The sequence below is a fragment of the Hibiscus syriacus genome, unplaced genomic scaffold (genome assembly GCF_006381635.1).
Source record: "Hibiscus syriacus cultivar Baekdansim isolate YM2019G1 unplaced genomic scaffold, ASM638163v2 tig00003721_pilon, whole genome shotgun sequence".
NCBI lineage: Eukaryota > Viridiplantae > Streptophyta > Magnoliopsida > Malvales > Malvaceae > Hibiscus > Hibiscus syriacus.
In genome coordinates, this window is record NW_024061981.1 from 287,861 (window position 1) to 359,949 (window position 72,089).

The 72,089-nt window shown below is 34.3% G+C and overlaps 1 protein-coding gene and 1 pseudogene across 5 annotated transcripts; both read right to left on the bottom strand.

Annotated features, from left to right (window-relative positions):
- Positions 1 to 2,281: 2,281 nt before the first annotated feature.
- LOC120181646 lies at positions 2,282 to 4,488 on the bottom strand (annotated as a pseudogene).
- A 5,872-nt stretch (positions 4,489 to 10,360) lies between these two features.
- LOC120181656 (protein TRANSPARENT TESTA 9-like) lies at positions 10,361 to 41,074 on the bottom strand. 5 transcript variants are annotated; one of them, XR_005521774.1, is made up of 22 exons: positions 40,881 to 41,074; positions 40,556 to 40,607; positions 34,518 to 34,594; positions 34,292 to 34,425; positions 33,534 to 33,630; positions 33,350 to 33,407; positions 32,379 to 32,487; positions 32,166 to 32,286; positions 31,883 to 32,072; positions 30,883 to 31,229; positions 29,930 to 30,018; positions 29,733 to 29,788; positions 29,104 to 29,163; positions 28,809 to 28,949; positions 28,443 to 28,548; positions 28,220 to 28,294; positions 19,159 to 19,208; positions 18,474 to 18,624; positions 18,208 to 18,374; positions 17,223 to 17,517; positions 16,698 to 16,750; positions 10,361 to 10,410 (listed from the first exon to the last, which is right to left on the bottom strand). XR_005521774.1 is itself a non-coding variant. In XM_039186746.1 (21 exons), exons 1-20 carry the CDS (start codon positions 40,931 to 40,933, stop codon positions 17,230 to 17,232), a joined length of 2,421 nt encoding a protein of 806 aa, XP_039042677.1. In that variant the 5' UTR covers positions 40,934 to 41,074; the 3' UTR covers positions 16,608 to 16,750; positions 17,223 to 17,229. The 5 variants fall into 5 exon arrangements, 4 of the variants coding, with proteins under 4 accessions (XP_039042677.1, XP_039042694.1, XP_039042699.1 ...); XM_039186746.1 differs by lacking the exon at positions 10,361 to 10,410 and having other exon boundaries at positions 16,608 to 16,750; XM_039186755.1 differs by lacking the exons at positions 10,361 to 10,410; positions 16,698 to 16,750 and having other exon boundaries at positions 17,109 to 17,517.
- Positions 41,075 to 72,089: the final 31,015 nt, after the last annotated feature.

Sequence of the window (72,089 nt, forward strand, 5' to 3'; positions counted from 1 at the left end):
GATCAACAATCGCACAAATTAGTTTAGGATAAATTAAACGTTTAGTACCTAAACTATCACTTTTGTTCTATTTTAATACTTAAATTTTTTATTTTTTTAAAATCATGCTTAACGTTTGCTTTTTGTTTCATTTTAGTACATCGTTCTTAAAAACTTAATGGAACTGATGTACGCGAGGGTTTTATGAGTAAATTACATCATTCATTGCTCAACTATTTTCCTACTCTTATTTTGGTCATTGAAGTTTAATTTTTTAAATTTAATCTCTTAACTTCCAAATTACACCTATTATAATCAGTCTAAGTTATTTTATTAATATTTTTATGACGTGACATCTTTTAATTATTATTTTATTAATATATGATTAAAATAAAAAATAGGAAGGAACGGGTTGGAGAGGTCGATAAGAGTGAGGTCGTGAGGGTGGGGAGAGCGGTTTGTGATTTAGGATTTGTGGTATAATTTTTGGGATTGGTTATAATTTTAAATTTATTTTTATTTTAATTATATAGTGATAAAATAATAATAAAAAAAATTGATGTTACGAAAAATATTAATAAAATAAATTAAGGTGATTAAAACAATATTAATTTGAAAGTTGAGCAGTTAAATTGAATTTTTTTAAATTTTAGTGACCAAATCAGGAGTAAAAATATAGTTGAGTGATGACTTATGTAATTTACCTATAAAAGTGTCATGTACAACAATCTTGTTTATTTTTTAACTGCGGGTATTAAATTGAAATAAAAAGTAAACAAGCATGATTTTAAAACAAATAAAGTTTAGGTATTAAAATAAAATAAAAATGATAATTTAGATATTAAATGTGTAATTTATCCATTAATTTAACAAGCGTGAGCAGTGCGAAACATAAATTATGTATTGCATATTGATAGTCGCATGAGGCATGCACGAATACATTAAGCTTCAGTCGTCCGAAGTTATATAGGAGGATTATAAAGGTTAAACTATAGAAAAATAAAATAATAATACTAATATAGGGATTGTAAAAAAATCCTAGCTGCTTTCTTTCTCCTCTTCTCTCTTCCCATTTTTTTTCTTTATAATTTGTGTCAATTTTATTGATCAATCTAACTTTTTCTTCTTTAATTTGTTTAACCGGTGGTGGCACCGGTTTTGATACTGATTGTCACCCGTCGGTTATCTTTTTTCTTTATTTTTTCAGTTTTTTAATAAGAATGATTATATTTTTGTGGCATGCTCTCTGCCTTTATGACACGTTTATCTCTGTTTTTTGTGGCATATTTTTCTCTGTCTTTTGGTAGCTTAAGGTTTATGTCGTGTTTTTCGTTTATCTTTCTTCACATTGTTAGATTTTGACATCTCTATGACTGATTGAGTTGACGCTTAGTTTTTGTCTTGTTGATTTTCTCTACTTTGGACCATCGGATTGATTTGGATACGCGTTTTGCGCTCGTGGATAGTTTTCCTACGTCGCTTAACTCTGATTTGTGATTTGTCAGTGGTCTTTCAATAGTTTCATCCCCTTGTGGAATTTGTTTGCCGATGCAATCAGATTTGTTCGTATCTTTATTTTATTCGAGCATTGGTTAGGTTTTTTAACATTTTCCTTTTACGGTCATTGTGTGATTTAGATGGCTAGTTTTTGTGTTAATGGTTATAGGAAATACCCTAATTATAATTTAATCTACATTTACGGTTATACTCGTAAATCTTTATTGTAATTCTGTATATTTTTTATTTTTAATAAAAATAGTGGTTTTCTATATAAAAAAAACTATAGAAAAATATATATTTATGAACTATTTTTGCTAATTTTTATGTATATATATATTGTTGCATTCAAATAATTTAGTGACATTTTAAATTGTATGCGAACAGTAAATATATTTTTATTCTAAATTAATTTTTTTCTTTAATTGAATTGCAAATGTTTAATTTAAATATCAATCGATTCAGAATAAATACTATAGAGACATTGTGGAATAGTTGTTTCTATATAGTTTGTTTTATTCATAAATTTACATTATCAAAATTCGAACTCTTAATATTATCTAAAAGATTTAATATATTTTTTTATCAAATCAAGTAATTGTGGGTCGTTTTAAATTGAAATTTAATTTATGTTTTAGAGTCTATTTGGGATAATAGAGCAAAAAGATGATTAATGAGCATATATTTACAGAAACATAAAAATTATATTTTCTATTAGTCCAGTCCTAGGAATGTCTGAGAATCTAAATACAATTTGAAGAAAGAGAATTTTCATGGAAAAAGGAAAAGTTAAGCAGTTGAAGGATTACAGTTCCTGAATTTTGAAAACGATCCTCCTATCCACATATTCAAGAAGCCCAATATCCTGGATTGATTGCTCTTCGAGACTATCATCGTCAATGGACATATTCAAATCCAATGACACGCAAGGACTCGTAGTCTCCTCCGATGCACCCACTTTTTCTTCCTGGGAAATACAATCGGATTTCAGCTTTGCAGGAGGAGAGCATGCTCTTGATCTTGAGCTGAAGCTTTCGCAGCTCAAAATGACGATAGCATCGCTAAGGACAGCTTCTTCTCCATTTGCTCTGCTTATTCTTCCTTTTTGAATCGTTCTTCGGAAACCCATTTGAGAGAAGTAATCTGATTGCTCAACATCTTCAATGAAGAACACTCGATGTGGGTTACACGAAACCGCTTCAGCAAATCTCTCAATGTAATTGCAGCTCTGTTCGTCTCTTGATCTCTTGCTTCGACAATCTTTCGTTGAATCCGCTTTCGTAGATGCTATCTTCTTATCTTGAACATCGACACCTAGGAAAAACAACCAAGTTTCTTCTTTAGACTCACCATCAATCAACTTCCCTTTTCTTCCTATCGTCCCGGACCTGCATTTCAAGATTGTGGTTACGATCTCCGGAACTATATCCTTCTGCCATGGCACCTTGTTTTCCAATGCAGTGCAAAGGGTGGTCAAGTTCTCAGCATTCAGCTCCTTGAACTTGTGAACATATTCCATCTCCATTACATCAGTGGAACAAGCGGAGTTAGGGCTCGAGGATAGGTGTGGTCCGAGGTCCTTATAATTATGTTCTGGTATATATAATCTCAAAGCACTGGTGGGTTCAACAGTCTGTATAGGTTCAACCACAGGCCAGTCATGGTGTTGGGGTTCAGCCGAAGTCCACCAGCTTGACCCGTTCTCAACTTTCTTGCTTGTGGCCCGACTTTGTAGCTCGCTGAAGAAGAAAAGAGAGGGATAACCAAGAAGTATAAAGATTAAATCCGTAATAACCAGTATGTAGTTATGCAAGGATTATTAGTTTACCTATCAGTGATGAGACTGAAGCGTAAGCTGCCTGCAGGAATCGTTAGAGGAAGCAAACCCCAAACAGTTTCCAGTGATGGATGGCCAGATTTGCATCTCATGTACGTTTGGAAAGTGGAAGACCCCATGAGCGTAAACCTCCCTCTCTCTCCAATGTTAGACACCAATAATTTCCCAATCTCCATTATCATATGCTCCACTGGACAGTAATATCCCCTACTTTGCTCACTCGAACTTGCTCTATACTCGATAGCCCATTTGAGATCACCCAGGTTCAAAACAATCCCCTTGCCTAAACAATTCCCAATATGCTTCTTTAACTCTTCAAGTGTTTGCTCAACCTCTACTCTATTTAGATATCCAAAAGATGAGAAAGAAAGGTTTACAAACTTAATCTCTGCTTTATCAGCTTTGTGTATCAGAGCTTTAACTACACCTTCTATGCTGGAAATACACTCTCCCACGACCACAAAACTTCTTCTCTTTTAGTTCATCAAATTCTCCATCACGAACATGACATCTTCATTTCCAATTATCGGATCTGATTCTCTTGGTTTCCCAGTTTTGTTACTTGCAACTTGAGAAGCAGTATGAGGTTGAGAGAGGGCTAAATCAGCGTTGCTACTTTCCTTAGATTTATTATTGTTTACTGAAGGAGCGTTTTGAGAACAAATTTCTAAGGAAACAGCTTGCTCCACGTTGCTTTTGACTTGTGTACTAGTGAAACCAGCTTCTCTCATGACCCTACTCACGCTAGGATCATCTAGAATCGATATTATAAGCTGCTCCAGCTCTATCTTAACAGCTAAAAGCGGTTGTTGCTGGTTCTCAATGGATCCACGCCTCTGGTGTGCCTGAGCTCGCTTGAAGGCGGCAACCAAGGCATTGGAGATGGAAGGGTATTGCGAATGAGTTCCCAACATCGGACCGGAAGACGAAGCCGGAAGGCGATTGAGGCCAACGTTGAAACAAAGCTCCAAGGCTCGACACTGGAGGGGATGCGCGTGGGATTGAATACAAGCCGTACGGAGAAGACTAGTAGAAGCAGAAAGCATGGTGTTAGCTACATGGAGGGGAGTGACCTGGGCATGGCCACGCCGCCTAGCAAGAGTAACAGCTTGCTTTTCCACGTTAGCAGCCTCGTTGGTTAGAGCTTGTTGCACTGTTCAACATCCGGCTCGCATGTTGTCTCTCCCGAAACCTATTTTTCCACGAAAGTATCAAGTGAAAGGACGGTTGAAACAAAATGATTAGATGAAGGAAAGTTTGAGAAGTTGAAGCTTCATGGAACAAAAAGGGAAGAGGATGGGAATCATGAGACTGGGTTATGGTATTTAAGGTAGGAAGTAGATTTTAGTTGTGTAAGCAGCAGCTAGTGTAGTAGATTTGAGAGATTTGGTGGTGGAGATGAGTGCCTATGCTTTTCTTGTAGGTGAGGTTAAATTTTGTGGTCCAAAGTCGATTTTGTAGTGCAAAGTGGAATGCACGTGCTGACAAGCAGGAAAGATGCAGCAGTATCAAAGGCAACTCAGCTTTGCTCTCTCTCTCTTTTCTATCTTAATTTTGATTAAATATATGGTATTACTAAGCTTGGTGGGTCTCTCTCTCTATGCAAAATTTATATATATATATATATACAGTTAAAAAAAATTAAAATATATTAAAAATTTAAAATATAAAACTATATTATCGATAAAATTATAAAGACATTACTTAAACTAAATGAGAACTTAAAATTTTAGATGATACAATCATATCATCTAACTCCTTTTATTTAATCCTTAATTAATATCTAAAATGGATGAACAATGAACTTTAGATTTTTTAACAAACACGTTTGATCGGTTGGTCAAATTATTTATTTTCATCCCTTTATGTTTTCTTTAATAGTGATAGGGACGGAACTACATGGGACGGGAAAGATAATTCCCCTCTCAATATTGAAGGTTTAATTGATTTTAGGTCACTAATATTTTGAATCATTACAATTAAGTAATTGTTCCCCTCAAATTTATTGGTTTAATTATATTTTAGGACTCTTTTAGTTTTAAAATAAAATTTGACTTCTAATTTTTTGTTTAATTACTCTTTAAAATCATTCAATTTTAACATTAGTAAAATTAAATAATAATTTCTTTATTTTTTATAGTTTGTTTAGTTTTTGGATATCTTATTTATTTCAAAGTTAAACAATTTAATAATGATTTCATCCTTGGATAATGGATTCTAGACTGGTAAAAACCAATGTTTTTAAAACCGGACCGGATATTGAACCGGTGAAGGTACTGGTTCATTGGTTCACTGGTTCACTGGTTCAATCGGGTTCAAACGTGGTTGAACCGGATTTTATATAAAATAATATTTTTTTTAAATTTTACATAATATTCAAAGCAATATTAATATATATGTAACACTTTTTTTAAGTTTACAATATTAAAAGGTATAAAAATATCACAAGTCATAACATATATAAATTAAAAACCATAAAATCAAGTGAAACAAAATGATTCAAATCAACTACAACAATATGTAAGGTAAAACATTATAATAATAAATATAATTATATAAGTATAATCAAAAAAATAAAATTGAGGCTTAAAAAATTATAACAAATGATGTCATTTGGTTTTTTTTTTTAAAAAACAATTATACATGGTTAAAAAACAAAGAAGAGCATCCCAAAAGTTTAAAGAGTAAAAATATGAGAACAAAACAATCCCACATGACTAAGAAACATAGAAGAGCATCCCAACTTACTTCTATAAATAATAGAGGTAGTTTGACATTCAAAAATCATGGAACCTTTTGGTGAGCACAGAGTGAACTATTCCTTTGCTTCAATTGAGCTCAAATTTTAGGCTTCAATCGAACTTCTAAATTTTTTTTGAGTTCGAGCCTTTTTGAGTTCAAGTTTTAATATTATATTTCGAGTTCGAGTTGAACTTGATAATTTTTAGCTCGTTAGTTTTTGAGTTGAGTTGAGTTGAGCTTACTTTTAAAGTTTTCAAGTTCGAGTCGAGCTCAGCAATACTCGAATTTGACTTGGCTCGTTGAACAAACGACGTTGTTTGGTTTAATTTTTTTTAAAAGAAAAAAAGTGAACCATCGGTTTTACCGGTTTTCAGCCGATTCATTGCCAAACTAGTTTTGTGAGGTAACCGGACCAGATAGATCACGGTTCACGGTTGAACCGGCCGGTTCGATCCGGTTTTGATAACCATGGTAAAAACATTAGGAGCACTCATATTCCTTTCTATAGTCTCTTTTTTCTTTCCCTAACGGTCCAGATAAGTTAGAATTACACTTAAAATTTATAACAAGAAAAACACTCAAAGTGTGCAGTGCAGACAAACAAAATCTAGGCATATTCATTTTCATTCGTAACCTTGAAGCCTACACTATCTCGGCACCTTTTTCATTAAAACGTAGTTGAAACATACAATTTCTGTAACATGAAGTTCATATTAGACTCTTTTAGGAAAAAAGGAAAATAAATTCATATTATCTTTTAAGGTTTAAGGTTCAAACATCATAACTATTAGAAATATAAATATTCATTATCAAATGATTTAGAATATTTAAATTGATAATATATTGTATCTACCTCGTATGTATAAAAAAGAAATTCATATTAGATGCTAATCAAACAGGGGTGGATGCATATGGCCACATAGGGGGCAAATGCACTCCTATTATTTTAGATTAGATATTTATTATAGTTCAATATATTAAAAGAAGAAGAAGAAGAAAAAAGAAAATTTGCATATCTATTATATTGAAAAGAAGAGTATTAAAATTTTTGGACCCCATTTCTAAATTTTTGGACCAGCAGTTGAGATCAAAGCTTGGGCAAATGTGGAGTTTTACCGAAGCAAATTGGTGGCTCCAAAGTGAGACTGAGAATGAAGAATGGAAGCTTTCGCAGTCAAGTTCAATCCGCCGAAACCGAGGAGCACCAGAAAAGAGAACGAGGATTATATATAGATTTTTTAACCTATATATACTTCATTAAAAAAAATTCATTATAGCAATTAAAACCGATCAATTCTCAAATTTTAACATTTTTTATCACTTAAATAAAGATGTATTTTTGAGGAAGAATCTTTTACTTGTGTAACAGAAGGTGGGGTTAAAATTCGGGTACCTGCATTTTTTTAGGTACTTGAAGTATCATATACTCAATTTTTTGTATAGTATATTTATTTGGTTTATTAAGTTTGGGTATCTTTAAAATCTGAGTACTCATATTTTCGGATCATTGGTATCTGATTTATATATATATATTATTTTTTTAATTTAATTTTTTTTAAAAACGCATAAGAAATATATAAAAGTTTAAAAGTTCATAATATACAATTTATACACGAAAATTAGTGATTTGAAGTTAGTTATAAGAATAAATATTTGATATATATATATATATATTAAAGTTTACTCCAAAAGAAAACATTAAAAATATTAAAATCGACCTTGATTTTTTCTTTGAAATCCCATATTGACAAATTATTAAAAAATTTGGAAAATTCAAAACTTAAAAGTGCATAATACAAACCTAAGAAAAACTTAGGGATTTAAATTTTATAGAAGTTAGGTACTTCGGCTTAGACCAAGTCCATCTACCAAAGAAAAATCACGAGTTAGGTACTTGACCGATCAAATAATTTTTTTTATAAAAGTTACCCAATCTTTTAGGTTTGGATCAACGGATCAAGTCAACCGAGTCAGATATTTTGAAACACCTCTAATAAAAGGTATGTTTTGCGCATTTATAGAAATCGGTCCGATTTGCCTAAAATAAATGAAAAAAGTAAAAAAAATAGAAAAAATATGGGGAAAAAGTATATAAATTTTATCCCGAATGAATAAACGCACAGTTGAAAACAGTGGAGTTCATTTTATTAATATTAATCTAATGTTCAATCACTCAATAAATACTTATTTAAAAATTATACTTAAAACTTGCGTGTTTGAATAAAATAATTATAAATATTAAAATGATCATTTGAAAATGTTGAAAATTTTAAAATCCATCCAAACCAGCATCCTAAAGGAATGGGGACAGTTATCATACTTTATTTTAGTTCTTTTCCTCTTTTTCAGGATTAATAAATTACTTAATTTCATTTCTTAAATGAATATAAATAAATAAATTTGTTAATACTTGATATCATCTTGATCGTTTGTTTTTGTTAATGTAAAGAATTGAAGATTTATACCCTTAAAATGGAAATACGTACTATATGTAATATGCTTTGCATAGGGATTATTCATAAACGCAAAACATTCTACTCCCACAGTCCCCCACACACTCTCTTCATTATTTCATAAAGTTAGCGGAGCTTTTGGACCCTCTTTAGTTCAAAAATAGGGTGAAAAATGAAGAAACAAATCACCCAGGAAGAAAAGCAAAATATGATAAAGGGAGGTTCCAAAGGCTCGTAGGACAGTTTTTTGTATCCATAACCAATTGATTGGTACCAAATCATTTGTCAACAAGGTTATTGCGGCACAATTCTGAAAGATGATTGATAATAAGATTTTGGCATGCAAATATGTTTATGTATGTGTAGTCAGGGATATATAAAGGGGGTAAGCAAGATGATCGTTCTCTTAAAAGTTATAAATTTTTATATAATTTAAATATTTTTTTTATTTTTTATTTTTTATTTTTTATTAATAATATATTTTCATCCCTAAAATTTTACAAATTGTAAAATTTTATGAATTGCCTCTTCTAACAAAACTTTTTACATCCATCCCTATATGTAGATATTTTTTTTACATATTTACAAAACGTAATTAAATAAATATGTTTTAGGAGTACAACTTCATTTGTAAAATTTAAAATTTTATTCGTGAATATCATAATAATTAATATTTATGCATATAAAAGAAAGTAGAAAAACATGCCCGTGGAGAGACTTTATAATTATATCAGTATAGCAAACAACTGGGGGTTTTATAAATGCTCTGAATAACAAAATCTTAAAGAATGTATGCTCTTATAGAAGCATTTGTATTGAAGTTTATTTCGCACGTATGAAATAAAAATAATAATCCAGAACAAAGCCAGTGGTGCATATCGCTCGCCATCATATTATACTTGACAGAGTATACTGTGGATGGAATTGGCTAGAAGAATTTGTATATTATATCAACCATGAAAATACTATATAAAAATTGCCTCTGCCTGATTCTGGTTTTGTGGGTGTCTTAATTCACTGCTGCTCTTATATTCCTCATTGGCAGCGTGCCATTACATAGAAAGAAGAGCTTCACTCACACCCCTATATAACCAAAATCGAAGCATATTTTCCTTACACAAAAAGAAGCAGAGATCTCCCTTTCATTCCTCAATCATCTAAATCTAACATTTACTTGGTTTTTTAATGCAAAACATTCTCCCAGCCCCATGCTTACTGTTAATACTTCTAGTCTCAAACAGCTCCCTGAAAAACAGTTCATAAAGAAGGAAAAAAAAAACAGAAAAAAAATAACAAAAGGAGAAAAATCATTAATATCAAAGATCTCCCTTTCATTCCTCAATCATCTAAATCTAACATTTACTTGGTTTTTTAATGCAAAACATTCTCCCAGCCCCATGCTTACTGTTAATACTTCTAGTCTCAAACAGCTCCCTGAAAAACAGTTCATTAAAGAAGGAAAAAAACAGAAAAATAAAATAAACAAAAGGAGAAAAATCATTTATTAATATCAAATGTAACTACTGAACACTACAATATTCTCGATGCTGTTGAGAATACCACATTACATACATTCATGTTCTATACCATAGAACATATACATGTCATGTTATCTGTAACTCATGACGAGTTTAACAAACAGAAGACTCCCGAATCAACCTAATAATTTAAATAGCATAAAGCACACACTTAACAATACATTACACTGTCGTACATGGGTGTGATGAAACAATTATATGATTTGTATGTATGTGAGTGGAGTAGATAAACTGATAGAGAAGTAGGACCCAAGGAATTCCTCACAACAACAAACAATCCAAAACTCAACTGTATTCTTTTTCCCCAGTGAGTATTTTTCTCAGCATCATCCAGTCAAAAAGCGTCTTCTCTACCTTTGTTGGCCTAAAAAGACATACCAAGGGGTCACCAAATTATTTGAATGCAAAGTAATTCTGAAATGCTACAAAAGGAGCGTTTGAATGAAAGTGAGAGGGGAATATATGTGCAGTTTTTTAGGCCATACCCCAGCTATAAGGGTTAAAATTTGTTTAAAGAAGCTTAAGCATATAGTATATAAAACAAAATCCAAATCCCAACCATTTCGTGGCAATCTTCGTTTGGAACACTAAAAGAGATATGGGTCTAAAAGTGAAAGTTAAGAGGGGATATCTTTTCTATTCATTACTGTAGACACCCGTTTTTGTCCGGGTCTTTTTTATTAGTAATAATTATTATTATATTATTATTATTTCATTATTATTATTATATTAACTTACATATTACAAATTTTTGCAGGCCAACCAAGGCCCAAAACAGATACAAGCCCAACTACAACATTAGACCAAGCACCCGGCCCAGTTACATCTCCAATAGCCCAAGCACAGCTGCTAACCCAACACCATTAACCCAGCCAGCTGGAACCCGAACCAGGCCTGGATCTGGCCTAAAACAATTAGGGTTTAAAACCCTAAATGTCAACCAAAGCTTAGCCAGCCGCGCCGCTTGGTCTTCCTACTCCCTCCGACGCGTGAGCCATCCGCTCAAGCCAAACCTGACCGACAGCCTCTCATCGAGCCACCGTTCCATCAGCAGCAGTGACCGAAAACGCCTCAAGCAGAGAGAAATCCCATCCAAGTCAGAAATCCATTAAAAATAAAAACAAGGACAATGAAATCCCGAAGCAATCAGGGGTTGTCTATAAAGTCTAACCATAGGGAAATTATTTCCTCTCAAGGACTCTGTCATTCCTATCATTAAAGACACATGCAAGGGGAGATAAATAGGAGAAAAAAGGAACGATGGAGGGGGCATTCGGTTGGGGTTTGAAAAAAAACAGAAGGAACCAGAGAAACCCCGAAAAAAAAAAGAAAATGAAAAAATAAAAAGAAAAGGAAAGAAGAGATTACCTTTCGAGATACCTCTGCCGTGAGCTTCGCCGAGACCAAAGCTAGGCCACCGTACCGAAGGTAAACAAAAGGGGTTATCGTTTTTGGTTTAGGGTTGAGTGTTTCAAGGGTTTTGAGCGATTTAAACAGAGGATAAAGGGAGAGTTTAGGGTTTTATTCGTATAACCCCGTGGCCACCGATTCACGGTGGCCGGGGTTTGCTTTTCTCTTTCGGCAACAAGAAAGAAGAAGAGGGAAAATAGAGAGAAAATGGTGAGAACGGTTGTGGGGGGGGGGCTTTGAAATGAGAATGGGTTTCTAAATAACCCTAAAATGGGATTATATCCCAGTTTCAAAACGACGTCGTTCAGTGGGTAGAGGGATTCAACGTGTTTTTAGAAAAGGGCTAATCTCAACTTTAGTCATTGCTCCTTTGTAAACACATACCCGTGTCCTGGGCTATAGGGGGTAAATGTCAAGTTTGGTCCCCAGTATTTTGTAATCATTTTATTTAATCATTAAATGTAATTTCTAATGCTCTGTTTTAGGCATGTATCTTTCAATAATTATATTTCATTCACTAGTTTGTTTATTTTGTTATGTTTGTGTATGTTTTACTTTAGTCATCAAGTTTTCAGTTATTTTATTTTAGTCACTTGTAGCCTGTGTTGTGTATTTTTGTTGACATTCGAATCTGGCCATGTCATTTGTATACATTTTATTTTAGTCACTAGTTAGCTTATGGTTTAATTACATTGTAAGGGTCCCCGTGTTTTGTAAGTTTGTTTAAGGGCTTAGTGTATTTTATTTATTTTGTACTTCAAGCCCTATATTTTGTAAAGTTTACATATTGGTCACTGGAATGGTTATTGTTAATATTTCGTAAAGTTTAGACATTGTACTCTTTGTTTATGAAACTTTTATTTTGATCATTACTCTCATATTTTGGGTTAAATATTGATTAATGTCTGTTTATTTTACTTTCATTATATTTTAGTCCTTATCTGGTTTATTATAACATTTTTATTAGAGTTCGAATTTGGCCATGTTATTTTATGCATGTTTCATTTTAGTCCGTGTTTAACATTTAGCTTAATTATTGTTTAGTTCTTTAGGTTTTTTTATTTCATTTCTGTCCCTCCAGTTTCTGTATTTATGGTTATGGTCCTTTATTTTTTTTATTTACTGTTCAATATTTTAAATTTCTGTTAGTTATATTTTAGCTCCTTAAATGTTTTTTAATATTTATTTTGGTCTATAATATTTATTGATTTGTATTTTAGTCATTTATGTATGGATGTGTATTTTACTCATTAGTTAATTATTTGTATTGTGTAAATAATGTGTTTGATTTCATTTAATGTAAATATTTGTATTTCCAATTACATTTATTTTCATTATATTATATTTTTATCTATGTATGAAATATTCGAATGTTTCAAGAACATGTATTTATAGAACGGGCTTGGAGAGTATCACTTGATCGATGTGGTACAATCCGACACGACGTTTGAACGAATGGGAACTTGAAATCAATCATCTTTATTTTTGTTAATTAATTCATTTCGTATTTTAAATTTAACAATGTAATGCATGTTTATCTAAATAGCATTTTATTTTATTTTATTTTAATGCAAAAATGTCTATATTATTTATATTCGATTTGCGTTTTATATATATTCGATGAGGGAATATTTTTTACGCATAAGAAATAGACGAGATAGCATTTTCGATGGAGGATTGCTAATTTTGAGGTTTCTTTTCAAGTTAAATAATTTTTTCTCTCTAATTAATTCGAAGCAAATTAAATTAATTTTAATAAATGGATCACAATTTAACTTTATATTCGATTTATTATTTCCACCATCTACGACAATGTGTAAGCGATTCAGTATCAATTTTTGGGCGTTGTGGGGTGTTTACATTTCCCCACACGTAATAAACTCCCGAACCTGTTTAAATAAATCTTTGGTAAACGCAAACCAGTTTTTGTTTTAAAAATGATTTTTTTCTTAAAATTGTTTTTAAAATACGTTTTTAGGTATTCGACCTATCTAACCCAAAGGTCGATGGCGACTCCCATTCGATTTAATTCAAATTAATCCAAAATTCCCCAATTTTTAAAATTAAAGTCATAACTGTTTTAAAAAATAATAATTTAATTATTTTACCTAAAAAATGGTTATGACAGTTTGGCGACTCCGCTAGGGACATTTTTTAGAGAGTCAAGTTGTAGGTCGCTTACACATTGTCGTTGTGGTCGAAATTATGAGTTCGAATCTTTAGTTAACTTCTGATTCATTTATTGAAGTTTTTTTAATTGCTTCAATTTTATCTGTCATACTAACAATTTAATCTATGTTTTCATATTCGTCAAGGTTTTATCAAGTTTTTTCCTTGTTTCATTTTCCTTTTGAGTCAAAGGTAGGTATGTTCCTCCTTACACACATCACATACATTTGCATAACATAAGCTCTAGACACGAGCTTCGATCCAAATTAGTTAGGGTGATTGCTTTACTCTCGTAAGAATTTATTCTTCGTATGAGTTTTAGCAATTAACCCATGGGATACATACCTTATACCTTCGTAGGGATTTATTCCTCGTATGGGTATCAGGCAGTGAATCCCCTCGAATTGAACTCGTTCCGTTCGAAACCTGTAATGGGTGAGGATCGAGGGTCTGGCAGCCCAAGGGGGCACCGACATTAAGGACAATTCAAGTCGCATTTTCTTGTTAGAGCCTAAACCATGCATATAGTGAACCGTAGAATGGTCACCTAGGTATTGTCATACCGAACCTCTTTCCGTCAGTAGGTACCCAAAATAGGTATACACAAAGGAAGAGCGTTTCTGAACCTTTCATTTTCCTTTTAAATTATGTTAAATAAAAGCATGTGAACTAGATACCATGCAGTTAGGATCAATTTCTTGAAAAAATCATTTTGGGTAGATAGCATGTTTGGGCAGGAATGTTATTTAATTAAAGCATGTTCGGGTAGATATCATGACGGGGTAGGTATTATATTAATCTTTGAATAACATTTTTATCTATATCGATTGTCTTACATGTACTAACTAATTTCTTTTGTTTGTGTGCACTAACTTATTTATTTTCTGTTGTTTGTGTCATTTTTCATTTTATTTTTCATTGCATTACATCGTCATAACATAATGTGAAAGTGTTGATCTACAAGGGGATATCTATGAGAAAATTTTCACAAGAAGATGTGAAAGTTTTCAATCAAGCAGTCACGAATACAGACATGCACCGAAGGCTACAAGAAGTCCAGAATACAAGAATGAGACTTGCTTGAAGATCTGCAGCATTCGAGACTAAAATGATGATACACTGATTCAAAGAGTAATCCATCAGTGGCTTCAGCATGTCATCGCTAGTCATCAAGGATCGACGCACTGGCTTCAGCATAGTCGAGGCATTAATGGAGTTAGTTTAAAGAGCATTAAGAGGCATCAGTTCCAAATACAAAGATCCGAGACGAAGCAGTGAGCTCGAAGACTGTGCAACATTCGAGACTGAAACAATGATCCATTGAGCCGAAGAGTAATCCAGCAGTAGATTCTCATCTACAATTATTTCATCGCTATTTATCAAGGAGCGACGCACCGACTTTACCACAGCAGAGGCATTAACCAAGTTAGATTACAGAACGCTTAAGGGGCATTATTTTCGAGGACAAAGATCCGAGACGAGGCAGTGATCCACTTCAGACTCAGTATCCAAGCAAAGGCATGTTTGTAAAGTGAACTGTCTTGTAATGTGAAGACTTTTATCTCTGGTGAAAATTATTCTAAGATATTTATCGTTGGGATCAATATTTTTGCATCTGCATTTGCATATTTGTATTTTGCATCTGTATTCCATTTTAAACATTTTTGCATACATCATTCATAAAAGAAATGGAGGATTCAATGAAGTGGTCTTAACCACGTGACACTACATAGAAGCAAGATTCTAATAAATTAATACAGTGGAAGCATATTCAGCTGGTGGTAGGACTGATCCTCATTCCAAGATGATCTAAGAAAGAGTCCCCATATCCTGAGGGCTATGATATTGATCCAGTATGCAATTACCACCTAAGAAGCTCTGGACATTCTACTGAAAACTCCAAGGCATTGAAGATCAAAATCCAGAATCTGATTCATTCAGGGGCATCCTAATGCTAAGCAAGAGAAGTCATTGCATCTATTTGCATCCAGAGAGATTATTTTGTTTGACTCATTATTTATCTGTCTTTAATATTTTCTTATTTTTTTTTAATCTTAATGATTGAACTTATGTTACCTTCTAAGGTTGAGTAATTGAACGAGTTTTAATCTTGAGTTCTTTGAATATCAAATGAATTACGAATTCTTTTAATTCTTCAAGAATTATAGATTTTTGACATATGACAAGATTATACCTTTCTTATCATGTCCAACCCCAAAATAAACTCTCTCAATTCTTGACCCAAAATAATTCATGGCCACTGCCAAAGAACCAAATTTTGACATTCCTTTTCTTTGAGACTTTTAAACATTGCCTTTATCTTTTTTTCGAGACACAAAAAGTCATACCCTTATCTTTCATTTAGCTAATAAATTCACACCATCGTCTTCCTAGACTTTAAACCAACATTTTTCTACCAATAAGACCTACATACATTGAGTACAAGATTGTTCACTTGAACATGAAGCTTCCTACAAGAAGACAACATGGGCATATCACATCAAGTTTCTGAAGATGAGCTTGTACAATTGAGACACACTGAGAGCAAGAAGCAGAGAAAAAGAAAAATAATTCAAAATAATTCTATCATGCATTAATTACATTTTTCATGTGAATAAAAATTATTCCTGAGTATTTATCCCCCTGGGGATACCTCTTCTGTAAAGACTTCTGTGTATGAAATGATGAACGATATTCTTTCATTTATCCCTTCACAAAAGGAGAAAATATACCCCTTGTGTCCCCTTTCTGATTCAACCCTAGCCAAGGATCACCCTCCACACTGGGGGGAAGTTGGAGGATATCTGCTCGCATGAGTGAAGATATTGATTCAGATGAGATACCAAAAGGTGAACCAAATACATAGTGCAAAGATCATATCAAAGCGAAGAGAACAAGAAAAAGAGAGAAAATAAGCAAAGAAAAAAACAAAGGGCAAAAAAAATAAGAAAAAGAAAAAAGAAAAGCAAAAACAAACGCATAGTTTGATTTTGACTGATGCAACTTTTGATGTCATGCAGAGCTGGAAATGCAGTGCAAGGAATAAGAGGATTGAGAGAGAAGTTGACGCACCGTGCACATGGAAAACTGCAGACGAGAAGAGTGGTACATTAGCTGCTGCACTCCTGAAGATGTTAAGACAGGAAATGGATTTTTATATGAGATGCTTTGCACAGAACAGTAAGCCCAAGAAAAAAAAAACATCTGGATAATCTATTCGAGCATAAATCAAAATCATGAGATAAGATAGAAGAAAGGGTCTCTTACTTCTGAATGGAGTGAGTTAAAAGACAACCAAAGAAAGAGTAAATGGGAGAAGCTAATTTTCAAATTCACAATGCAATTTTTACTTATGCCTATGTTTTGTAAAACATATCAGCTACATACACCAACCAAGAATAATGCCTTAAGAAAAAAATAACATCCCTTGACAGTTGACACTCACCTGTACTAGATTCTTTTTTCCTCTTTAGAAAAAATTAAAAAAAAAAAACTACAGAAAACACCTTTTCCTTTGCAGAATTAAACAGATTTCTTAGTTGAACCCAACCTGCTTAATAATGAAAATCAGACATTCTTTTTAGTTAGTAAGCAAACCTAGAACTCAGGCTGGAGCTTTAATCGCTTCGGCCATCCATATTTCACCCCAATAATCTTCCCGAAGGAGTGGAGCAAGCATTCTCTCAACAGAGAACCTCTGCTTACAAGGTTCTTCAAGAATCAATAATTGAGCAGCCTCACAAGCCTTTGCACTATGGAAACCAAGTGTCCATCTCCCATCGGCAGGGGGATTGGAAACTTTAGATTGGTTGCCTTTAGCTTTAAAAAAATCTGGATCGAATTCTCTTATCCGAAGATGTAACCATGTTGGGTGGTCCTTGTCTATCTTCGGCTGGTTCAAGTGAAAAGAGAAAGAAACAACATTGCAAAGTTATCAGAGAATCAATTATTCAATTCAAGCTTCAAGTATTTGAAAGAATCAAAGTCTTTTCATTGATTGCTCATGTCAAACAAGGCAATCAATACACAAGGTACTGAAAAAATAAAAGCATAATAACTAAAATAAGGGAGTAAATAGAAAGGGATAAATATGCAGTGGGTTCCATAGTTTCTATGGTTACTTCTTAAATGGTGAGGCACTTTATACATCAGAGCTCATTCATTCATTTAATTGGTAACTTGTGCAATTCACACTCTAAGGTCTACTCATTTTTCCAGCAATTGATCTCTCACAACAAGATCTATCGTATGTAGTAACAATATGTAAGCGCAACGATTGAGTAGGTAGCTGACAGTATTACTCTGTTCTTTTGGAAGAAGCATAACCTTCCAGGTTCACCAATTTTATGATGGATAATAGATCAAATATACAGCACAGTGCGGAGAAAGGAGATGGTTAAGAGACATATAGGAAATTTAAGAAGCCAACCATGAAACATGATTATTTGTTGATCATGTTTATAATTTTGATAGAAAAGAACATGCCAAAGTGTTCATACCAAACATATCCTCAATTTCCTCATTAGAATCACAGTCGGAGAAGAGGGAAAATAAAAATCAAATCAGCAAAATACTGACTCACGCTTAACCCGGCCAGTGGAGCAATGGCAATTACTACACCACGCTGACTCCGGAAAGGATGCTTCTCCGCAAGAATCAATTTTCCAGAAATTCCTTGTGCCGCTGCTACTAGGTACACATCCCTGACTCCAGCATACGAGAAAGCAATCCTACAAGGGATTCCTGATCCTATAGAAAAGTTGGATAAACCAGAAGAGTCAATTTTCCAGATATGTAATTTCAGTAAGATAGTCTGGAAAGTTTACGGAAGATAAATTGATATCCAACCTAAAGAGACCTCTGACCCAAAGCTGGCAGATGAAGCATCTCTGCTAGAAGTTTTTCCCAAATCACTATAACTCCATGACTTTAGTGAGGGCTTTTCAAGTAAACGTCCCATGAAAATAAATGCCTTGAGCTGAAGATGGAGGATGAAAACCTACATTTATAAAGTTCTGTAAGATTTCCAATGGGAAAACAATAGTGAGAACTGAGAACTCAAAAGGCAAAACTTGTAGGAGATATTTTCAGAATACATGCAGCAGTAATGCTTTCAGCAAGACTAATTAATCAAATGAAACAATAGACGAATTATGTCCCAGAGCAGATAACCATAGAAATGAAAGTCAAAATGCTAGTAAATAAAACACATGAGACTGGTATACTTCAGTCATGTTGCCACTCAAAGGAATAATTATTTCAATCCTATACATGTATCAAACCATATTTTAATTTCTACACTTCTCGTACTTGAGCATATAAATGGAAGTTAAAATGCTAGATACTTATTTCAATCCTATACATGCGTCAAACCAACTTGATTTCCTTCAGTTATTAGATACATTGTATGCATGTCCACATTTGACGATAAAACTAAATACTCAGGAAGCTTAATAAGGTTGAGAACACCATCTATAACTACTAAGTAAATACAAATAAATTCAAAAACTATATATATGGAGTTATAGAAAACCTTTACGGTGTCAACCATCCTCTGCCAAGCAGAATATGAGTTTGAACTGCCTGCAATGAATAAATAACATGATGAAATAAGTGCAAGAATTTAATGAAAGGTCACATATGAGTGAGAAAGGTAGAGAGAGAAAAAGAGTGAGCGTGTCAGGTCCTTCCTCCGATGAGGAATGGACTATCTTTGTTGATAATCTTAGTAAGCGAGTTACTAGAGGTGAATTAAGAGAGATTTTCAACCATTATGGACGAGTAGTGAGGGTCTTTATTCAGAATATCAATGGAACGTTGATTGATGGGAAGAGAGTATCGGTGGGGGTTGCTAAATATAAGAATTCAACGAAACGAGTAGCAGATGATAGAAGATTACGGATGGAAGCTAGTAAGCCATGTAGAGGGAATCAAGGAAGTCGTGAGGAGGAGATAGAGTTATCGAGAAGTCTGAGGGATGGAAGAACATATAAGGATGTTTTAAATGAGGGTAACAGCCTGAGATTGGAACAAGAAAAAGGGGAGAAATGGGAGGGCTAAAACATACTTCAAAGGGATTAAGGAATGTATGGAACTGCATATCCCTAAAGAAGATTCTGGCTGGGCGAAAAGTTCGTTAACAGGGTTATTAAATACCCTTTTGAGCCAGAAGAGGTGACAAAAGCTCTGGCAAAGGAAGGATTCGATGTAAAAGTAGTAAGATGGGGATATGTAAGGAATTCATGTATTATCATGTTCAAATCTAAAGAAGAGTATTCAAACGTGTGGATGAAGTTCCGAGAGGAGCTTCTCTTCTGGTTTGACTGGTTGGCTCCTTTGTTGAATGAAGAAGGTGTGCCTTTAGCGTATTGCTTGGTTGAGCTTGATGGATTACCACTTCTATGCTGGAGTGAACCTTTTTTATAGAAGCTTGCAGCCAGGTGGGGGAATTTATATGTATCCCGACCGAGACAAGAAAAAGGGAGGATCTCACTTCGGCGAGAATATTCATAAGGGTGGCCAGCCCCTTTGATGTACCAAATTTTATTAATATAGGATCTTATGGAAGGTCCTTTAAAGTTAAAATAAAATTAGGATCGAAGTGCAGAAAGGTCCCTGCTTTAATCGGAGATGAGCTACAGACGAATTTTGAAGATTGCTACAGTTATGATTTTCCGAAGGAGGAAGATGAAGGAGGAAATTCAAAAACTAATGATGATCATTGTGGGACGTCATCAGAGGTAGTAAGGTCAAAGGTGATCACGTGGTTAGAGGAAGGAAAAGAAAGTGGGCTACATGAAGTAGGTGGGAGATAGTTTTTGGAAAATAAGTCCCACCAGGAACTTTTTATTAATAGGGGGCAGAAAATTTTGAATTTGAGACAAATCACGAAAGGGACTATGTGGGTCTTGGGATTAGACAGGATGTGGACTCGAAAAAGTCAGCCCAATCAGATTATAAATGGGATTTTCCATCTTCGGAGCAAAAAATCATCCCTGGTGGACCAACTTTTAAGTTCAAGTGGGATGGGTCAAAGAAACATAATAAGTTCCGGTTAGTTTCTAGTAGAAATGAAGATGAAAGAGGTATTACAGCAGAGGAAAAATATGAGGGAGACAATCAATTAGAAGCCTACTCTCTTGATATGGAACTAGATTCAAATCTGCAGCAGGAGGAAAACATTGATGTTAATTTGACGATCCCTCAGCAGTGGAACTCAGTTAATCCGGTATCTAGCTGTCTGTCTATTAAAAGTGCCCCTGACGGAAGGAGGAAAAAGGACGTTTTGCTAGAGTTTACAAAAGGTCAAGTGATAGACGAGTGTGGCTTTGTTCGGGCATTGAAAAGATTTATATGCAGTCAGAGGTTAATCCAATCCAGGACAAGAAGAAAATAGATGTTGGAAACTTTCAGCAGCTCTCAATAACTAATGGGGTTACAGAACAGGAATTGATCAACAAATGAATATAAAGAGATCATAGGAGGAAGAGAAAAACTTTAATAAATGAAGCTCTAGATTTAGTAACTACTTTAATTGTTTCATCAACCACTTTTTCGATGTGTTTGGAGGAAGCTGGGATGTCTGTCATATGATAGGAATTTCGTTCAAGGACGGGAAACATGCTTTTATCGACAACATTCTAAATCTGGAAAAAGATGCAGAGGCAATAAGGAAATGTTGAGATGGGGGAGACAAATGTTTAGCATCATTTACTGGTGTTTTGGGTTTTTAGTAATAATATTTTGAGAATTGGGGGAAATTTGTTAAAGGGTTTGTTGTTGTCTACGTCGGAGGGGTCTGCGGATGGGTTGATTACTATGTGGAATGAAAATGTTTTTGAAGTCACAAGACAGCATATTCATAGCAGGTTTCTTTTACTAGTTGGGAATTTCAAAGAAGGCAAAAAGGAGTGAGCGCTTATAAATGTTTATGGCCCTTCTGTCGAATCTGAAAACGAAGAGTTTTTTAGGGAATTGTTGGATTTTGTAATTTCTTTGAATCTGCCAGTGTGTATTGGGGGTGATTTTAATGCGTATCTCGATCCGGAAGAAAAGATAGGGTGTTCACAAAACTGGCATACTATAGGCATTCTTCGATCCTTTGTACAACAAACTAATCTCATAGATCTGCCCGTTTTAGGAGGATCATTCACTTGGTGTAATAACAGAGACACACCTATGTGGGTTAGATTAGACCGGTTCTTAGTTTGTGGCAGATTCCTAAGCAGTTTTCCTAAAATTTCACAAAGTCTCCTACCGAAATCCATTTCCGATCATAATCCGATTCTGTTGGAGGATGCAAGTCTAAATTGGGGTCCCAAACCCTTTATATTTTTTAACTACCTATTAGAGGAGAAAGGTTTTGATGAAGTGGTCGAAGAATCTCTAGCAATGGATAAAAAGAAGAGTAGTAGAGGCGGAATTTTCATAATTTTGTAGGTTACCAAAAACAATATCAGAAAATGTCCTGGCAGTTGTCAACTAGGGCTAGCAGACTCTATTTCATTGCTGGAAACAAAAATAAATGAAATAGAGTTAAAGTCACAAAGAGGAATTCTAAATACAGGGGATTGGGATGAGTTGATAAAATCCAAAAAAGAATTATGGAGACTACTTAGAATCGAGGAGAGTATTTGGTTTCAAAAGTCAAGATCGAGATGGATAAAAGATGGAGATAAAAATGCGAAGTTCTTCCACATTAGTGCTATGAAAAGGAATAGAGTAAATTCTATTCATTCCTTGAAATTCGAAGGGGAAGTATTCTTGAATCCAACAGAGATTAAAGCCATTGTGTTTAAGTTCTTCAAGGAATCTTATAAGGTAAAATCAACGATGGAAGTAGAGGGTATCAATCTTACTTTTACACAATTGACAGTAGCTCAAAGTGCTTTCCTTGTTGAGGAATTTTCTGAGCAAGAAGTGTGGCAAGCAATATCAACTTCAGAAAGTTCAAAAGCTCCAGGTCCGGATGGTTTTACTATGGGTTTCTACAAAAAATACTGGAATAGCTTGAAGGAGAAGACTGATTTTTTTTCCAGAATTTTATAATGGAAGAGAGTGGGATTATGGGGTTAATCATGCATTTATTACCCTTATTCCAAAGAAAGGTAACCCGAAGAGACTTGAAGATTATAGACCCATTAGTCTTGTTGGCAACCTTTATAAAATTTTATCTAAAGTGCATTCAAAAAGATTGGTCTCTTGTGTCAGATATTATTAGTACAAATCAGTTTGCTTTTATCCCGGGAAGACAATTGTTGGATTGTGCATGCTTGGCTAATGAGGGCATTGATTTTTGGAGGAAACAAGGGCTTAAAAGGTTGGTATTTAAAGTGGACTTTAGTCGAGCATATGATACGGTGGAATGGCCGATTCTTCTCAGAATAATGAAAGAGATGGGCTTCAGTGATAGATGGTGTTCATGGATTTTGCAGTGTGATTCTACAGCTTCAATCTCGGTTTTAGTGAATGGGTCTCTGACAGAAGAGTTCCCTATTGCTAAAGGTTTAAGACAAGGTTGTAGCCTTTCTCCCCTGTTGTTCAATATGGCTGGTGAATTGATTCATTTGATGTTGACTAAAACCGTTGAATTGGGGATATTTCAAGGGTTTTCTTTTGGAAAAACTCAAAATTCTTTTACTTTGTCTCAATTAGAGTTTGCGGACAATTTAATTATTTTCTGTCAAGCTTCTATTACTCAGATTAAAAATGTAAGAAGAGTTTTGAGAATTTTCAGCTTAATGACGGGGCTACATTTGAATTTAGCTAAGAGCAAACTATATGGTATTAATGTAGAGAATGACATCCTACAAGATTGGGCTAAGGCAATTGGATGTTCAGTTCGTTCATTTCCTTCGATCTATTTAGGCCTTTCTCTCGGAGCAAAAAAGAATTCGGAGAAATTGTGGGAACCGGTCATCCAGAATTTTAACAAGAAATTGGCTATGACTGGCAGATTAGTGGTTCTAAAGTCGGTATTGTCATCATTACCCATTTTCCTATCTATTTTCAAGATGCCGAGTAAAATTAGCCAAAAGATTAATTCCTTGATGGCGAATTTTCTATGGGGTAGTGGGGTTGAAAGGAACAAAATACATTGGGTGAGCTGGAAAAATGTTTGCAAACCAAAGAAAAGTGGAGGCTTGGGAGTAGCTGATATGAACCTTACCAATCGTTCTTTGCTAGGAAAATGGGTGTGGAATTTTGCCAATGAGAAAAATTCATTGTTGAAATTTTTTTTATGTAGCAAACATAATGTTAGTTGTTATACCATGGACATCAATAAGGTTATCTCTCAGCAGGATTCTTGGATTTGGAGAGGAATTGTGAATAATTACTTGAAGGATGATTCCGTGGGAGACTGTCTCAGATCACATGCAAAGATACAAGTGGGGAATGGTAAATTTATCTCCTTTTGGAACGACACTTGGATTGGGGATTTTCCTTTGAAGATTTTGTTCCTAGGATTTATGCACTTTCTCCGAATAAGTGGGGTAAAGTGGTTGACTTTGGCAGCTATGAATCGAATGGATGGGAGTGGATCATTAAAACTAGGAGGAATTTATGCGATTGGGAAGTAGGACAGCTGCTGGAATTATTGGAGTGGCTACAAAACATTAAAATGGTGGATACAATGGACGATTTTTTATCGTGGAATGGAAGAGGTGATGGGTTGTTCTCAGTAAAAGCTTGCGGGTTGTCACTAGAAACTACTAAAGATGATAGTTTTTTGTGGAAAAAATGGGTTTGGTCGGGGTTAGTTCCTCTAAGGGTAGAATCTTTCCTTTGGCAAGTTTGTCATCGAAGAGTAGCTGTGAGAGTGGAGTTGAAGAATAGGGGAGTTCAATTAGGGGAAGACGGTCTTTGTCCTCTTTGTAATCAGTGTGAAGAAACAGTACAACATCTATTCATTTCCTGCTCAGTTTCATGGGATCTTTGGAACAAAATAATAGGCTATTGGGGATTGGTTTTAGCTCTGCCTAATGACCCTTCGACACTTTTCAGCTCCTGGACTGTTTTCAGACCGAATTCATTTATGTGGAAGTTTATCCCGGGAGCAATTTTTTGGTCAATTTGGAAGGTGAGGAATAACATTGTTTTTGAAAAGGAGAAGTTAGACAGATCGTCCTTGTTTTTCATTGTTAAATTCATATTAGCCAAATTTCTTTTAGCAAAGTACCCTCTTGTTCCTATTCAAGTGGACTTGTTGATTGGAGACCCTTCTTTGGCTGACAATCTTACTGATTTTAAGGATCAAAACAGGCATGTTTTATGCTGGAGTCCTCCGATTGATTTCTTTAAAATGAATGTGGATGGGGCTATCAGTACTGTTGGCTTTATAGGTGGAATAGGTGGTATTCTTAGAGAATGGAATGGTACTGTTCTAATTTCATTTTCAGACAATATTGGTCCTAACCCTCCTCCTATAGCAGAATTAAAAGCCATAAAAAAAGGCATCGACATCTTTGTCTCTTCCGAATGGTTGTTGAAAGGAAGACTGATTATTGAGAGTGATTGTAAATCAGCAGTGGATTGGATTAAATCTCTTTCGTCGGTTCCTATTTTTCTTACAAATCTAGTCAAAGAGATTGTGTCTATTGTAGCAGAGAATGAGATGGTTGTAAGGTTGAAACCTAGGTGTTGTAATTGCGAGCTAGATAAACTAGCAAAGGAGGGGATTGGTTGATTGAATGTTTTATTTGTAATTGTTAAGCTGTTTTGTGTGTTTTTTTTATAGAAGTTGGAGGTCTCATTAAAAACTCCATTCGTATTCGTTCATATACTAAGAAGTATGTTAACGAACATTGGAAGGAAGAAAAGAGTACCTCATATTTCATTGAATAAAACACCCATTACATACGATACCACGAAATACCCTCAAACGAGGATAAATGCCCTTACATGAAACATAATCACCTAAAACTCTCGCCTTCTCGACCACAAAAATCTAGAGGCAACCACCTTATACCTAAAAAAAACCTCCATAAAAAGGAAAACATCCCAACAGTTAATGATATAACATACAAGAAAACAACACCTGAAACCATTAAACCAAAAACATCCGCCTCTGAAGGGAACTCCACAAAATACCAACATGATTCAAAATCACCAAAAATCAGCTCGATAAGATGTCTTCAATGAACCAAAACCACACTTCCTTCCCTTCAATCAAAGTATCATTGCCACTTAATTCAAAACTCTTTTCTTTTTCTTGTGTTTCTTCACCACACGATTAGTTCTAAATTTCCCAAGGATAGGGGGTACCACTGGGGTGTCTTCCATTAATTGAATTGCGTCACTAGATGAATCATGAGAAGTAAAGAGACCCATCATAAGAACATCTTCCGAGGCCCTGAGGCTAAATCCATCAGAATCCACATCCTCCATTGTGTGTAACCCCAATTTAATACTCGAATTCTCATCGCTTTTGACACTCTTTATGAGTGGAACCTCTTCTAATTGGGTACCTTCAATTGCAACATCTTCGACGGGGCAATTTAAACCTGAGGATGACACTGACGATCCTGACAAAGAATTCTTCGATGTATCCCCGAGAGAACAAGTCAGATCTGGAGAATCATCGACTTCCTCAGGGGTCCAAGAAGTTGGTTTGAAAGAAGGCTCAACTTCATGCACCATGATTTCATATAAATTAGAGTCGACCTTCAAACTCAACGACTCATCAATTCTCACTTTAGACTCTGTGAGGATTTGAAGTTTTGCACGATCAAAAGATGAAGGAAACTGAGAGCTTTCATCAATTGATATAAGTTCGCCCCAACTAGCCGTAATGTTCTTGAACGTACCCCAATTCCACGCGTGAAACGGAATCCCTTCGCAAACAACCCATACTCGATGGCATTGAACCACTAGACTCTCCGACCATGGTTCAACTCTGGAAAACCACTCTGCAAGATTCTCTGATTGTTCATTCTTAACGCTTCTCAACAAAGCAGAGTCCTCGAATATCATGAGAACTACACTCCCAGCAGCTCTCATTAACGAGAAACCATTGAGACCTTTGTCTTGCATTTGGCTAGCAAGATCGCCTATTTTGGTATAGTTCTTGCACCACCCCATTAGGCAGTTATCCAAAACTTGAAGTTTAGCTTCGTCGACCACACCGATTACTGTATGGAGATTGTTACTTGTAACATCTTCCCTCTCATGCTTTTGGTGAACCACAGGCAAAGACTTTCTCCAAAAAGAATGTCTTGGGTTGTATATGGCAAAAGAGACTCCAAATTTACTACCATCAATGCGAGCGCCATTCAACTTTGAGATCGCTCTCCTGGCTTCTCCAATCTTTGCAAAGCGAATGAAACCGAACCGAAACCCCTTTGAATTCCTTTTTGTTGGAATAAAGGCGTCAATAACCTGACCGTATGGACAAAATAACGATCCAAACCGCTTCCAATGGATCTTCTCTGGTAAATTAACAATGTATAACGTAAAGCAGCCAGTTCTATACCCATTGTAGATTCTTGGATAATCTTTCTTCCACCAGTGATTAAGACCATGGGAATCCTGTGGTAGGATTTCCGCCTCAGAAATCTGCACAATGGCCTCTTCCACGTTCCTTGCTTCAACCAACGAATCATCCCTATTCTTGTTTGTCACCAACACCATCCTCTCATATTCATCTGCTGCCACTGTACTGCTCAGCTTCTTCCTCTCCTCCTCTGATTTCTGCACAGTCCTTGTCTCCGATTTCGTTACTCTGCTTCAGTCACCTTCGACAGTATAAAATCCACCCGTTTCGCCTTAAAATCTGATTTTTTCAAAGGCTTAATGAGCTCATTTTCCTCTATCTCGGACTGACGACGATTTTTATTCTGATGAGCTGAGGTTTCTGCTCGATCCTCTATTACTGCCACACGATTCTTGGACGTCATTTTTGAATGCAGATTTGAACGAAAAACCAGAGAAGTGTAATGCTAGGGAAGATATGCCTCCGTACGTGAAAACCCAGAGCCAGCAACGGCGATCTGGAAATATAAGTTTTTCTCAGGAAGATTTCCGTTGAACGGCAGTGGGTATTCACAGTAGAGTACTTGGGTTTTTGTCACGAGCTTCCAGCGAGCACAGTGGAACCGTTGAAACGAAACTCGGAAGACTGCTGGTGGAAAAGAACGGCGGAGAAAGGCAAGTAGATTTGCTCCGATTGAAGAGGAATCTAACAAAAAGAACCAGTAATAAGGAAACGCTGTGGGTAGACGAAGATCCTTGAAAAAACGGCGTCAAAAGGAGGTCGGAGTGCGGCGGTAGACGGTGGTCGGAGGACGGAGGACGGCGGACAGCGGACGACAAGCGACGGACGGTGGAAGGCTAACGATGGATGACGGTTTTGTGTGTTTTAGATAGCAGTTGTAATAGAGAATTGTTTAAGTATTATGTAATTGGTTTATCAATAATATATTAAGGCACTCTTTTCCTTCTTCCGCTAGACGGTTCTTGCCTAACGATAAATGACTTCTATGAGGGAGGTTTTTAATGAGGCCTACTCTTCCTATAAAAAAAACACATGAGCTAAGACACAAATTGAGCATGTATCAATGAATGAAAAGTAAAGAGAAAGGGGGAAGGCCCAATACCATCAATGGTTTGCTGGCAGCTTGCTAACTCCAATGTAAATAAGGGATCCATAACTTGGGATTGTAGCTCAAGAGCTGTATGTAATCGCAAAAGAAGTCATCAATTTTATTTCCATTTTGAAGAAGATGACAACTCACCACATCCCTCCAAACCCACATCTTGCAAGAATTTTACCATCTATTTAGGGAGTACAATCAGGAATTAAATAACTGTAATTGATACCTTTTTTACAGCTTCCCCACTCATGTCCTATAATATCTGGGATATGATCAAACCAGCATCCATCAAGTTCCTTTCGAAGACATTCTCGGGACTGCTCAAATGAAGTCTGTCAATAATAACTAGAAAATATAAAACTTTAGAAAATTTTCTCATAATCACGAGTATTAAGAGAAATCCAACCTGCAAATGATGGTTTATGCTTTATTATAACAACAAGCTACAACTAAGTAAAGGTTTCAGCTTCTTACCAAGCATAAGCAAGAAATTTTCATCCAATTTGTTCTAATATGAAAATGTAGGAAGCAGCAATACTTCCATTGATATTAGTAATTTAAAGAAAGCACCGCAAATCAGCAAGATGCTTACATTGAATAGGTAGACATTGTCGTCAGTGAGCATATTTCCATCACACTGAAGTAGCTTTCGCAAAAACCACCCTGTATGCCACTGTATTGGTGGGGAAACTGGTGGTTGACATGCCAAAACCTTCAATAATGCCTTCAAAATCTATTTTAAAATGAATGGAAAGAATAGTAAGAAGTCATGAAATACTGAAAGATAAGAAAACCATGAAAAGAGAACCAAAATTTCCCGGCCACGCCTATCAACAAATGAATGTAAAGCACAGAAAAAGGTGTAGTAGTAGTAGTAGCGCTCTACCCTGAGGCATAAGTCTCACCAGAATACTTCCATCCACTTTTGCAAACGCTGACTCACAGTTCTGAGAGAAAGTAAACCAGAAGTGTCAGATAACAAATAAATCAATAAATACAAAGAACCGTGGGATATCATATTCCAAGAAACAGAACTTTTTAAGTGACCATATTTTAAGATGCTAATCTTATCTAGATAATTCTTTCCACATTCTCGAAGAAGTGAGAATTCTCAAAATAATTTATGCATTAAATAAGAAATAAAATTGCATTCAAGATATTGAAGAAAGAGAGACATGCACAGAAACAGAAAGAAAAAAAAGGGGGGAAAAACCCATCCCAGGACAATAAATATATTATTCATTTGGAAATAGGAAGTGAGAAGCAACTACTACATAAGAACTTTAACAGAAATCCTAACAGCAAGAACTTGATGCTGCAGTAGTAATTCCTATCAGCAAAACTAATTTATAGTTATACCCATCACACCAATGAGAACAGAGAAGAGAAATAACAGGATAGCTCAAAAGAGAACAGGTGGCGGTCCTTCATCCAATTGGTTGTTTGACAAGCATGATCTAATGTATAGTTTCAGAGGAAATAAATCTCTTTAGACACATATGAGATCCATTCTTACTGTCAAGCCCTGATTTTGACTCATTCTGAGCAGTGATGCCGGATAATGCTCCAGATCTATAGGATAAGACAAAATTACAATTTTTTGTAACAAAAAGAGGATCATTAAGGAAATAAAAATAAACGTTGATGTAAGGATTCCTGTCTTATATCCAAAGAAGAATACTATATTAAACAAACTGAAAGGACATAAGGTACCTTTGTTCTCTGCAAGAGTAAGCAATAGAAATAAAGATGCTAGTGATATACTGTGATTTTCTGAAAACAAATATGCGAATATCCCAAACCTGCAACAATAACAATCCCAAAAAATACAAATTATAATTAATTGCAATTTTGCAACCAAAATAGGAAACAGCAGCTACATAAAGAACTGTTGTGAATCAACAATGTAGTCCATCAAATATATAGTTGTTTTCCTTATATATTCAGTTATAAGAGCACCTAAATAGTTCTGCGTTTTCTAGTTCCCAAGTAATGATCAAATGTTAAGGAAGCATATTATTATTATTATTATTTGATAAGAAGAGGAAGCCTCGTTAAACTCCCCTTCATGATTGAAGGAACGCCTGCTGGAATTCCTTAATCAACAGAAGGAGGAAAAGAATGCCTCAAATATTATTGATAAAAAAGTATTACAAAGAGAAGACTACTTCCAATAACAACCCCCCTTACAACTGAAAGCCCGAAAAACAAAAAGAAAGAACCACCCAAGCTGAAACTCCCTAACTTAGCCAATAACAGATTTAGCGAAACCATCTGCCTCTATATTAGCTGTCCTAGCTACCCAACGAATAAGACCCTGCTGAACTCTTAACCTATCAAGGAAGCATATGAATTAAGTATATATACATTTTAAATATATTTATTGCTACCAGGTAATGGTGAACTCTTTTAGCATGACCTAAGCCTCCAGATTGGTGAAGTCATTCCCAAGTTATAACTTTAATAATATTTTTTAGTTGGAATTTGCTTAGTGGCAAAACATCATTTTTCCATTAGACCAAAATATACACATTAATATTGGCATTGGTTCTTAAGAAAAAAATGAAACCATAATCAAAGCATTTATAAATACCCGCTTCTTTATGAGAAAGAGTTTATTGACACTGTGAAGACCAACTATGACATCAGAATAGGAAGACACCAACCTATCTACATGCACATCATCATCCCAAGGGGTGACATCATAATGAGAATTTGAATATGTATGCTCATTTGAATGCTGAAGTAGATAGTTTATATTGATTTCTTCTCCTCCTCCAGCCTTGGGACCAGATATCTTGATTCTTATATCATTTAACACGTGCAGAAGAGGACTAGAATCACCTGTGCCACCAGCCGTATCCCCATTGGTAGCAATAGCATCTCTCTGACATAATGCCATATAATGATACAAGAGAAGACCAGCCACTCCATTAATCAAATGTTTTCCACCAACAACTTGAAGAAGCTGAACAACTATGTACAAAGAAGTGACTGCTGAGATGTAGCTACCCTGATAAAAATAATTGATGAATGAATCTTTCATGTTGAGAAAGCTTAGAATAACAGATTTCCAAATATCACTAACATTAACACGCTGACAAACAGGTGTGAAGATACAATTAGACATTCCATCAACTGAATTCTAATTTGGAGCAGTTTTCGTTTCCTTTTATTTTAATTTGCTTTGTCCCAAAACCTTCCCCTTTTTTCTTTTTATTTTCATCTCTTTTCCTTTTGCAGGAAAGGGTCAAATGTTATCTGGTGTATGAACTAAAATCCAAGCCTATGGTACGGTCACCGGAATATCGTTCTACTTCGTTTTAAGGTGGCAAACAATATTTAAAAACAAGGAGGAAAGAAGATAAGTCCATGACCAAATCTAAGAATGTCCAAGGGAAAGAATATTCTCGTCCACTTTCCTCTACATTCTGCGCATAAAAGCAGAGCACTGCCCGACTGTTAAAAACATGGCATAAGAGAGAGTTTCAAGACATTATTCCAAAAATACAGAGTCCAACATGTAAAATATGAAAGAAGCAGATCTATCATGAATTTGGGTTATCACACACATGATACTTCTATTCTTTTAAAGCATTTGTAAATTTCTTAAGAACTAGAAATACAAAACCTAAAACAAAAAGAATCATAAGGGTGATAACTTACTGTATTCACTCCTAACTTCAGTAGAGGAAGCAACAAGGGGAAAATAAGTACACTGAGAAGGTTTTTGGTAACTACTCTACTTAATTGCGATTCGCCAACAGAAAGCATGTCCTTGAAGTAGTAAAGATTGTCTATGATTTTATCAGTTTTCAGAAATATGTCCTTGTTTTCTTTACAAGTGCATTTCTCCCTGCACCATTGCAGATTCCTTAAAAGTTAGGACTTTAGAATTAACATGAGAATTAATTATAAAAATCCTTGAAACATATTGAAAGCAACATACTCTATGGAGTGGACAAGGGCATCTAGTTGTAGACATTGCTCCCTTAGACTATAAACCAAGTCTGAAAAGTAAATCGAGGCTGGAGCTGTTGTTATAAATTGATAGACATTATCGTCACAAACTGCATAAACCAAAATAACAGCAACGCAAACATTTTAAGCTTCCAAAAATTCAATAAATCAGAAATTTTAAGATACAACAGATGATTATTACTATTGTATATGTTGAGAGTTAATGCACGTATAGCTGTTTGAATCATCTTTTCCTCGTGTTGAGCAAATTTAAGAGCCTCACTGTACAGGGGAAATGAGACCACTACATCCTGCAATGACAAAGGGTAAAAGAAAGGTGAAACAGGAGAAAGTTCGAAATTAATTTAATGATCCATATAGGAAATTGAAGATAAATCATGCAAGTGTAGGAAAAAAATGTTTAGCTTCTAAAAAAATTGGAGGAAAGAAGAAAAAGAAAAAACCGTGAAAACAGGACATTAAAGTGAAGAGAAAAGGTGTTTTAATATGTCTATCTGCGTTGAAGTGGAGCTCTTTATCCATAGAATTCATGTTTATAGAATGCTAAAATTACAACACACACACACACGTGAATTTTGCTAAATGATTTTAACCTGAGACTCAGACAATATTGGTCCCCGAAGAAATACACCCATAAAACAAATTAAATCAAAATTCATTATCATTACACAAGAAAGTTGTCAAACATATTTTTTTTGTTTCTTTTGTGGTACTCTACAATCTCTCTATCTTAACATAAATGATAAAAAGCACTTCAGGTAGGTGTGAAGATCCTTAGGTGTCTCAAACAAGAGAATGCAACCATGCCTCATAGGCTTGTGACCTACCAAAAGCTTCATCAGAAGAAACTCTCCTCTCTTCATTTGCTATAACAGAAAAATATATAATTTTGCACATGGTCATCAGAAATTCTTTTAAAGGCAGCAGGAATATAAATGCTGGTGAAGAAGGGATCTAGGGCTAAGGGAATTATGTAAAAAATGCCGTTATGCAGCATTCATTGCATCAAGGTTTCTTTCTTAAGTAATTTTAGCATTCTATAAACATGAATTCTATGGATAAAGAGCTCCACTTCAACGCAGATATTAAAACCTACAAATGAAACGCTTTAGAAATAAACCATTGTGCTCTGCTTGAAAACCTTTAACTTACCCCATTAAACTTAACAAGAAGGCAAAGCGTGTCTCTGCTTATTTTGCTGCTCACTGCTCTGGTTTAACAGAAAAAAACATAAGATGTGAAAGAAAAAGAAATCCGAGGAAATAATCTGTTTCAATAAATGAAAGTTATACTGTTATGCTTTAGAAATTTAAGGGATAAAGATTAATAACACAACCTTAAGAAAGATACGTAATAAAGAGCAAGATCCCCTGTATTGAAGTTATATTGATGTTCTACGATGTTGTTGATATAGTCATTGCTTAAACAATAGTCTGCATCGCCAAATTTGCAAGAACTACGATGTTGTTGATATAGTCATTGCTTAAACAATAGTCTGCATCGCCAAATTTGCAAGAACAATAGTCAAGGCAACAGAAATAATTTCAGAGACTGCGCAGAAAAAGTAAAATGCATTTTTGCACATGGAATATCAACATTTATATTTTTTTTTTTGATAGAAAGAGGCCTCATTAAAATCCTCCTTCAATCCCTCCATGTTATGAGAGTAACATGAAGGAACAACGAAGGAGGAAAGGAGAGCCAAGAAAACTTTTATTCACAAGAACCAGATTACAAGATTGAACAAACTCCTACACTTCCAACAGAAGAACATAAAACTTAACACTAAACATCCAACAAACAGGGAGGTACAATTCCTGTTAAACAACACAACAATAACCAAAATCACCCTATCCAGTCTTTAGCAAGTTTATCAGTTTCCCAGTTTGCCGCCCTTGAAATATGCCTAAAAATAATATCCTTTCCAATCAAAAGCGAAACTATATCCTTCACCAAGGATAGATGCAAAGGAGCGAAACTATATCAACATTTATATTTGTGAACATTTCTGGAGACATGCAAACAGAAAGACAGAGAAATCATTAAATAACCAAGAAGTTTTAACATACATATCTATGGCACTAAGCATCTTACAAATTGCATGTTCACTATCCATGTTTTGAATCATTATGCTTAGATACTGAAGCAATGGAGCCTCAATTGTTGAACTTGTACTGATCCTTAGTACCCGTACAAACTCTGCTAAAACTTGGTATTCCATAAAACAGCTGAAATTTTTTTAAGAAATTCAGATTTCATCAAAAGCATACAGAAAGACATAATCATTACATTAGAAGATGTGTCCTGAGTAAATTCATACTCAAATATTGATGGGTCTTTTCTGTCCCCATATGTCACTATCTCTACAATAGTTTGTAGCAGATCTACAACTGCATCCTGCACAAGAGAAAGAACAAAGAGGGCTAATTTGAAAAGTTCATATATTAGTCATCAGGACAGGATTATAATCCAATACATCAAGTAGTTGTTCAACTTCTTTTCCTTTTTTACGGATAGGGATGAGTTTGTTAATTGCCTTTTTAATATCTTTTAATGATGGATTTATTAGCTGAAATATATTGAAGTTAATGGTGAATTGATGTTGGTTTCTTGACGTTTGAAATATACTAAATTAATTAATAGCCTAATCTAAGTGTCAACGTATTATTGGAGGGACACAAAAAGGGGCACTATAAGTGGGCAGAAGAATTCTGTTCTTTAATTATATATCCGACCGAACAGAAATCTTCTGTCCCTTTACCATGCCCCTAGTTGTGCCTCGCCTGTAAATTTTTGACACGTGTCTTAGGGTTTCTCTTTACTTACTTTTTCATTTAACGGCAATATAAATATTAACTTCAACCAAAGTCTGCAACACAGATCCTTTAAGAATTCTTTTCCATGAAAGATTGATTAGTTCAAATTAATTTAATTGATTGATTAATCAAAGCATTAGAACAAAGAAATTTTACCCACTTAATTAACTTTACCCATCTCGATTTCTCCCTTATGCGTTCTTTATTGCTATGTGTTGGAAATCCTTAAATTAAGGAGATTCTCTACCTTAGTTCTAGGAATTTCCTTGTAAATATTAACCATAATCTAATTACTGATTTATAGGGATAGGCTTATTATTAGAGATTATTTCCTTGTAAATATTAGAGATTATTTCCTTTTTTAATTTTTTTTCCTTCTATGTTAAAAAGGGTGTACTCCTATTCGAAGAAATAAGAGACTTTTCTTCTTCCTAAATCTGTTCATGGTATCGAGAGCAATAGGATTCATTCGATCCTACTCATTTGTCTCTCATCTCTCTTCCTAAACATTTTTTTCTCTCTCATGGGTGATATCAATGAAACCCTCTCTAATTCCTGCTCAAATAGGTCATGGTGTAGCCACTGTAACCGGGTTGGACATATCAAGGAGAAATGCTTTAAACTCCATGGTTAACCTGGAAAAAATCAAAAAGAAAACAAGGCAGCAATGATATCTACTAATGAAGAAGATGCCCAGGATGTTCGACTAACCAAAACTCAACTTGAGGCTCTTCATAAACTCCACGGGACTCCTACAACCATTGGATCACTAGCTATTCAAGGTACTGCCTTAAATACTACACATGAACCAATCTGGATACTAGATTCGGGTGCATCCAACCACATGACAGGTAATCTAAGTTTGTTTCACACATATTTACCTTGTCATGATCACTCCCGGATTCATATAGCTGATGGATCTTACTCCCCGATGGTTGGAATTTGAATGATCAGACTTACTGAAAATTTTTCCATTGATAAAGTTCTATATGTTCCAAATCTTTCTTGTAATTCACTCTCAATTAGCAAGCTTACCAAGGATGAGAAAGTACTTGTTAAATTTTCTGCTTCCGGTTGTGTGGTTCAGGAACAGGAATCGGGGAAGATGATTGGCACTACTAAAGTTGATGGTGGCTTATATATTTGGAATAAAAACAATTCACAAGAAGGGATGGCCTTATCTACATCGAAAGAAGAATTTATCATGCTATGGCACCGTAGACTAGGACACCCTAATTTTATGTACTTGAAGAAACTGTTTCCTCTACTATTTCTAAATCAGAAAATAAGTTCCTTGAATTGTGAAGTTTGCCAACTGTCTAAACATACTCGTGTCCCTTATCCTTTGGAACCTTATGTTCAATCTCAACCTTTCTCTTTAATCCACAATGATCTATGTGAAGCCAGTCGAGTAAAAAATGTCACAGGGGCTAGGTGGTTCATAACATTCATTGATGACCATACTAGAGTTTGTTGGGTCTATCTTCTCAAAGAAAAAACCGAAGTCTCTAGAGTCTTCCAAAGTTTTCATTCAATAATTCGAACTCAATTCAATTCCAAAATTCATACCCTTAGAACTGATAGTGGGAGAGAGTACTTTAATTCTATCCTAAGCCCTTATCTTTCTGAGCAAGGAATCATACATCAGAGTTCTTGTCCCGACACCCCTCAATAAAACGGGGTTTCCGAGAGGAAAAACAGACACATTGTAGCTGTGGCTTGTGCTCTTATGTTTACTATGAGTGTACCGAAGTATTTATGGGGAGAAGTTGTTCTCACTGCTTGTTATCTTATAAACCGACTCCCATCAAAGGTATTAAACTTTCAAACACCTTTACATACTCTTCAAAAAAAAAATTCCCTTGTTTCGTGCTCCTAATCTCCCAACCAAAACTTTTGGTTGCAAAGCATTTGTCCACAATCATCAACCTAACCGATCTAAACTTGATCCTAGAGCCCACACTTGTGTCTTTCTTGGATACTCACCTACACAAAAGGGGTACAAATGTTATTCTCCAACCCTACACTGAATGTTTGTGTCCCATGATGTTACTTTCTTCGAAAACGAGCCATATTTTTCAACCTCTCATCTTCAGGGGGAGATATTTAGTGAAGATGAGACCTTAAACAACCTTCTCATTATACCTCAAGACTTTATCAATCATACCACCACTACAAAACCTGCTAAAAATCCTACAGCCACTGCTGAAATTCCTACAGCATTTGTAATTCCTGATTTCTGTTTTACTCGACTCCACTGTGCAACAACAAGAAACAAGGGCGATTAATCGTACAAATGAATAAAAACAACCCTCTCCTTCTGAAAAACAACAAGAAAAAACTCAGCAACTTCGTCTATATTCTCGGAAACATCAGCTGCAAGAAACTGAAACAGCAGTGCCAATGCCATCTTTACCCGAGGACTGTCCTGAGGAAGAAGTCTCACCTCCTTCGCCTTCCATCTATCTTCCAATTGCAATCAGAAAGGGCACGAGAAGCTGCACTCAACATCCCATTTCTCGGTTTGCATCTTATGGGAACTTGCCTAAATCCTACAATGCTTTATTTCTAATATTCACTCTGTAGAAACTCCAAAGAACATAGAAGAGGCTCTTATGTCAATCAAATGGAAGCAAGCCGTGTTGGAAGAAATAAAGGCTCTTGAAGACAATGGAACGTGGGAAATATCTACACTACCTACTGGAAAGAAGACAGTAGGTTGTAAGTGGATTTTCACTATGAAAGTTAAACCAGATGGGAGCATTGATCGATACAAGGCTAGACTTGTGGCCAGGGGTTTCACTCAAACATATGGGTTGGACTACGAGGAAACATTTGCACCAGTGGCCAAACTAAATACTATTCGAGTGCTCTTCTCAATTGATGTCGATTTAGATTGGCCTTTGATCCAATTGGATGTAAATAATGCTTTTCTCAATGGAGAATTAAAAGAAGTCTACATAGATTTTCCGCCCGGATTCGAAGGAAGCAAGGGCTAAGTATGCAAGTTGAAGAAGTTTTTGTATGGACTAAAACAATCCCCCAGGGCTTGGTTTAATCGTTTTGCCAAAGCCATGGCGAGTAGACAGTATATTCAAGGTCAAGCTGATCACACCTTATTCTACAAACACTCGGCTAATAGGAAGTGTTGTATTCGCATTGTATACGTTGATGACATAATATTGACGGGAGATGACTCTATTGAAATTGAAAGACTAAAAGAATTCTTAAGTCTTGAGTTTCAATTTAAAGACTTGGGGAATCTTAGATATTTTCTTGGAATGGAGATAGCAAGGTCAAAGGCAGGTATTTCAATCTCTCAAAGAAAGTATGTCCTGATCTACTTTCTGAAGTCGGACTGTTGAGTTGCAAACCAGCCGAGACTCCCATGGAACCCAACCTTAAATTAGGATCTGATAAGGATGGAGAAGAGGTAGACAGAGGGAGATATTAAAAGTTAGTGGAAAAACTTATCTATCTTTCTCATGCTCGTCCAGACATAGCGTTTGGAGTAAGTGTTATTAGTCAATTTATGCATGCTCCTAGGGAGAAACATTTGGAAGCTGCTTACAGGATATTGAGAGACTTAAAAGGGACTCCGGGTAAGGGGTTGCATTTCAAGAAAAATGTAAATCGAAGCATAGAAGTCTACACTGATGCAGACTGGGCAGGTGCTATTAATGACAGGCGCTCCACAAGTGGTTACTGCAGCTATGTTTGGGGTAATCTCGTGACATGGAGGAGTAAAAAGCAGTCGATTGTGGCATGCAGCAGTGCTGAAGCTGAGTATCGAGCTCTGTCCCAAGGTATATGTGAAGGAATGTGGCTACAACGGCTAATGGGAGAACTAAAATTATCCTATACAACACCTATTATACTGAACTGTGACAACCAAGCAGCAGTTAATATAGCTCACAACCCTGTACACCATGACCGCACCAAGCATGTGGAAATCGATCGCCACTTTATTACAAAGAAAATTAACAAAGGGGAAGTTTGTGTTTCATATCTACCTACTCGACAACAAGTAGCAGATGTGTTAACCAAGAGCTTGAGCAGAAAAAAGTTCGAAGAAATTATGGGCAAGCTAGGTTCGATTGACATCTACACTCCATCTTGAGGGGGAGTGCTGGAAATACTTAAATTAAGGAGATTCTCTACCTTAGTTCTAGGAATTTCCTTGTAAATATTAGCCATAATCTAATTACTGATTTTTAGAGATAGGCTTATAATTAGAGATTATTTCCTTGTAAATATTAGAGATTATTTCCTTTTTTTTTCTGCTATGTTAAAAAGGGTGTACTCCTATTCGAAGAAATAAAAGACTTTTCTTCTTCCTAAATTTTTTCACTATGGATATGCAATCTTGCATATTGATTAATGCAGCAGTTCATGGGATCTTAACCATTTCATTTCATGCCCAAGAAGATTAGACTTACATAAGTTTTATAGACAATTTACTCATTTTCGTTAAGTGGATGCAATACAAATGTTACAATTACAAGCTTCTAGACGCTCTCTCTAAATTCTTTCAACTAAAATTAAATTGAATGGAACTGGAATAACTACAAGATCGAAAATAGAGAATGTTGCTACTTTTAGTTTCAGTAAGTAGAATGTTACTATGGTGTTAATCCACAAAACACTACAACTACATGTAAGCATGAATAATCTTAACAATCAGAAAGTTTAGTAGATGTTATTGTAAAAAAGTAACATAGATATTCTATCGGAGATTAATTACAGAGAAATTAAAGGCAAGATGAAAACTTGATGTTTTTTTGGACTTTGCAGAAGAGAGATTTAAACAATGGAGTCAATCATCAAAGCTGTTTTTATGGTCATTGAGGAAGGAATAAGTTGTTTTTATGGCCATTGAAGAAGGAATAAAGCTTAGTTGTCTTTGAATCAACTTCTTCACTAAATCACATCTAATTAAAATATGGAATCATTAACAACAAGATTACTAAAGTTCTTCATCTTGTTTCCTTTCCACAACACCCTCTCACTTTTATCAACCTTTTTTTTACCTGGAAACTCGTTGATTTAGTGTTTTTCATTATCGAAGTCAGGCCAAAAATTAAAAACAAAAACTAACACTCATTTGTTGGTTCAGTATTTTCATGGATAAAATTTTAGGAAAGAGATGCAATCTTTTTTACTCAAGTTACTGTCAACATTGTTATGAGAAAAGATAATTATTAAGAAAACAAAGAAACATGATTGTTGCAGACTTTGGTTTAAGTTAACGTCTGTTTTGCCGTTAAAATGAAAAAGTTAGTCAAGGAAAAGAAAAAAAAACAAGAGTCAAAAAATAATAGATGAGACACAATTAGGGGCATGGTAAAGGGGCAGAAGATTTTTGTTCATATCCGTACTTAATAAGTTGAAATTTAACTTCCTTATTTATAGTTAAACAGATACGTGGTAAACATATGAACCTACTCGTGGAGTTTTCAATCTTTCACCGCCGTTGTATACATAGATTAATACTCCGAAGTAGCATATAATAAAAATAATAATTAAAAGTCACATAAGTTACCCTGTTCTGCTCATCGACAACTTTGATCTGCCGCAATTCAGTAACTACAGATCTATATCCACGAACAAGATTTTAGGGGGGAAATCGTCAAAATAATAAGCATCAAAATGAAAATCGATGACCAATCCACAAGATACAAAAATGTAATGTGAAGAAAATGTAACTGCTAAACCTTATTAAAATCATCAAAATAACGAGAAATAATAACAAAATTCAAAGGAAGAAAAATTCGTACCACATTGTAATTTGATGGAATACAATTAATTACAGTTTAAACTTGTGTAAACATTAAAAAAAAGATTTGAGAGGAAGAGAGAGAAATTACTTGAAGTGTTGAAGAGAGAAGCGATCGATGGATCGCCAGAGCAAGCGCCACATCGTGAAAAATGGAGGAGATCCGTTGCTGTTTTTTACTTTTTTTACTTTGGTTGAGAGGAAAGAAACCCTATAGGAAGAGGAGAAAATGTGTAGAAGGGAAGGAATTTTGGTGGAAGACGTTCAGTTGAGTTTTGTCCGCGCGGCAAGGGGACTGGAGTGAGGCTTTTGCTTTGCTTTGGTTTTGGTATTAGATGCTGTGTACTGCCAACGAACTTTCAACGTTTCCAACTTTTACGTCAAATTTATTAAGTAGATAGAAATTGTCTCATTAACGACAAAGCTTTTAAATTTTCATAGCTAGCATTGTTTTCTTTCTTTCTCTTTTTTGGAAATATTTTCTTATATAATTAGGGAGGCGTCGTTCTAAACTTGGATGATGGGTGTTAACATCAACTAATAAAAGTTGAGATATATTTTAAACAAATACAAAATATTTATACTTGGTAAATATTGAGATGATAAATGGATAGTTTGGCAAATTTTTTACAATAATATGAAAGAAAATTGCTCGAATAATGGTCAGTCGTAATTATTTACTTGAATAATGTATTTTCTACAATTAGATCCGGAGTCACACGGTGATTGGCGTGTCAATGTTGGTGTTGCATGGGCCATGCGTTTTCCTAAAAAAATGGAGGTGTTGCATGGACTACCATGTGTTTCCCCCCTTGTGTCTTTTGGTGATCCATGTGTCTCTCTGCAAGCTCCATGCACGAACCAGCGAGATGCAACATATCAGTTCAATGTCCCGTCCATGATCAATCGCCTGCAAGACTGCTTCCTGCCCGTGATCCTCCTTGCATGCATTTTGTCCGGTAGCAATAATAGTTGGATTATGGTAGCAATTATAGCTGCATTATTGCAGCAATAGTTTGATCCCAAAATTTTTTATATGGGTAATGGGATGATAACCGAAAGATAAAAGAGAGAGAAAACATAAGAGAATGAAAGAAAAGAGAGAAGTATAACACAAGAATTTTGGGAGAAAAAAAAGGAAGAAAAAAGAAAAATATAAGGTAATTTATTTTTTGTTGTTATTTTAAGTTAGTTACTTAATTAGTTTAGATTAAATTATTTTTTTAATATTTAGATTATTTTATTATTATTAAAAAATTATTTTTTTTTTGCAAATTCGTTCAAATGGCATAACAAAAAATCAATTGCTTCATCTTTACGCTCAACATATTTCTAACAATTTGGGATTGATGGTGTTATTATTATTTAATTTAATAAATATTATATTTTATTTGAGAACATATCCGTTATTATTAAATAGCAAAAGTTTGTTTTATTATTAATTGATTAATTTCATGATTTAATTAATTGTAGGAAGACCCACAACGACAACTCGTGGTCCAACAAATGGGATGTTGATAGCGCATGATAATAATTACCAGGTGGATTGTGCTTGCAATACGTAACTTGGAAAGAGGCGGTAGAACCAAATTTAAACAACCGGTGTTTGAGGATATCATGGTTGCATAATCAATTTCTGCTCATTGATAATAATACTAAGGAAGAAGTGTTATATGCAACTCAAGCATATATATTGGAGTTGATTGGGGGGAGTTTCGATGATGGAGAAATCCAGTAATTTAGTTCACATTCGGTATCTCTCATTTTTGAGAAATCTTTAGAATACTATTCAATATAGTTGGATATCGGCGATATTGGCATTCTTATAATGTGAGATGTGAAAGACGTCAATAATCGTAAATGATATTATTACAATGGAAATCAGTCGATTCTGATGTTACTACAATCATGGGTTTGTCATAGACTTCTATTTTTATAAGGGTGTAAATGAACAAAGCGTTCGGTAAACTGTTCGTGAACCGTTTGTATAATGTTCGTTTATGTTCGTTTGTTAAGCTAAATAAACGAACATGAACCAAAAAATATTTACGTTCATTTAATAAACGAACAAACATGAACAAAGGTGTGTACGACTCGTTTATGTTCACGAACAAGCTCGTTTATGAGCTATTTTATCAACTCGTTCATTTATGTTCATGAACAAACTCTTTTACTCGATTCTCCTTTTTCTTTTATTTTTTTACATTTTAAATATTGGTGAAGATAAGGATTAAATAGAACACTTGATAAAAATTTCATTTTAAACTATGAATTTTAAGAAGTTTAAGCACGAGTGGAATAATTTTATCATTTTTCTTTAGCTTGCAAATGAAATTAAAAATCGAATGTATAAACGAACGATAAACAAACATTAAAACAACGCTAAACGAACACTAAATGAACATGTTCATGAACATATAAATGAACACGTTCGTGAACATTAAATGAACATGTTCGTGAACAATAAATAAATGAACATGAACACCTTCAAAAATAAATAAAGGAATATGAACACGATATTGAAAATTTAAACGAACATGTACTGAACACGAACACTTTCAAAAATAAATAAACGAACACGAACATAACATTGTTTGTTCAAGCTCGGTTCATTTACACCCCTACATTTTAACACCGATTAGTCTAACTGCGTTTGATTTTCCTCTTGTCAGAAAGTAAAATTTCTATTCGATTTTGATTTAAAATGTTAATTAGAATTTTATTAAATATTTTGATTAAAAATAATTAATGAATATATTTAATTGATTTACAGATGGAGGCATAAAATAGAAATAACAGGGTTGGTGCATAATAACATTAAAGAATTTAGGTTGAATATTGACATAAGAAGTAAAAAAAGAGGTGTATATATAATTTGATTAATTGAAATTTTTATTATTATATATTATGCTATCTTAGGTTATGTTAATCTTAAATTTTAATTTTTTAGATAATCTATTTTTAAATTTATTTTACAGTTTAATTTGAAGTCATATGTCGGTGATGAAATTACTTCGTGTGTGCCGCAAGATGTTTGGGATAATTGTCAATATTGGTGTGTTGTTACACCGTTGATCCATTTTGCTTTTGTGAAGTACCAATCTTCGGATAGAGTGTTGAGTAGTTTGGCTTCCACCAACCTATTTTGCAACCTCCATACAATCATAATGAGCTCACTGACTGAATGCAAATAGTAAACTTGACAATAATTGGGCTGAGAAGAATATATACTTTATTAATATTTGGAACAAAAGAGGCTCGTGCTTGCCATCTCTTACTCCCATTCAAGATGATAACATTAATTTTTAGAATTCGGCTTACCTTAACTATTATTAGGATAATGGAAAGTCGTATTACACAACGGAGAGTGAAAGGAGACAATTTCAAAAATTAAAGAAAAAATATGGTAAATTCGAAAAATCTATACCAAGTGAGAGTGCATGTTCATCCCACCATGAAGTAGAAACAACACATGTGGATGATAGCTTATCATAAGTGGTGGATGATAGCTCATCGTAAGTGTTTGATGATTATGCTATTCCGGCATACGTACTAGTGTATGCAGCCTCAACCACCCTATTTTATGCTACATTAGGCACCTATCTACTCTCCTATGTTTGAATCAACGTATAATTTTCATCACATGGCATTTATGATGTTAAATACTACTATTTGTCATTTTACATTTCCACTAGAGATGGGAGAGCAAAACGGTGGGTATATATTTACAACAGTGAATCAAATTCCCTCAGTGAATGAGGATGATGGCTACCACACCTCTGAGTAACAACAACGTCCACAATGCAATCGACGTCTACCTCGACATTATCATTCCACAACACCACGATAATGACAGAACTATAGATGGATCATTGTATAAAAATTAATACTAAATAAAATGTTTGTTATATTGATGTATTCTTTAAATGATGATGGTTTAATTTAGTTTAATTCATCACACTTATTCAAATAAAATGTGGAAATCAATCACACCCGTTAAAAATAAATAAAATATGGAAATCCATCACACTCATTCAGAAAAAAACTAAATAAGAAAAACCAAACATTCATTCTTCATTCATTGAATTTGAAATAAAAGTAGAAAGTCAAATATTTGTTTGTTCAAATACATATATGACTACTGATTAGGAATATGTCTTGGTAGATTTTGACACTTTTTTATTGACCTTCAACCCTACATAATCCACATCTCTTCGATTGATCTTTCTCTCTAATAAAGAAATCCATACTGGTATGAATACAAGTGGAGTCAAGTCGACCATTTGGACTTCTACAAAGCATTGATTTTGACAGCCATGAGCCTTTTTCGGCCAATATGATTCATTTGGGAAATGTTTGAATATATAGCTGTAGACGTTTAATATCCTCTTTATGGGCACATGGATATCTCAAAGCTTGAAAGTGACCACAATCACACTATTTTTGTCGTAAATCAACTCGAAATATTTGACCTTATCCTCAATCATTGCGACGTATGCCTGACACAACAAAATTATGACCAATTCAGTCAAAGTTATGAACAAGCATTGAGGTTATCAATTGCTCATTTGCTTCGGTTTCTTCCACCACTGTAGGAGTCCAAGATTGACCTCTATTTATGAGACACTCAATCTCTCTCCCTTTATTGGACCAAACCTTAGTTAACCTAAAGTATGTATCTTTTACCATTCTCGTTGTTGGGAGATGATGTGTACCTTTTAGTATTGAATTAATGACCTGAACAAGGTTTATTGTCATGTATTCGCATCACCAACCACAATCGTATGCTTACGGCCCTTTTTTCATAAAATTCTTGAACCCTAGTTCCAAACACACTCACTATGAGACCACCTTCAAATTCTCCAACCTTTTATCAAAATTTGGTTGGCATAGCTCATATCCTGTTTCATAATAAATATTGTGTTAAACATCAATTAAAAAACACACAACTGGATACACACATATTGACAATAAAATAAAACTTACCCATGCTACTATCTCACTACGAATATGAGCATTATGAAACTGGTCGATATTGTTCTTACCAATATGGTGGATACAAAATGTGGGATATGCATGCAAAGACATCCAATGACTTTCTGGTCATTCAATTGCCACCAAAATGCCCATTCCTTGATCGAATATCAAGTAAACTCCATCTTTTGGAATGACATGTTGATGTAGATTGGTCAAAAACAAATCCCAAGCCTCTATTGTTTCTCCTTCAATAATGGCGAATGCAACTAGAAATATATTTTGTTCACCATCTTGAACAACTGTTATCAATAATACATTTTATATTGATTATACAATCATGTACCATCTACTTGGACCATACATTTGCAAAATGGAAATCCTTCTATGTATGACTTGAATGCCCAAAAGAGTATGAAATATTTTCTTCCCTTCAACAAGTGTAGTATGTAGGGTTTGAGACTTCACTATGGTTCATGGGATGAATCATTTCATTACTTGTAACAAATCTAGTAGCTCATTGTATGGTGTATCTCAATCTTTATACGTCAACTTCATTATCTTCAACTTCACATTCCAAACCTTACTATATTTTACTTTGTATCCAAATTGGCTTCAAATATAATCAGCTAACATTGAATAAGGGATCCTTGTATTTTTTTTTCAACCAACACTTCCACGTATTCACATATTACATCGGAGTCCAATAGTCAACGGTCTCATTCGATGGAGTTTCGTAAACATGTGACCATTGTACCTTGTGATGACTCAAGCATCGTGCCTTTGAATTTTTGATACTCTGATCTTCCACTTGCACTCTAGCCATATTTAACACACTTCGCATATATGGTTCTCTAGTTGGACTCTGCAACTTGGACATAAACATGGCCTATGATGAAATACTCTTTAATCGCAAACGTAACTTCATTTTTCCATCTAAATTGCATCCCAATTGAAAATTCACCTGAATTTTTAATGATTCAACCATGTGATATATAGTTAAATGTGGCATGTATGAGAATTTAGGTGCCCTCTTCATATCATAATCTATCTCGTACATGTGATGGGTAGCTTGATACGATGTTGAAACTTCGTCAATGAAAAATCAGGTGCACCACCACCATAGACATTTTCATCATCGTCCAAAATGGGTTCCTCAATTTCTTCATCTTATCATAATCATGTATTTCTCCCCATCGATTTTTAGCATTAATGTCAATAGCCAAATCTGATTGATGTATGCTTCTTGCCCCATACTTTGTTGTTGCGGACGACTCACCGACTTTATTTCCACTTTCCAATAACGCCATAAAATTGTTTATCGACATGTATGTCGGGTCCTCAAGCTTACTTTTTCTGACCATTTGAGATGAATTTTCAGCAACATTTCTTAATGACCCAAGAACATTGGATATGTTACGTACCTCAACAAATAACTTAATAACTGCAATATTTGTTTACTCATATAATCCAATCATGGGTTAAATATTATCATTTTCTTCAACTGGTACTGCATCATATCTAACTGGATTGGGACATACCATAAACCTATACTTCAAACCATCAATAGTAGCTCGAATTTTTTGTTATATCCTCTACTTCAATTTTACAAATGTAATGTCCATTTTGAATATCATATTTATAGGTCTTTTAGACTAAAAAACAATTCCGACCTCATTTTCCACAATATGTCTATTATAATGGAAAATTGTAAAAAAAATTGTTGCTTATTTTCTCAACAAATTAAAATTTTATATTTAAAATTAAGAATATTATCATCATGATAACAACAATATATTCTTAAAGGTAAACTACAACTACAAATATTATAAAAATAATATTAATATAACAATAAATCGTAAAATACTTCAAATAAAATTTATTCACACTTACTTCACCATTTCTTTCAACAATTTGACTTGTGAAAAAAATCCTCCTATCTCTTTTGTAAACACCTAAAAATAATTTAACATATTAAATAAATAAATTCAGATAAAATAACAAAAATTTGAACAAATAATTTTACACTTACTCAAATCATAATAATAATAATAACAAAGAGAATGCACTAAATGAGTAAGCTGGGAAAAATACATCAAATGAGCACTCAAATCTTTTACACTTCACCAATTGTTGCTCTCTTCTTAATGGTCATTCTCGAATTCATTTCTACATATACATATATATATATAGTTGGAAAATATTTTTTAACAACTTGTAGTGCTAGGGTATGGATTATACAACTTGCAGTTCCAGGGTAAGAATTATACAAGACAATATTCGATATAGTCATACCTAATGAGCAGGGCATCATTCGATATAGTTGTGTCGTAACCATCATTTGGCTGGGCCCGAAATAGGGTTTTGACTTGAATTAACGTGTATTGGAGCCGCCATTGATTATTTTAAATTAGGTTGATCGAACTGCCTAACTTACCATTTACCTTATCTGTGTTTTACCAGAAATTAATTGGATTCGGGAGTCGATTACGGTCAAGGAAGGACTAACACCCTTGTACTGCCCTTTTGGTACCAGTTTGATTTCTCGGATAAAAATGATAAAACAAAAATAAGAAAGGAAACAAAATTAAATGTTACAAGATACAAAAGTAGTTAATATAATAAAATAAAATGAGGATTAAATTTAAAAATTAATATTTAGAGGTAAAATTACACGTGGTGAGCAAAGTCAATTATGCTTCAAACTAAGAGGGATTGAGGAAATAATTAAACTATTTAGTAATTACAAGGTGGTCTCTATAAATACCCCCAAAATTACAAAAAAAGTATTTCTCCTTTTATTTAAAAAACTCTCCACCTCTCTCAAATTCTCTCAACATTTCCCCCAACTGGCTGTAGGCCGGCCACATCCTCACCACCCGGACCACCGACGACCTCCGCTCCGGCCACCACCCCCGGTGGCTGAAAACACCCAAAACACTCCTTCTAACCCTATGAACAAAAAACCGAAATCTAAATACCGTAAAAAAGCCCCAAATAGCATAGATTTATGCCTAAAGTTTCTATTTTTATCTTTGTTCAATGGTGACCTTCCGACTTATGGTGGTTCTCTTTCTTTTCGAGCCGAGGTCGTAGCTTGTCCTTGACGATTTTTGTTTGTGTGTTTTTTTGTTGCTTCGAATGTTTTTGCGTTTTTTATAGTTGTTTCGATTGCTTTGTTTGCTTGGCTATTTCGAATGCTTGGTTTCCTTTTGGTTGCTCTGATGATTTTTTAATTGTGTTCTCTTATTCAACTTGCAGGGCTTATATAGTCCTTCGACGGTGGTGGTTTCTGAGCATCTTGGGGTTATCTCTAAGCATTTCAGGGTTATTTCTCAGTTATCTGATTTGTGTTGTTCGTGTTTAACCAGAGATATTGGATGGTTCAATCCGAATTGCTCTGATTTTTGCATTTCAAGCGCCAAAAATCTCGGCCGACTGGTAATCTCGTCGGCGCGTGATTTTCACTCATTGTTATCGGTGGCCCTTGAGCTTCTGGGATTTGATCTTTCAAGCGCCAAAAATCTCGGCCGACTGGTAATCTCGTCGGCGCGTGATTTTCACTCATTGTTATCGGTGGCCCTTGAGCTTCTGGGATTTGATCTTAGTCGTTGGATTGGTTAAAGATCCAACGGCCCAATATTGGTTGTGGTGTGATGATATTTTAGGGTTTTAAAATCCTAGGTCTCTTATGATTCTGGCCGTTGATATCCATCTTGATCTAGCGGTCCTCATTTGCGCGATGCTAGACTTAATGATGAAACCCTAGTATGGCTTGGCCTTACTTCTTGGCCCCCCTTCATTGCTTAGCAGATTGGTTTGCTGGCTTAGGCAAACCTCTTTGTTGGGCCTCCACTTGATTTGGATTTCGTTGAATCCCAATCTGCTAGGTCATGTAGATTGGGTCTTGTCACGTATGCTGGACTTTAGACCTTAAACACCGATAAAAATGAAAATAGATGAGAAAAAAAAGAAAGTAAAAACTAATAATAATAATATATAATAATATGTGTATATTAAAAAATTATATAATATATAATATATATTATATTTCAAAAACAATATAATATGTTCTGAAAGATTATGTATATTATATACGTTTTCAAAAAATGTTTTTCAAAAACTATATATATATATATATATATATATATATATATGTTTTCAAAAACCATTTTTTAAAATTATATATTATATCTTCAAAAACTATATAAATTATATATTTTTGAAATTATTATATATGTATATATATATATATTATCATATATACTAAATAAAGACCCTTAAAATTTTAGACGAAAATGAGTGTCTACAACTGCCCATATTTGCATGTTTATCATGAAACGAAAAAATAGGGCAAAGATAAAAGGACACAAATTTTCCTTCGGTGAAAAGAGATTCCAAAAGTTAATTTGCTCATGTGAGTATGATATCTTTCTCTGTGATTGAAATCCGACCCAATGTTTGTTGATTCTCTTATCGAATATCTTCCATCGCAGAATTGAAATTCGACTTGAAATTTCGAATAGAATATGGCTCCCTACTGTTAAGACGAATTACAGGTGACTCATTTGTTGTGAAGTTGAGTCGATCTTGGATGACTTTGAACATGATATCCTTCGTCATGAAAATTGAGACCGTGGTTGATTTGAGTCTGATATCCCTCGTCGTAATGTTGAAATCCTGCTCAAAATTTGAACTAGAAAATAGCTCATCGTTGTTGGTTAAGCTATGTAGTAGATGACTCCTTTGCCATGAAGTTGAGTCAGTCTATTGGGCATTATATCTTTCATCGTGAAGTTGGAATCGTAGGTGACTCATTCATCGTGAAGTTGAGTTAATCTATTGGTCACAGTATCCTTCGTCGTGAAGTTGAGATCGTAGGTGACTCATTCGTCGTGAAATTGAGTCTAAATTGAATATTTTTTTTCTGAGCCGGATATCCTTCGTTGTGAAATTGAAATCCAACTTGGATAAGTTGTATCGTTCTTAACCTTGAGTGTTCTTCGAGTTCAATATCCTTCGTTGCGAAGTTGAAATTGACTGAAAATAATATGGAAAATTATGCATATGTTCGATGCTATGGATACAATGTTCTTATGTATGCTTAAAATGCATGTGTGAAATATGTTATTTTAGGATTTTTAGAGAGAAATCTCAATCTCTTGATGTTAGTCTTGATTTTTATGACGTTTCTTGATTCTTGCTGACTCTAGTTTCCTGATTCTTGGCTCTTGATTCCCTGGCCCTTAGTGGATTTTGATCTGATATCCTCTCTGGGATTTTTTTAAATTCTGATTTTTTGTGTTTCATGATCTTTTGTCAACGACTTTCCTTTTTCTTGGTAGGTTGTGAACTGGTACCCATGTCATTCTTTCGAGTATCATGCCAGAACCCTTATCAATTTCCAAACACATGTACTTTTCAGGAAATCTTTATACATTAATACACAATGATCTTTTTCAAAGTGAATAAATTGCTTTTATTTAAATTCAATGCAAGATGCTAAGGAGTTAACTTTTCTCTGACAAATAGACATATTTATTTATGTGGAGAAATAGATGGCGAACATTACGAAAAGTGAAAAATATTAGAAAATACAAATAGGTGCCCTAGATTTTGATAATGTGGATGCCTTTGAATTGGCACGCCGTTAGATGACTTTGAGTGTAGCCTTTGTCTAAGGGACTTTGAAGATCGTGACAACGTTTGGAATAGTGCGAAGTTCCTCCTAAATTATTAACTCTCCGAAGACTTGGATGTCATTATACTTTGTTGCCTTATCCAGAACCTCCATGTATGCGAATCCTGGATCATTACCCATGTCGCCCTTTCAGGTTTTCAACTTGGATTCTCCCTTGCTTTCAAGATTCCCTTTTGTGGGTTTTCATCTTGGACGGACCCAAATTTTATTTGTTTCTTTTTGTTTTTTTTACAAAATTTTCAATTTAGAGCGCCTTTCTGGATTTTCACTCTAAACATCTTTTTTTTACTTAAGGCACCCATTTGGGTTTACACCCTAAGCAAAATATTTCTTGACTGCATCAGAATTAACGAGATCTAGAAGTTTCGGCCCATCCATTTCAGTCAGGATTAGTTCTCCTCCTGAGAAGTCCTTTTTCATGACATAAGCTCCTTCCCAATTCGAAATACATTTTCCTCTGTAATCTTTTTGGATTGGTCAAATCTTTTTGAGCACTAGATCTGTTTTATGGAATACTCTTGGGCGCACTTTCTTGTTGTGTGCTCGAATAATTCATTTCTGGTAGAGTTGACAATGGTAAATAGCTTTCAATCTATTTTCCTCTATTAAGTTCAGTTGATCATATCAAATTTGCGCCCATTCTACATCATCCAACTTAAGTTCTGCCAAAACTCAGAGTGACGTGATTTTTACCTCTATAGGTAACACAACCTCCATCCCATAAGCTAATGAAAAGGGAGTTTCCCTAGTCGAAGTTCGCACGAAGTTTGGTTGGCAAACAAGGTGAAAGGTAACTTTTCATGTGAGTTTTTGTATGTCTTGGTCATTTTATCCACTATTTTTTTAATATTCTTGTTTGCTACCTCTACCGCTCCATTCACATTAGGCCGGTAAGCAGTAGAGTTATGATGCTTTATGTTGAATTGTTCACATACAACATCCATCATCTTGTTTTCTAAATTGGTTACATTATTGGTAATGATCCTTTATGGTAAATTGTACTGACATATGATCTCATTTTTCAAGAATTTACAAATAGTGAACTGAGTGACACTAGTATATGATGCACCCTCCACCCATTCGGTAAAGTAATCAATTACCATAAGGATAAACTGATGACCATTCGAAGCTTTTGGATGGATTTGTCCGATAATATCTATGCCCTACATAGAAAAATGCCATGGAGCTATCATCACATGAAGAAGACTAGGCGAGACATTTATTTTATCCCAATAGATTTGGAATTTATGACATCTTCTGTCATAATTGATGCAGTCACTCTCTAATGTGAACCAGAAGTATCCGCATCTCATAACTTGTCTTGCCATTATATGCCCATTGGCGTGAGTTCCACATACTCCGCCATTTACTTCCTCCAAGATCATCTTTGCCTCTTCTACATCTATACATCTTAAGAAGACTTGATCATGACTTTTCTTGTATAAGACTTCCCCATCAAAGACATATTCTAGTGCCATTCTTCTGATCATTCTCTTGTCAGTTTCTGTGGCTTCCTCTGGATAGCTTTGATTTTGATGTACTGCAGAAGGTCATGGTATCATGGGTTTTCATCTTTTACTTCTTCAATTTGATAACAATGAGTCTGGTACTCGTATGACTACATGTCGATTGGCATCATGTATGACTACCCGCGAGCCTTGAATATTTCTGCCAAGATAGCTAAAGAATCTGCCATATAGTTCTCCTCTCTAGGCACGTAATGGAAACTGACTTTGTCAAACTACTTAAGTAGATCCAATATGAGCTTTTTGCTATTGAAAGGGTAATGGTTTCCTTTGGGAGAAATCAAGATAGCTTCAATGACATGTCCTAATGAATTCGATGCACCATCGAAGTGTATTTTCCAAGAGTCACATGCAACAATACTTATTTCTTCTGGAAATCTGGCAAGTTAAAGTCTGATGGTTCATAGTTTTCAGAAGTTCTTCTTGCTAAGAAGTCAAAAATGACACTACCTTTTATAGTTTTCTGATTCACGTACTCAATTTCAAATTCAGATAATAACATCTGCCATCGCGCTAACCTTCCGGAGAGAGCAGGTACACCCATCATGAATTTTAGTGGGTCTAACATGGAAATCAACCAAGTGGTGTGGTAAAGCATATATTGTCTAAGTCTTCGTGTAGCTCAGACTAGAGCACAACAAACGTTTTCAATGGGTGGATATTTGGCCTCACAATCAATGAACTTTTTGCTAAGGTAGTAGATATCTCTTTCTTTCCTCCTCAATTCATCATGTTACCCCAAGACACATCCCATCCAATTCTCGAAGATGGTCAAATATAGAAGAAAAGGTTTTCCCGGGGTAAGAGACATTAGAACAAGTGTACGAGACAAATACTCTTTTATTTTCCCAAAAGCGATATAGCAATTATCATCCGATGTCCCTGAGTTATTTTTTCGAAGGAGGCAGAAAATCAGATCGCACTTATATGTCAACAGAGATATGAACCAAGCAATGTAATTTAGTTAACCTAGAAAACATCGAACTTCTTTCTGCATTCGTGGGAGAGGTAAATTTTGGATAGATTTGACTTTATTCGGATAAACATCAATGCATTTCCTGCTAACAACGAAACTAGAGGTGCACAAAAAATCTGAATATCCGATTTTGCGTAAAAAATATCCGAAACCGGATTTGGGAAATACCGATTTTTTTAAACCGGATCGGATATTTTAAAACTGGATAGTATAACCGGTTTGGGAAAAATTTGGACGACCGAATTTTTTACCGAATTAAAAATCGGTTTAAAAAAAATTGGTTTTTTATCCAAAAAAAATCTGGTATGGGGTTTAAAAAATTGGATGACCGGAATTTTACCGAATTAAAAACCGGGTTTTTTCAAATCAAAACCGGTTACACCAGTTACATCATCCGACCCTCCAAACCGGTTATGATCCGAACCGGGTTTTTTATAAACCAGTTTTTTGGCTTGGTGAAAAAACTGGATTGGTTTTTATCCGATCCGGATCGGATTTAAATGCGGCTATGTGCATCTCTAAACAAAATCTAATAGCTTCCCAGATGTTACTTCAAAGATGCACTTATTTGGATTCATCTTTAATTGAAACTTTCTCAATCTTTGGAAATGTTTTCTCATATTCTCGATATGTTCATCTTCAGTTTGTGCTTTGAAAATCATATCATCAACATAGAATTCAATTTCTTTATGCATCGTGTCATGAAACAAGGTCACAATAGCTATTTGATATGATGCACCAGCATTCTTTAATCCGAATGACATCACCTTGTAACAAAATGTTCCCCACATTATGATGAATGTAGTCTTCTCCATGTCATCTGGGTGCATCTTAATCTGGTTGTATCATGAGAAATCATCCATGAATAAGAAGAAAGAATTTCTTGTTGTGTTGTCCACTAGAGTATCTATGTGTGGCAACGAGAAGTTATCTTTAGTGCTTGCATTGTTGAGATTTCGATAGTCAAGACACATGCATACTTTTCCATCATTCTTTGGCATCGGCATGATGTTAGCCACCCACTCTGGATACTTGGCTACTTGAAGGAATCTCGCATCAAATTGCTTATTGACTTCTTCTTTTATCTTAAGGAGCATTTTCAGCCTCATGCTCCTTAGTTTTTGTTGTATAGGTTTGCATTCTAGCTTGATTGGAAGTTTGTGAACCACCATGTCTGTGTCAAGTCCAGGTAGGTCTTGATATGACCATGCAAATATGTCTTTGAACTCTTGAAGTAAGTATATCAAGTTTTACTTTGCTTCAGACGAGAGTGTTGTGTTGATTTTAACCTCATTCTTTTCTTCTTCATGGCCCAAATTCAAAACTTCAATTTTCTCTTCATTGGGCAATATTTTGTTATCTTCTCTTTGCACAATTCTTAAAAACTCGAGAGGTAAGTTGCACCATTTTTTATTGTCACATTCAATGATTTCCCCGAGACACTTGAGATGTTCAAAGTCGACCTCTAAGTTAGAATCATCATCATCCACATCATTAATATCCAAAGACCTGAAAAGAAAATACAGAAGAATATATATATATATATATATATATATATGTGTGTGTGTGTGTGTGTGTGTGTATGCGCGCGAGAGGAGAATACCCTACATAGAATGTAGAAACGAATGTATTATATGGATAGAAAAAGGAGTGAAAGACAGAAATGTTTGTCAGAAAGAAAAATTTAATCTTTTATTGAAATATAAATAAAAATAATTCATTCACCTTTACAAAAGATCACCTATTGCCCCTGGTACAAGAAAAATAGGGAAAGTTTGAGTATTACTCTGAAAGAGATTTGAAAACCATAATAAATTCTTTAACAGTCCAGTTATTTATCACAAACCCCGGTGGTAATGTACATATTCTAGATCTATCAACATCCTCAGTATCACCCGTTCTTATGGCATTGTTACTCAAGTATTTCATAGCTTCCTCCAGATTAGGTAAGGTCATCATTATTTTTCCCTCTAACATATAGCCGTCAGATCCGAATGTGTTATGAATGGGAGGAAAAGACATTAGTTCCCACTGAACTTCTTCTCCAATTAATCTTGCCTTCCTCTTTTGTTGGAATATTTGAATATATCTCATTCTTTGCTGATGATTGAGCTGATATCCAAGCCCAAAATGATCTAGCTTGACAATAGGAAAAAATGAGGCTGACTCTTCCCTGTAGAGAACTCTCGAATCCCTTTCTTTTCTTTCCACCTTTCCCTAAAGTTTGCTTGATTTCCATCTTAGTGCAATCTAAGAATCTAGGTTTGGAGATCTTATCCCCTTCAGCCAAAAATGTGGAATTGACAAACTCTAATGATCGGAAAGAACATTCCAGAGCTTCCTCATTCACATCTATATAAGGGGCGTCAGTGGGCACGCTTGCCACTATGTCTTCTTCAGTATTGATAATTATTAGATCCTGTCAACAACAAACTTGACTTTCTGGGGCTATGTTGATGGTACTGCCCCAACTTGATGAATCAATGGCCTTCCCAAAAGGTAGTTGTAAGAATGCGTAATGTCCATCACCAAGAACTCTATGTTGTATGTGGTAGGCCCAATGGTCAATGGTATTTCAATTTTTCTGAGCACCTCCCTCTTTGTCCCCTTAAATACTCGGACCATACCGTGGCATGTTATAATGTGGGAAGTATCCACTGGTAACCTCTTAGGAGTGACCAAAGGGATTACATTAAGGGCAGTGCCATTGTCAATTAATACACTCGGCAAAACATACCCCTTGGATAAGTGGTGATATGTAATGCTTTAATATGGTTAACAATATCCAGGCTGATAATCTAATCTCATTCTTTGATGATGAGATTTCATCATGTGTACCTCTGAACTCAGTAATAGTGCCAACATTGAAATACATGCTGACAGACTATGTAGTTATTCCACAATGTTGTATTCACTATGTTTCAAGAACTTTAGAAACTCCACAACTTCCTCCTCTCTTATGGGCTCGCTATTTGCTACTTTATCCTCTTTGAATGGTTCAAGCATTCTCTGGGGTAAGCTAGACTTTTGGGAATAGTTACTTCCCAACAAAATACCCCACTTTGTTAACATCTTCCTTCAAAGAGCTTATTTGTCATTCATACTTCCAAAGCACTTGTTTGTTGTCTTTGTAAGGAAAAGGTCTTGGTGCCACTATCACCACCTTTGTTGGTGCCTTATCCGCCATCTTCTCCTTAGGGGTGATTATCAAAGGGTAGCCCATTTCACATCCTTTGTCAGATGAATCTCCAGTCGTACAAATATCGTACCAAGAATTCTAGCACTCGTACACTTAGTGTCCCTCTTCATTGTGATAACAGTAATGGTTACCACCTTTGTATTTCGATGTGTTAGAATGTGGTGCAAGAAATCCTGCCTTTACCATTTTCCTTCATACCCTAGCCAGAGGAGACTTCACTTCAGAAACACTTATTTTGATTCTCTTGCCCCTCTCTTCGATAATTGCATTAACCTCTATTTCTTGGTGGTTAGGCAGAGGGTTCTACGTAACGTTAAGTGTTTTTGAGTTATTGAAATGAATCCAGTTCCTGTTGCGCATCCTTTGAACAATCCTCTTAAAGGTGAGGAAGTTTTCAATATCATCATGCTCGGGACACCACCATGATGCTCACAATGTGCATTTTCATCATACCACTTGGGGTATGGGGGCTTTAATGGTTCTACTGAGTATGGTGACACCATATGTGTGTCAAAAATATGATGGTAAGGTTCATTGTATATCATGGGAATTGTATTGAAATGACCATTTTCCCTCTTTGGTTCCCTCGTATCTTATCTAGAAATACCTAACGGTATAACTGTTGTTGGTTTTAATTTAAAGAGCGTAGCACTTTTGTTGGTATTAAAAGTGTTGATATTGTTGATCTCTTATTCTCTCTTTTTCATTAAATGTCTTCTGTTTGACTCACATCCCTCTATCTTCCCTTGTCTTATGGACTTTTCCACAATTTCTCTAGCCATAACTAGATCAGAAAAGTTCCTCGATGTGATTGCAACCAGGTGCCCAGAGAAAAGAGCCTTCAAACTGTGTATGAAGAGCTTTCTCTTGTTTCTTTATCATCCAAAGGTGGATAAACTTGCACGACTAAATCCCTCAATCGTTATGCATACTATCTGAAACTCTCATTATGCTTCTTTTCCATACTTTGTAACATGACACGATTTAGTCTCATGTCATTTACATGCTTGAATTGCTCTGAGAATAACTTGACGAGATCTTTCCATGTCCTGATGTGTGAATGATTCAGCTAGTTGTACCACTGGATGGCTGAACCTGCCAGACTCTCCTGAGGACAATGAATCATGAGTTGGTTATTTCCCATATATCCTGTCATTGTTCGACAGAACATGGTAACGTGAACTACAAGCCAACTATTCCTGTCAAACTTCTCGAAATCTAGGACTTTAAACTTAGGATGAATAATCAAATCCAGGACCAAACTTAATTCTAAAGCGTCAACCCCGTAATAAATGTCTCATCCTTTGACTATTTTCATTTGATCTTCCAACTGCTTGGTCTTCTCCTCCATCTTCTTTGCTTTATCCTCCTTATCAAAATATGGAATGCGATAATCATCTGGGTTATTCTGGGGGTTGGTTATAGAGGCATGTACTTTTGCAACAGATGAAACTTGTGCTTTTGCAGCAGATGAAACTTGTGCTTTTGCAGCAAATGAAGCTTGTTATTTTGCAGAAGATGAGTCCCCTTGAAGTCCTGGTAAGATTCTAGGTGAGATAACCAGCTGCAGAGTAGGTGGTACAATCACCCCTTTAGATGTCCCAGCCCCAGGGGCACTCATTTGATTTAGGCCAGACATCTTTGCAACGATCTGATCAACCAGTGACTCTTGGTTCCTAGGGATAGAATACAGGGTGGGTGTTTTGATTATTCTGACTCATTTTATCCTCATTCTCTTTTTGCAATTTTAGCATATTTTCCTCAAGCTGAGCAATCTTAGCTTTCATCTTCTTCTTCTTTGAACGAGTATTGTGAGGATAAGTTGTGTCCAGTGCTTGATGAGGTATGTCCAGTGTTTGTTCCTTTTTTTGATGAGTCATTTTCTATTAGTTAATTTGAATGTAAAGAAATGAAAAATGCAAAGAAAATATGCAAAAATGCATGATGTAAGAAATTTTTGAGGCATTGATCCAAAACGTGTCTGTTATTATAAATAGTGAACAAAATTGTTACTTTTAAGAGACTAAAGAACAATTCAAAGTTACATTTTGGCTAGATCCTCTAGACTCTGAACGACTTCTAATAGGTTGACAAGTCTTCTTGCTTCTTCTGTCACTGGCTGAATACCCTGTCGAACCAACCTTGGATTCTCTTTCCAAACCATGCAAGTGGTGTGTCGCTTTCTGTACCTATTCTAAGAAGTCTTGAATGACTGCATCTCTAGGCTTCACCCTTTACTGAGCCTGTTCCCAACAAAAACACCATTGAAGTCCTCCATCAAAAGGAACTATTTAGAGCTCATTTGCTATTTCTTGAACTTATCCACGATGACCTCCATTTCAACTATAGTTTTGCCATCCTGTTCCTGCTACTTTTGAAGGGATATTTCCAAATAAGTTACCTTGGTCTTCAACCGTTTGTTATGGTGTTGACTTTCTGATAATTGTCTTTGGGAAGTTTTTAACTTGTAATCTTGTCTTTTAAATTTCCTTTTCAGGCTGCCGACTTTGTTTTTCCAATACTCAAAAGATCTTTTAAGGTTTGTATTTTTCTGGACCTGCTATTGATATCATTTTCTCAAATCTTCCAGCTCAAAATAAACTTTCTTCTGTTCTTTTCTAATATGTCCGCTTGATCCTTTTGAGTATCGATATCTAGCTTCCATTGGAATTTTTCAGCTTTTAACTTCTCAGTCTTTATTTTAGTTCCTCTTTTTCAGTTTCAAATTCTTTTTTTGCTATCTTCAGCTCAGAGGGTATTGGTTTAAGATCCTCTTCAATGGTCCGAGTGTCTTGAGGATCTGGTGTGGGAACAGCATCATTCCTCCTCAATTTCCTCCATTCCATATAGTCTGGAGTAAGTATGTCCTTGGCACCCACAAAATCTGTACGAAATATCTTCTTCCATGACTCAGCTATATCTTTGACCTTCTTCTTGTAATTATCTTCAAGATATGCGAACTCGGATATAGATATCTCATGTGTGACTAGAACAAACTGGAGTGCCCCATATTGCCGAAGTACTAAAAGTAGAGAATAACCAACTCCTCCCCACAGCCCGAGTAACATTACTATGCCCTAATCCCTACACCGATACAGAATGTCACTACGAGTCAACCAAGGGGCTCTCCTTACGATGTCTTTGTCCTGAAGGTGAATAAATACCTTTGCCCACGTTTCATTTGAAACATATTCTCGCCATTTTTGTGTAAGGAATTCCTCTAAGGGTGAATAGGTTGTACTGAACCGGCGGTAAGAAATCTCATCCATTTTCAAAAAAATGATTATGGATTCAAACCTGAAGTAGCTGAGTGCATCCTATAAAACATCCTCCAACAGTCCTTCTACAATGGTTTAATGAACATAAAGTTTCAGTTAGGATTGTTGGTGCAAGAGTAACTCACTTTGGCAGTTGTTCAAACAATACCACTACAACCACCTCAATGTATCCCAAAGTTTTTAGGAAGATAACCAAGACATAAATATCGATTACAAAAAAGATCGGTCACCTTCCATTTATCAGGATGATTCTTCATTAAATGTTTGATGTGAGTCCAAGCAATTCATTCACATTTGCTTTTCTGTTGAATCCAATTAGTTACCCATTTTTTATCAACCCCTACAACCTTTTCCAACCCATTCTTGAAAGGCTGACTCTTGATATTTTTGATGAAGACCCGGTCCATTCTGATTCTTTCATAGTGTAACAGGGTGGTGTACTCCTCAATTATGAGCACTATGTCTTCTTGATTGAATGTAAAGCAGTTGTATCCATATTCCAAAATTACACCAGGGCTTGGAATAGGGGTTTTTCTATCTTGACGTAGAGTAGGTGTGCGATGTCACCGTATCGTTGGCAAAACTTCTGTTTCCTGTCAGCTTTCCAACTATCCCAAATATTTTGCAACTACTGGGTATCATTCTGTTTGAGGCTGATGGAAGTGTAGCCAGCTAGATCTGACACATGGTTGTCTTGCAGACTGTCCCCTTTTTCATTCTGAGTCCTTTCTGACCATAGTCTTACTTCTGCATTCTTGACCTCTTGCATTATAACCCTTTTGTCCATTAATGCCAACTATTCGAGTTTAAACAAACTTTTTTGTACATCAATATCTCTTTAAATATTGCAATTGATAAAGATGGAAATAAATAAAAATGAAAGGAAATATGTTAGTAAAATATAAATAAAAATCAAAATAATAATGAAAATAAAAATTCCTACCCCACATGATATTTACTTACATGCTTTTATTCTTACTCGGACAAGATCTCTATCCCTCATACTATTTTCTTGAACAAATCCTAATCGTATATATTTCTAACTTGCATTCTTTGAATAGAAAATAAATCATTAAGTAAATCAAGACATCATAGGCTTTGAAATGGAGTTTAAGGGTGGACTATAATTCCTTGCAGCATCACAGTTTGGTTATACAAAAGGTACCCGAGTTCTCCTTGTTGGTGCCCCATTGGGCCTACCATACCCTTATTCTTAAGCCCATTACAAGATCATGTAGACCAACTTAAACTCGAGATGATACATTCCCTTATGTCTGCACGGAGAATAAATTCACACGAAGACGTATATGAATCCCAAAGGTTACTTGTTAGGCCTACACAGATAATAAATTCCCACGAAGGTGTCGCTTTCATCTCTACTTAAAAAAGGTTTAGATATCAGGAATAGAGCCTGAGATTGAATTTTGAAAAAGCTAAAATCATTGAAAAAAATCAGTATAACTATTTATTCGAATAATAATCAAAGGTACATAGCAAGGGTCGAAAGGATAAATTATAATTTATACTTACAATTTTCCCTTAAGAAGACAATCGAAAATCAATTTTAGCCTGACTCACTTACTTGTCCCCAGTAGAGTCGTCAGGTTATCATAATCGTCCTTCGAGTGGCCCAAAATAGGGTTTTGACTTGAATTAATGTGTATTGGAGCCACCACCAATCATTTTAAATTAGGTTGATCGGATACCCTAACTTACCATTTACGTGATATGCATTTTACCAGAAATTAATTGAATTCGGGAGTTGATTACAATTAAGGAAGGATTAGCACCTTTGTACTGCCCTTTAAGTACTAGTTTGATTTCTGGTTGTCTTAATTGCAAAAATTAAAAGTTAAATATTCGATCTGAATTAATTACCTTTGACGATTAATCAAAAATTTAATTGACTCCTTAAAATAAAATAGACGTTAGGATAAAAATGATAAACCAAAATAAGAAAGAAAACAAAATTAAATGTTACAATATACAAAAGTAGTTAATATAATAAAATAAAATGAGTATTAAATTGAATAAAATTAATATATAGAGGTAAAATTACAAATTAATATTTAGAGGTAAAATTACACTTGGTGATCAAAGTGAATTACGCTTCAAACTAAGGGGGACTGCGAAAATAATTAAACTATTTAGTAATAACAAGGTGGCCTTCTATAAATACCCCTAAAATTACAAAAAAATCATTTCTCCTTTTATTTTAAAAAAAAACTCTCCCCTCTCTCAAATTCTCTCAACACTTACCCCCAACTGGCCATAAGTCAGCCACATCCTCACCACCCGGACCACTGCCGACCGCCGCTCCGGGTTGAAAAACCCGAAAAACCTGAAAATACTTTTTGCAACCCTGTGAACACAAAACTGAAGCCTAAATCTCGTAAAAAACCCCAAATAACGTAGATCAACACCTAAAGTTTCAATTTTTACCTTTGATCAATGGCGACCTTCCGACTTCTGGCAGTTCTCTTCCTTTTCGAGCCGAGCCCGTAGCTTGTCCTTGGTAATTTTTGTTTATGTGTTTTTTTTGCTACTTCAAATGTTTTTGCCTTTTTTGGTTATTTCGATTGCTTTGTTTGCTTGGTTATTTTGACTGCTTGGTTACCTTTTTTCATTGTGTTCTCTTGTTCGACTTGTAAAGGCTTATATAGCCCTTTGACAGTGGTGTTTCCGAGAATCTTGGGGTTATCTCTTAGCATTTCAGGGTTAATCCAATTTGTGTTGTTCGTGTTTGACTGGAGATCTCGGATGGTTCAGTCTGAGTTGCTCTGATTTTTGCGTTTCAAGTGTCGAAAATATCGACCGACTGGTAATCTTGCCGGCGCGTGATTCTCATACACCGTTATAAGTGGCTCTTGAGCTTCAGGGATTTGATCTTGGTCGTTGGATTGGTTGCAGATCCAATGGCCCAGGATTGGCTACGGTGTGATGATATTTTCGGGTTTTAAAACCCCTAGCTCTTTTATAATTATGACTGTTGATCTCTATCTTGATCTAGCGGCCCTCATTTGTGCGGCGCTGGAATTAATGATAAAATCCTAGTGTGGCACGGGCTTGCTTCTTAGGCCCCGTCCATTGCTTGGCAGATTGGTCTGCTGGGTTAGGAAAACCTCTCTGTTGGGCCTCCACATGATTTGGACTTATTTGAATCTAATCTGATGGGTCAGGCAGATTGTGTCTTGTCACACATGTTGGAATTTAGACCTTATTCACAGATAAAAATGAAAATAGATGAGAAAAAAGGAAAGTAAAAACTAATAATAATAATAATTTATAATAATATGTATATATTAAAAAACTATATAATATATATTATATTTCAAAAACAATATAATATGTTCTCAAAGATTATATATGTTATATATGTTTTCAAAAACATTTTTTAAAAACTATATATATATATATATATATATATATATATATATATATATATTGAAAATAATATGTTTTCAAAAACTATATTATATATGTTTTCAAAAACCGTTTTTTTAAATCTATATATTATATGATTTTAAAAACAATGTTTTTAAACTATATATTATATGTTTTCAAAAACTACATTATATATGTTTTCAAACACCATTTTAAAAACTATATATTATATGTTTTCAAATATCATTTTTTAAAAACTATATATTATATCTTCGAAAACTTTATATATTATATATTTTTGAAATTATTATATATATATATATATTATCATATATACTAAATAAAGACCCTTGAAATTCAGGACGAAAATGAGTGTTTACAAGTTGTAATGAGTCGACTACATAGCTATACAGGCAAAAAGCATGAAAAAAAGTTTTTCAATTTTAGAATGTGGGTGGCACATGGTATCCTATGAGAGTGAAGTGGTGTGTCGCATTCCACTCCATGCGTGCTAGGTGGCATTATAGCAAATGTATCATTCGAGCAAATAATTTTGGTTAACCATTATTCGAGTCATTTTTTTTAACCCATTATCATAAAAATTTTGTTGGATAATTTAGTTAAAACTTTATTTTTCCAAACAAAGAAAATACAATTTTTAAAAATATTTTAGTTTGCTCAAAAATTGAATATTTAAAAAATTAATTTTTATTTTAAAGTTATTTATTTAATATTGTTTATGGTTTAGAGTAGGGATGAGTATAAACCCTAATCCAATGGATTCTGATCCAACTCAATCCGATTGGGTCAATTTTTTAAAAGGTCGGGTTTAGGTCAAGTTTTTTAGAGGATAAGTTTGGGTTCGAGTTTAGGTGAAAATGCATGGCTCAATCCGATCCGAAAAATAATATAAATATACATTATATATTTATGAATAATTACAATAATATCTCTTTCTATATTTTTAATTTTCAATTAAGTTCCTATTCTATTAATAAAATTATTAATTTTATATTATTTTGGGTAGGGTTGCAGTCATATTTTATCTTAAAAGTCAGGTCAGATTTTCGGCTGGATGAAATTACCATAAACTTGGGTCGGGTCAACTTGGTCGTGTAACACCCATCTCCAGTATACCTTTCTGTACACGAGATATAGATGTCACATCAATTTTAAAATAGTTTTTCATTTATAAACCCGTAATTCTTTTTTTTCAAAATTTTAAACTAAAACATTTTAGTACCATCATAACACATTTACTGAAATATACTACCAAAATTTCCACTTTATATACTTTTCAGAGCATTTTACTTAATTTTGATTACATGCCAACAATGTTCAAAATAAACATGATTGTCCTACTGTTACTAATGAGAGTCAACCTTAGATTTATGATAGTTGCTACTGCACCCCGTATCTGACTAGTCTTTGCTTTTACCTACGCGTGAAATCAACACAAGTTAAGTATTTACTAAGTGAGGCATAATATTATAAAGAAACTGAAATTTATACATATGTATTTCATGACTATTAAATGACGAATTAAATCGCATATTCCATAAGGATCCAATAAATCCTTCTCAATTCAACCAGATTTCTTTTATACACTCATCGAAATTATTCTTAATAGGTCCAGCCTACCTATCCTTCCGTATATTCTTCCAAATTATTCTTTATTTGTCCTATGTACGTTAAATGAGAAAGTACTACACATGTATTGCCCCAAAGTGCCACCTTATATACCATTAATATACTGTTAGGTATTTTCATTTGTGGCATCCTTTGATGCCAAATATGCACTGTTATATATATATATATATATATATATCATATATCCCATTATTTATTTCCATTTGTGGCATCCTTTCATATCAATTAGCATGATTAAGCAATTAGTCCTTCATCCAACTTGCATTATAGGCACCTTTCTGCCAAATTCACCGTTAAACATTTAGTCTTTTACCCAAAGGTATTTAACCTTTCTTCTAACTGGCATAATTTACACCTTTCTTTCAAATGCACAGCTAGGCCATTAATCTTTTACTCAAAGGTATTTATCCTTTCATCTAACTTACATACTTGACACCTTTCTGTCAAATGCACAACTAGGACATTAATCTTTTACTCAAAGGTATTTAACCTTTCATCTAACTGTCATAATTGACACCTTTCTGTCAAATGCACAACAAGGCCATTAATATTTTATTTTGGAATAGTTCATACTCCAATAATTATTCATAATAACCATTAACTATTTAATTTCATTATAAATTCTATAGTTTGCACCCGTAGTGCTAATACGGTAATACATCAACTTATTATGAATTTCTTAGTGTTTGAACTAATTCGTATCATCCATAAGGATTAGATAAGTCCCTATTATTGAAACCAAACTTCTTTCATACTATTATCATAAACATCCTTAGTATGTTCAACATACATTTCTTTCTTATACATTTTCTTTTTATTTTTCTTTAGTAATTATTCATTAATTTCATTTATGTCATCCTTTCATGCCTTAATACATCCTTTCATGCATTTCATTTATGGCATCCTTTCAAGCTTTAATGCATCCTTTCATGCATTTCATTTATGACACCCTTTCATGTCTTAATGCATCCTTTCATGCATTTCATTTATGGCATCCTTTCATGCCTTAATGCATCCTTTCATGCATTTCATTTATTAATTCATTTTAGAGCATTTCATATTCTAAAACTCATTTATAATATCCTTTCCATACTTATTATGATAACATATTCAATACTATAAAACATACATTAATTTAAAACATTCTAATTTGAATCATTATAAATCTTCTTCATTTCAGATAATTACAATAAATGTACTCACCTGGCTTGCCTCGTGATTATATCCAGAACACAAATCTAATTACTCAACTAATTCGCTTTTATCTTTCGTTTTAATTGACTCGGGAGTTTGATTTCGATCTATTAAAACATCCATTAAAGATATGTACAATATCAAATGTTAGTATACTTCCTAACATTTATACTTTAATAATATTCACAAGTACTATTATTTACATTTCTATAACTATTTCAACCTATCTTATAGTTCCAGGCCCAATAGTATCGATACCTCTACCATGGTATCGATACTTCTATACTATGGTACTGATACCTTTCTCTAAGTATCGATACTACTACACTATGGTACCGATACTCCCTTTCAGTATCGATACCATTTTGACATTATATTATCCATAGTATTAATACTTTCCTTTGTAGTATCGATACATCATTAGTATCGATACCACTTGTATCGGTACCAATATTGTTCGTCACATTTCTACCCATTTAAGCCTATAGTATCGTTAATGTTATATCAGTACCGATACCCTTACCCAGATTTTCCATTTTTCAGCCCGATTCTTACCCAAATTTGGTCAAATTTCATTAGGTTTACACCCAACAATACTATTAAACTCTTCTTTACTTATCCTTACTAACTTTCCTTCATTTAGCTTCTTAAAACATCTAAAATCTCCCAAGAACATTTCAATCTAATAATCACACCACTTTTTCTAACATGTTTTTACTCATATCTAAAGCTTCTCTTATTTACTTCTTTGACAAGTCAAATATACTAATAAACATCATTAAAAACTCAATTCCAACATATCCTTCAAAAACCCATTTTCTCAAATCTCTAATAACTCATCCATCTCCTAGTTTTAACCTCATTTAACTATTTCTTAAGCTTGCATATCACTTAAGGTTGAAATAACAAACCATAATCGAAAGGAAAAATTAATTAAATGAGATTTATCGTTTTCTATGGAGAAGAGTACCACCCATGGGAAGAAGAAGAAAATGAGTAATTAACTTCATTTTCCTCTTTTCCCCTATTAAATCCCTAATAAGGATATGTATCTATTTTATTCCAAATGACCAAAATACCCTTTTAATCATCCATTGTTACAATTTAGTCTAAACCACTATTCCAAATCATTTATCATCTTTTATCATTTAATCAAATAAATCCTCACATTTTAAATCTTTTCAATAAAGTCACTGACTTGATATTTGGGGTATTACAGGTCGAAAAACTTATCCAACCCAATACATGTTCATCCCTAGTTTAGAGAGTTGGTTTATTAAGGAAATGCTCAGTTATATTAACACACATGGTTATTATGTTGTTTTTCTATTCACGATTTATCAAATTAGGAGTAAATTGATAGATTGATGAGTAAATTAAAAAAATAATAAACTTTAATTATCAAAATAGGAGTGTGAAGAATTTTGAGTAGTTAAGTTTGTAATTTATTTTTATCTTTTATTAAGGATAATTTCTTAATTTATTGGTAATACGTATTAGGATTAAGAGTTAGTTTTGCTTTTGTAGTAGACCTAATTTATCATTTTTTTCCTTTATTGTTTTTTACCTCAATTTAGCCCTTGAAGTTGTTTAGGGTATTGATCCTAGCCCTTGAAGTTCGCTGACCATTTTAACTAATAGAACTATGAATCTTCTGTGTTTGTAGATTGAGGGATTAAGTTAAAATATTAATTAAACCAATGATTAGAAAGAATTCCCAAAATTTTATTATTTATTTCAACGAGATTAAGAGATTAGGTGATTTTTTTGAGATTTTTTCTAACGGTTATATTTATTAAATATTTTAAATATTTTATTAATTATTTTTAATAAGTGTTACGTGATCATCAAGTCACGTCAATAATATTGGATGATCTAGAAATTGATGGTATTTTTAAACGCAGAAGACTAACGGTTACGTTAGTCAAAACAAACTTCAAGAGATAGGATGAACACCCTAACAAACCTTGATGGCTAAATTGATGCGAAAAAACTATTGGCTCAAAAATGATAAATTAGGTTTATTATATGAGAAAAAGAAACCCTTAATTCTACACAATTATTTAAATTCAAATATTTTAAAAATAATATTATTTTTTACTATTGAAATCATTTAATGAGTTTGAATTATAATTAAATGATGTTTGCAAGTTATCTTGATTTTGAGTGTTAATTTCCAAATTAAAACCAAAGCTTTTTCAGTACTTTTCTTCCCAACAAGAGAATATACATATGAAAAATTATCTATACTGAAACCTGAAGTTGCAACCAAAGATCAACGTTGCTTCTCTGTCCTCCGTTCACGACGGTTCATGTACCAAAATGAAATTTGTTCTTTTTTCTTTCAGTTTGTCAGATTAAATTTATTCACTTTTCATTTTGAATGAAATTTGTTGGATCAACGTGCAACAGATGTATAGGCCTGTGCTCGGTTCATTAAGGATCTTTATCTAGTGACAAACATAGGATTTTATGGTATGAGACGATCTTGAATTTATAAAATTTTAAAAGGATGAACTTTAACTTATAAAATTTTAGGGGACGAAAACAAATTTTTAATAGAAAAATAGATTGAAAAAAATTAAAATATATAATAATTTTAATTTTTTATGGGACAACCACCCCACCTATATCCATCCATGCCTCCATTGAATTTGCAATCACGGTTAAGAATAGATCAAAGGAAGTCGAAGGTTAGGGATGTATCAATGGATGCAATGACGGTTGTATCTTCCAAATTTTTAAATTTTCATATAATATATAACTTTTTTTATTAATATTCTAGTTTTATATCTCTAAAATTTTATAATTTTATACCATAAATTTTTAATATAAATTATTAGAAGTTTATATTCTATCATAAATTTATATATGTTTGTCTCTAATAAAAATCATGAATCCTCAAAGAACTTAACTGATATGGCTTATATGGTCTCTGATAAAATTGTATGTTTGTCTCTAATAAAAGTACATAAATCTATCTTTTGATCCCCTTTTATTTTGATTTTCTTATTCTGATATGGGTTATTTGGTCTTAGGTATGGTTAGTCAGCTTCTAATATGGGTTGCGTGGTCTTTGATATGGCTTGCATTGAGTTCGTGAGGGCCAACTGATCGGGTTTAGTGAACGAAGTTGGCAGTGTATGAATGAGAGCTTGTGTCGATGGAGGTTGAGGGTAGGGCAAGCCGGCAAGGTAGTGGAGCTTGTGAAGATGATCCAGTGGAGTTGAAGATGGTGAGTAAAGTGTTCAAATTAATTTGTAACCGTTAATCACAATCGTTAATCATTGTAATTATTATATTTTATAGGTTAATTAATCGATAGTTAAAATTAAATGATTTCAGTTGATTAAATCGTTAAAAGAAATTAATAAATTATAATTAATTATATTTATATAAAATTAAAATTAAAAATAAAATCAAAATAATCTCTCCTTACTTTTTTTTAAGAAATGGATTGATAAACTGTTGAGATATGATACATCAAATTATATAAGACTCCAAGAGGCTTTGTTATCCTCGATACGACCAGTTTGCAGTCTCACCAGAGTCAAGTACAACTCTTTGCAAACCAAGTTGCAAATATCCATAAATTCACATGGTTTAATATAAGTCAACATAGTACATAGATAAGCAAATTAATATAGGATAATCTACTTGTTTAGTATTTAAACTATCAGTTTTGATCCGTTTTAATACCTAAACTTTTAATTTTTTAAAAACCATATCTAACGTTTCATTTTTGTTTCATTTTGTTAAAAACTTAACGTATTAAGTACATAAACTATTATTTTTGATCATTTTAGTACCTAAATTTTCAATTTTGTTTTCAAAACTTAACGTTAAGTTTTTAACGGATATTAAAATGAAATAAAAATAAAAATTATATATGATTTTAAAAAATATTAAAAGTTTGAGCATTAAAATTGATCAAAACTGATAATTTAAGTATTAAATACGTAGTTTATCCATGAGTATAAGTACACTCACTTCCAGTTTTTTTTATGGGTTATTAACATCTTTTTCAATTCCTTATCTAATTGTATTAGTTGCCTTCAGTTTATTGTTATGATGTGTAATGCTACCTTTTGGAATCTGGAGCAACTCCAATCGCGATTTCAGTGCGAAACACTTCATCAGCATCAACCAAGTCATCAACTGGAATTGCCCGTTGTTCAACCTATCATCATAAAACTTTGAAATTTTTATATTGTGTTGTATTTGAAAAAAATTACAATAAGTTAATCTTGTCTTAAAATATAATTATATTATTAATAACGATTAACTGTTTTCGATTAATAATATTTTAATAATTAAGTTATAATTATTAAAATTTAATAATTATTATAACAGTTAATCAACCATTTAAATTAAACAGTATAGTTAACCCATCAAAAACGTTACTAAATATGGTTAGCGCATAAAATACTAATAATTCAATAAGCTGGTATTGGGAAGTGTTGTTCTGCTGAAATGCATTCCTTTTTCAGTGATTACGAATTTAATAAACACTCGCAATCCACTCCGGCAATAAGCAAGTCTCCCTACAAAACAAAGTAACTGTGATCACCATTTTATTTTATTTTAATTTACAACCGGACCTCAAGCCCAAACCAAAAATAAAACCAAACCCCTTACAAAACACAATCAGACCACAAGACATAGACTCAAAACAAGACCCAAAACCCAAAACCCGACCTGCGGACCCAAACTAGACCCGACCCAAGTCTAACCCTAACCCTTCAGATGGCCACCCAAACACCCTAATCAATTGCCACCACCCTCTGCTCCAATCACTGTAGAATCCTCCATGCACGTGGATGCCACCAAGCTATGTGACGACTGAGTTCAGCATCTATGATCTACCTGAATTCCATGTGAGACCAACAGATCATTCAATAGCTTAGTGGGAATTTTACCAAATGCTATGTGATTACCGGGTTCCCTCAGTTAACTACTATTTGATGGCTATGTGAGACCAGATACTAGCAGTGTGTTGCATTTAGATAATGCACAAAAATATTAGTGTTGCATTTACATAATGTACTACAGTGCCAGTATCATATTTAGGGAATGCACAACAGTGACATTTAGTGTAGGTAGAGACCCAATAGAGGTGTACTCATGGCGAGGCCCCTAGTAGAGGATTAAGGGAAATATGGGACTCTTACTTCAATGATAAAACCGTTAAACCTTAAATAGGTAGCACTTGATTAAGATCATGCATGTACCTAATGCTCAGTACCATGTCTTTAGCATGCTTGTGTTTATGAGACTCATAATGATGCTCTAGATTAGTGATCATATTGATGGGATTTGTAAGCTCAACGTTCGGATGTTTTTCGTTCGCATGTTATTAGCTTGACCCGTTCGAGAAGCACCTTTGCAGCAAGAATTCCAACATCTCTTCCAGAATGT

Excerpts from the sequence above, each read along its gene's own strand:
- LOC120181656 (XM_039186746.1), bottom strand. The coding sequence starts at position 40,933 with ATGTGGCGCTTGCTCTGGCGATCCATCGATCGCTTCTCTCTTCAACAC. Across the intron at positions 40,608-40,880 it reads TTCTCTCTTCAACACTTCAA|ATCTGTAGTTACTGAATTGC; the intron begins GTAATTTCTCTC and ends TCGTGGATATAG. Across the intron at positions 33,631-34,291 it reads GGATAGTGAACATGCAATTT|ACTATTGTTTAAGCAATGAC; the intron begins GTAAGATGCTTA and ends TTGGCGATGCAG.